The sequence below is a fragment of the Perognathus longimembris genome, chromosome 2, assembly GCF_023159225.1.
Source record: "Perognathus longimembris pacificus isolate PPM17 chromosome 2, ASM2315922v1, whole genome shotgun sequence".
Classification (NCBI taxonomy): domain Eukaryota; kingdom Metazoa; phylum Chordata; class Mammalia; order Rodentia; family Heteromyidae; genus Perognathus; species Perognathus longimembris.
The window spans coordinates 149,188,090-149,257,863 of record NC_063162.1 but is presented as its reverse complement, the minus strand read 5'-3'; the positions used below and the strand labels follow the sequence as shown (position 1 = coordinate 149,257,863).

Below are 69,774 nucleotides of genomic sequence, written 5' to 3'. Positions count from 1 at the left end.
GTTACAGTGAGAGTTTCTCATCTGTAAGAGGCTGCGGAGGATCGGGAGCTGTGGCTCTGTTGGTAGAGTGCCAGCGGTGAGCAAAGAAGCCAAGGAAGAACTCAAGGCCCACAGTTCAAGCCGTAGTACTAAGTGGGAAAAACAAGCTGCAGAAAACTAAACAGGTGTCTACTACTCATATCATTGAAATTCATAAGAAGTCTTTCCATTTTCTGCCTAAGAAGCAAGGAATGTTTCTCTCCCATTTCTCCCTACTTGATTGTGTTATATTAAAATACATCACTACCAGGTGCCAGTGGCTCACAACTGTAATCCTAGCTACTGAAGAGGCTGACTTGTGAAGATTGTACTTTGAAGCTAGCCCAGGTAGAAAAGTTAGTGCAACTATTTATCTCCAATTAGCACTGGAACACTGGATATGGTTTTGTGTCTCAAAGTGGCATAGTGTTAGCCTTCAGTGCAAATCCTCAGGGACAGAGCCCAAGTCCAGTTTCAAGCCTCATGACCAACAAAAATAAATAAATAAACTAGGGCTGGGAATGTGGCTTAGTGGTAGAGTGCTTGCCTAGTATGCATGAAGCCCTGGGTTTGATTCCTCAGTACCAGTTACACAGGAAAAGCCACAGGTGGCACTGTGGCTCAAGGGGTAGAGCACTAGCTTTGAGCACAGAGAGGCCCAAGGATAGAGCCCAGGCCCTGAATTCAAACCCCAGGATTGGCAAACAAATTGGCAAAACAAAAAAAAGAAAAAGTCAGTTGATGAGAGTGAGATGGGGGGTGATTGCTGCGATATTAACTGTGTCTACATTGTGTGTGATATTGCAGTTACCGCTGACTTTTGAGGACGTGGCCATTTATTTCTCAGAGCCAGAATGGCAGCATCTGCAGACATGGCAGAAGATGCTCTACAAGCATGTCATGAGAACCAATTACGAGACTCTGGTCTCACTAGGTAAGAAGCCTTTCACTTCAGGAAGGTGTGGATCCTGGGAGATGACTGGCACTTGATAGTGCGATTTCTCTAAATGCGAACTCACAAGGACTTTTCCCACCATAGATAGTCTTTAGTTCATACTTATGTATGAACTACAGCAACTGCTTTTTGGTGGTTACTTTGGAAATAGAGTCTCTCAAACTTTTTTCCTTAACTGGCTACAAAATGGAGTCAGGATCTCAGCCTCCTGAGTAGCTAGGAATACCAGTGCCCAACAAGGAAAAAAAAATTATCTATGTCAGTCCTTGGGCTTGAACCGAGAAACATTTCAAACAACTCAGTGTGTCTAAATGTAGTGCTCAAGGAGGCCAAGCTCCCCTGTCTGACTTCTCTGTGCAGGTGGTGATCTTTCTAAACCAGAGCTAATACTCTGGATTGAACATGGGAGAGAGCCCTTTGGGAGCTGGAAAGAATCCCAGAAGCTAGAAAATGTGAAGGATTCCTCTGCTGAGGCACATTTTGATCCAGTGACAGAGCAAATGGTGTTGAGTGGTGAGTACTAAGAAACCATGGTCTTGGTGTTAAGATAACATGTTCAGCTTTCTTAGATTTTCTTCTATAATCTGATCTTGTTGTTGGGCTGACCTAAGGAGAATTGTCTTCTATATTCTAGGGAAGGGTAGTAAAGCATAGTGCTTGGGTGTGTGGGATCTGGAGCTACAGTCTGATCTTGCTCTTTCTAAGTAAGCTTAGGCTGGTGATAAAACCTGTCGCTATTTCACATCCGGAGGTATAAAATGAAGCTAATGAAAATACCTACATTAGGGAATTAATGCAGTGTTAAGTGCTCCTGGCACAGTAAGAGCTTGCTAATGGAAGCTGTTTTTTGTAGGGGATGAAAAAGAACAAAAGATAGTTCATGTTTATCTTTGGGACCAAATGGCTCCCCTCTCCCTGGATTCTGGGAAAAGAATAAAGCCAGTGCCTGCTGCCTGTCTTAGGGACAGGAAAATACACAGATGACATATAGCTGTGGTAGTTAGGAGTGTTGTGTTAGAAACTTAAACCCTCCAAACCTTGGGACAGTAAGTGTGTGTACCTAAGATGGGGTAGTCTGTGTGCTACCTTCAGTCAGGCCATAGACTGGGAGATAAATGGTTGACTTTTGATTTCAAGAAGCCAGCAAGCTCAAAGTATTCTCCAAACCCGAAGAGACTAAATGTTATTTTCCATTAGATCCTTTGCAGGGCCACGGCTCCTCTGGACCCTTCTTAGGAGGAAGGGAAGAAGTTTCCTTCAGGCTTGAGCAAGGCCTCAGTGTCATGAACCCACAGAGACCTGACACCCTGATACCAGGCGCAGCAGCCCACGGCTCTAGGGTGTCTGTGGCAGAAGGGGGAATTCCAAGTCACAGAGCCCTGGGCCTCAATTCCTGGCAGGGTCTCCCGAGTCCTCGCCCTGCCTGTGGAGAGAGCTTTGGAAAGGATAACCATTTAGGGACGCACCCGGTGGGCCACTGCAAGGACCCAGCGAGTAGGGCTGGGAGGAAACCCGCCAGCCAAGCTGACCTGGCCAAAGCTCTGAAGCCAGAGCCTTGCCCTGCTTGTGGGAGGAGCTCTCAGGGGAATCGGTATCTGCTGAGAAGCCTGGGTGGCCACGCCCCAAAATGCAAGGTGTGCTCTCATCCTGAACTGGACCTTTCCCGCCCCCTGCCCCCACTCGAGGGCCCAGCGCCCTGCCTTGACCCCCTCAGCACTGCGACCCCAAAGGACAGCCTGCAATGGGCCAAGGGGCCAGCTTCCTGGCAAGAAAACAGGGGTGCCACCTCGAGAGAGGAGCCAAAGAATGTCTCCTTCAGCACGTGTGCCCCGCACTTGGGGCGCCCCAGGCAGCAGCCCAAGGACTTGCTGCCCTTCCACTGTGCTCAGTGCACAGCCCGCTTCAGCTTCCGAACACAGCTGCACATCCACCAGCGCAAGCACAGAGACCCCAGGCGCTTCCCGTGCAGCGAGTGCAGCCTCGCCTTCCCCCTGCGGTGCCACCTCCAGGAGCACCTGCGTCTGCACAGCGGGGAGAGGCCCTTCCAGTGTGCCACGTGCCCCAAGAGCTTCCGCCGCAAGGGTGCCCTCCAGGAGCACCAACTCACGCACAGAACCCACAAGCCCTTCCAGTGCCCCATGTGCCCCAAGAGCTTCTGCCGCAAGGGCATCCTACGGGATCATCAGCACATGCACAGCGCCCAGAAGCCCTTCCCCTGCGGACAGTGCAGCAAGAGCTTCATCCAGCAGGCCAAGCTGACCGAGCACCTGCGCCTGCACAGCGGGGAGAGGCCCTTCCAGTGCCCCAACTGCCCCAAAAGTTTCCGCCTCAAGTGCATCCTGCGGGACCACCTGCGCATGCACAGCGGGGAGAGGCCCTTCCAGTGCCCCAAGTGCTCCAAATGCTTCCGACTGAAGGGTGCCCTGCGGGAGCACCAGCTCACACACAGCGCTCAAAAGCCCTTCCAGTGCCCGCAGTGCCCCAAGAGCTTCATCCGTCAGGCACATCTCACCAAGCACCTCAGCCTGCACAGCGGGGAGAGGCACGTCCAATGTTCCATCTGTGGCAAGAGGTTCCAAGCCCGGGCTGACATGAAGACATACCAGCTGCTGCACGGAGGGGAGATGCCGTTCTCCTGCAAGTGCGGCAAGGGCTTCGCCAAGCGCTTCACGCTGGTGGAACACATCAGGACTCACATCGGCGAGAGGCCTTTCCAGTGTCACAAGTGCAAGAAGCCTTTCCAGTGTCCCAAGTGCAACAAGGCTTTCCGCTTGAAGACACAGCTGCTCGGCCACCAGCGGGTACACACTGGGGAGAGACCTAAGTCCAAACTCACTGCCCATGTCAGAGTGCACACAAAACCCTGTCCTGCTCCTACGGACCTGAAGCCTGATGCTGAAATTAAGAAAAGGCTGAGCCTGCTATTTACAATGATAGAAGCTGACTGGAGCTGAGGCAGGTGCACAGTCAACACAGCCAGTGAATGAATGAACGAGATGGCCCTGGTTCCTCAGAAACAGCCCAAACCCACAGGAAAGCAGATGGGGAGAACACAAGGGGCTGCTTTAAGCAAGCATGTGACACAGATTAGGAACTGGGGCAAAGCTAACAGATTTTTCTCCTTTGAAATCACTGGCTACATTTGCAATTTATTAATAAAAGATTTGTTCTGCCTGTCTGCCTTAGGTGATGATTCTTCACCTAAATGCAAAGCTAGCTCTAAAATGCAGATTCAGTTCAGATTCGAGGGCTTCCAAAGCATAAGGCTGGGAAGATACTGCCCTGTCAAAGACCTAAGAGCTTATTGTTTTCAGTGCCTTTTCATCCACTTCCTTCCCACTTTGTTTCTTTGTTTTGTGCCATTCCTAGGGTTTGAACTCGGGACCTGAGCATCATCCCTCAGCTTTTTTCCTCACTCCTGAAGCTGTACCACTTGAGCCACAGCTCTGTTGTGTCTTTCTTGGTGGTTGGAGACAAGAGCCTCATGGACTTTCCTGTCCAGGTTGGCCTTGAACTGCAGTCTCAGTGCTCAGTCTCATGAGTAGCTAGGATTCAAGGTAGTGGCCTATGGCCTGGGAAACTCGGCATTGTCCCAGTGTATGCTTCTCCTTATTATGGAGGCCCAGGGTCACGCAACTTTTTTTTTGGTAATTTATTTATTAATTAAAGAAAAGGTGGGGTTTTTTTTTGTTGTTGTTGTTGTTGTTTTTGGCCAGTCCTGGTCCTTGGACTCAGGGCCTGAGCACTGTCCCTGGCTTCTTTTTGCTCAAGGCTAGCACTCTGCCACTTGAGCCACAGCGCCACTTCTGGCCATTTTCTGTATATGTGGCCACTTGGCCTATGCCGAAGAAAATTCGCCTAGGGCTTTAAATGTATTGTCGACAATAGACAATATGTCGACAGTAGTCTCATATGAATGTACATACATAGCTTTTGAGCTATTGTGATCCACTGAGAGGTCAATTTTTGACCTTTATATGTTGAGTAGTTGTTTGGTTTTAGTTACATAGTGTACGGTCGCTGACCCAAACCTGTGGGAAATACCATTTGACAAGAAGTTTTTGGTTTCACAGACCTGGTCTCTACTGTCTCCCCCTCCCCCCCACCTTAACAGTCATGCCCCTTTGTTTTCTGTGTTCTAAGCTTGTCTCGCTCAAAATTATTTGTTCAAGTTCTGACCATTTCCCTGCGAATGCCAATATTTCACCATTTCTAATCGCTATGTAGTATTCCATTGTGTATAAGTACCATATTTTTTGGATCCATTCATCTGTGGAGGGGCATCTGGGTTGTTTCCATATTTTGGCAATTGTGAATTGTGCAGCGATAAACATGGAAGTGCAGATGTCTTTTTGATATCTTGGGACCTGTTGTTCATGATAGATGCCTAGGAGTGGTATGGCTGGGTCATAGGGTGGGTCTAGCTTTTTGCAAAACCTCCATACTGTTCTCCAAAGTGGTTGTCTTTAGTGAGCTGCTCTTTCTGTTGGGTTCTGGCTATTGTAGTTTCTTTCTGTTTCTGTCTGTGTGTCCTGTATGATTTCTGTCGGGTGGGGTTCTCGTCTTAGAATTCGCTGTAGGGCTGGTTTTTTATTCACATACTCCTATGGATCCTCTTTGCTATGGAAAGATCTGTGATTTCCCTCGAATATGAACTCTAGCTTTGCTGGATATTTTATTCTGGGTTGGCAGTTGTTGGCCTGTAGGACTTGGATGGAGTTCTTCCATTCTCTTCACGCGTGGTAGGTTTGTGTGGAGAGGTCTGCTGTTATTCCCATTGTAATAAATTTCTTTCTTCGCTTTGGCTGCATTCAAAATTTGCTTTTTATTCTTGAGATCTCTAGTCTTGATTAATGTGCCTGAGTGAGGATTTTCTTGGGTCTGGTCTGCCAGGCATTCTATAGGCTTTGGTTACCTGGGTGAGGTCCCTTGTGAGATTGGGGAAGTTTTCTGCAGTCACTTTATTGAAAATATGTTGAAGCCCTCTGCTCTGGTATTTGGCTCCTTCTATTCCTATTATGCGCAGATTATATCTCTTGTCTTTGCCCACTAGCTCCTGGATTAGTCTTCCCTGCAGCTTTACCGTTTCTTGGAGTGTGGTAATTTTCTGGTCCTTGTCGGCTGCATCATCGTCCAAGAGAGAGATTCTGGCTTCAATATGGTCAATACTTTGTTCTGTGGATTCAAGTGTGGAGTTTATGGATGTCAGGGAGCTATTTATTGTTGCCAGATCAGTTCTGATTGTGGAAATTTCTTCCTTTAAAGAGTTGTATTTTAAATCTAATTTTTCGTGCATTTCGCTTCTCAGGATGTTAAGGTCTTCTTTATCGGAGGTTTGCACTGTATCCATTTTTGCTTCCATTTCTTTCTTGGTTTCCTGAAGGTCCTTCAAGACTTCCATTCTAAACTCCTGGAATTGTTTTGTGATTTCGTTCCTGAGGCTTTCCATCATTTCTGCTATCATAGCTTCGTTTGCTTTTTTATTCTCCATCTCTTTGGTCGTACTGCTTTCCAGAGCTGGCAAGTTGGCTTGCCCTTTCATGTAGTTTGCAATATTTCTTTGTGATTTGTGCATCTGGGCATCTGTGGTTTCCTTGGGTTGGCTTTGTGCTGGTTCCCGCTGGTCCATCAGTGGGAGACTTGTTTGTGTCCTGGCTCTGGGTTTGAGTTTGGCTGTTGAACCTTACTGCCCAATGGGTGAGCGTGACCGTCTCGGTTGTTGCTGGGGTGGTCACCCTCACTGCACTTGGGGGTGGTAGGTTCTGTGTCTTTCTCTGTGGGATAGTGTCCTGCCGCTGTGTGTGCTGACCCTACCATGCCCCTGGTGGGGGTTTGCGGGTCGCTGATTCACCGTGACATGGAGGCTTTTCTTTTGTTCTTATTCCCACTCAGTACCTTGGTCAGAGGAGCTCACCTCTCAGATTAAGATTTGCTGCTGAGAGGCAGTTCTCCCACCTGTGTAGGCTGCTCCGGGGCCGGTGTTGTTGAGGGACAGCCCACCCACCTGTGCGAGATGCGCCTAGCAGACCCTGCTGCAGGGGGGCCCTGCCCACCAGTGCAGAGTGCACCTACCAGAGTCACGCAACTTTTTATGTGGGTGACAGTGGTGTTTAGCAATGTGGAGATGGGCGGAGGGTTCGAGAATGGGATGGGAAGGCCAGGCAGGAATGAGCCATGGTTCTGGGCAAGGGTGATGATGAGCAAAGTGACTGATAGAGCAACCTAGGTAAGGTGGCTCACATTCCACGGGAGCCAGGTAGACACCAGCTATTATCAGAATTACTGACTTTAGGTTTGGGGGGTTCACGTCAGACAGGTGAGGTGCCCGCAAGGTGACAGGGTTTTGGGGGGTCATGTACACAAGGGTGTAGGAACCCACTCAGTGCACTTATGGCTGGAAAAGAATTTAGGATTTGTTTTTAAAATGGAATTCTTGCGGCAAGTGGAAATAAAGTGAAAGGTTAGGATTCAGATCTGATATAACTACCCTGGGCTTTCAGCACACCGGAAATCAAAAGTCCTCTTAAACATGTATTTCAGCAAGTGAATGACGTGACAGCCTGTGAGACCATCTGTAAATCAGGAAAATGTGACAGCCATCTGGTTGGGGCATTTACTGTGTTATTTTTAGAGTGCAGATACTTATGAAAGATATAATTTGAGTTCTACCCAAGTGTATGCATCACGGTCAAATAAATAGTGACAGTTAAAAATCACGATTTCCTAAATCTTTAGCACCATAATAGAATGAACGTCTAGGAGGCAATAAAAACCGTCTGAATTTTCTTCCCAAGAAAATTGTTTTGGGGGCTGGGGATATGGCCTAGTGGCAAGAGCTCTTGCCTCGTATACATGAAGCCCTCGGTTCGATTCCCCAGCACCACATATACAGAAAATGGCCAGAAGTGGTGCTGCGGCTCAAGTGGCAGAGTGCTTGCCTTGAGCAAAAAGAAGCCAGGGACAGTGCTCAGGCCCTGAGTCCAAGGCCCAGGACTTGCAAAAAAAAAAAAAAAGAAAAAAAGAAAATTGTTTTTATAACTTTATTTTTTGCCAGTCCTGGGGATTGACCTCAGGGCCTGAGCACTGTCCCTGAATTTCTTTTGCCCACGGCTAGTCTTATATAGTAAATGATCTGAGAAGCCATATATTGGAGCATCGAATCTTGGAGTTTCCATTAGAGCATTAGCAGCCTGCAAGCCCACAAATACACTTAATACTATGAGGAAACAGGCCAGAGAGGAAAGACAGAACAAAAACCATAGCAACAAACCTATCCAGCTTCTATGAAGAGCTGACTTGGGACACCGTGGAGATGACACTAGCCAGGAGACAGGACACAAGAGCCAGGTGGCATGGCATAAGGACTCCTAAGCTGACCTGACCCTAGGGGGCTGGGTCACAGGAAGCTCCCAGTTCCAGACACTTGACTTACAGCTTCAGTAACCTATAGGCCAAGTGCCCACCCCTGTCTCTAGGGGTTCAGTAACACCCATCACCTGGGGGTGAGACTTCCCTTCCTCTAGGAATTCATGCATGTCCATCAAGACAAGAGGCCCAGTAGTGCCACCTATCATGTGGCCAATGATGGAGCCGGGCTGATCTGACCTCCATAGTACACTAGCGCTCTACCACTTGAGCCACAGTGCCAGTTCTGGCCAGTTCTGTTTATGTGGCTTAATTTAACCATTTTTTTCCTTCTTTTTTCTTTCTTTTTTTTTTTTTTTTTAGCCAGTCCTGGAGCTTGGACTCAGGGCCTGAGCACTGTCCCTGGCTTCTTTTTGATCAAGGCAACAGTGCCACTTCCGGGCATTTTCTGCATATGCGGTGCTGGGGAATTGAACCCAGGGCTTCATGTGTAAGAGGGAAGCACTCTTGCCACTAGGCCATATCCCCACCCGTAAGTGGTTCTTAAAGTTAAAATAAAATATTTATAGCAGGATATGACAACTGAAATACAAGGAATATATTTTCAGCAGGAATCATGGAAAAAGTACTGACACTTTGCAGCCATATCAGTTCTTTTCAGCACATTTGGAAAGGTACTCTCTCCATTAGCCATGATTAATTATTAGTAAATCTTGCTGGCCTGATGATGGTTTCTTGACAGTACAAAAGTGGAGACTTCATTCTATCAGCCTTTGAAATTCTTTTTTTTTTTTTTTTTTGGCCAGTCCTGGGCCTTGAACTCCGGGCCTGAGCACTGTCCCTGGCGTCTTTTTGCTCAAGGCTAGCACTCTGCCACTTGAGCCACAGCGCCACTTCTGGCCATTTTCTGTATATGTGGTGCTGGGGAATCGAACCCAGGGCTTCATGTATAGGAGGCAAGCACACTAGCCACTAGGCCATAACCCCAGCCCCAGCCTTTGAAATTCTTAAGTGCTAGCTATCTTGTTTAATATCTTGAGAATACCTGGGTGCTTCTGGCTCATGACTGTAATCCTAAGTACTCAGGAGGCTGAGATATGAGGATCAGGGTTCAAAGCCAGTCTTTTTTTTTTTTTTTGGGCCAGTCCTGGGCCTTGGACTCAGGGCCTGAGCACTGTCCCTGGCTTCCTTTTTGCTCAAGGCTAGCACTCTGCCACTTGAGCCACAGAGCCACTTCCGGCCATTTTCTGTATATGTGGTGCTGGGGAATCGAACCCAGGGCCTCATGTATATGAGGCAAGCTCTCTCGCCACTAGGCCATATCCCCAGCCCCTCAAAGCCAGTCTTGACAGAGCCCATGAGACTCTTATCTTCAACTAACCACCAGAAAACAAGAAGTGGTGCTGTGGGTCAAAGTGGTAGAATACTACCCTTGAACAGCAAAGCTCAGGGACAGTGCCTCATTCTTCCATGTTTTGTGTTTCATCAAATTTATTATCTGGAGAAAAACTGTGGATGTGATTTATAGTGTGTTCACTTACACAGAGTAGTTGTCATTTTCAATATCTCAACTTAAGTTTTAATTTTCTGAATATAAAATTAAAAATAGAACCAAACTACAGTATGTTTGGGGACTTTATAATACTTAGCCTATATAGTCAATGAGAATTTTGTGCATTTCTCCTTACTGATTGTGCTTTCCATAAATATTTTGTCAAGTCTTTTTTGGGAGGTGGGTTGTTGAAACTGGGGCTTGAACTCAGACCTTCAAGTAGTCTCATTTTTTGTTTTTGTTTTTGTTTCTTTTAGACTTCAAATATAAAAGAAATATTTTTATTCTGAGATAAAGGTATCTGTTTAAGACTTATAAGACCTATATACAATAACAGTCACACCTCCTTCATCAATCAAGTATATTTATAAGCTTTTTTTTTTTTTTTTTTTTTTTTTGGCCAGTCCTGGGCCTTGGACTCAGGGCCTGAGCACTGTCCCTGGCTTCTTCCCGCTCAAGGCTAGCACTCTGCCACTTGAGCCACAGCGCCGCTTCTGGCCGTTTTCTGTATATGTGGTGCTGGGGAATCGAACCTAGGGCCTCGTGTATCCGAGGCAGGCACTCTTGCCACTAGGCTATATCCCCAGCCCTATTTATAAGCTTTTTAAATGTAATGATCTTATTCAGACTTCATTTTCTGAACTGACTGTCAGTTTTCAAACTCTTTAAAATAATGCCATTCTATTATGATAAAATATATTTTTGCAAAAAAATCCATAAATGTAGTAGTAACATTTAATGAATAGTACCATGAAAGTTATTTGTAAGGATGTGCCAAATGATTCAGCACTTTTTCCAGTCTTATATTTTAAAAAGTTGCAATTTGACAGTAAGCTTATTTAAAAATAATCTTACACTAATTCATCTCAAAAGGTGCTAATAATAAGTTTTTTTGCAAAATATCTATAACTGATTTTTTTTTTACCTGAGACAATTAATAGAAGAAAATGTATCCTCTGAACAGATGAATATTTTCAAGGCCTTATCTTTCTTCACCCACTATTGTTTCTACAAAAGCATGCAAGCAAATATAAAATGCACATAAAGCAGCTATTTTAAACAGGATTTTAATACAATATACCTTTGTAGCTGTCATCACTGTCTCCAGTTTAATATGCTGTAAAATACATGAAACTCCAGTATCCCTTTAGTGATTGGAAAAAAAATCCCTGAATAAACAGAAGCCAGCCTGTACCTTCTTTAGGCATTTCAGTAGAGGAGTATTATCTATGGAGAATATCTCCACCCAAAGTCGTGATTACAGAACAGAATTTAAAACACATCTTAGGGTAGTTAGTATTAACATCCAATTTAAGGTTTTAATGTTTAAAAGGAAAGAAAGGTTGTTATTAGCATTTAAAAGGATACTGCAACTTTAACAACTGTAAACTTTGTTAGAAGGCTGTGGCAGACAGCTCTATGCTACTAGGATTTTTTAGCTTGTAAATAAAGCAAACACATCAACAGTTTAAAAATGCTCTAGACTATAAAAACACAAAAGGAGGAGGGGGAAAAAATCAAACAAACCAAGAATGCCCTTCTAAAAAGAAGCTGTATAACATATCTAAAAGTATAAAAATGCAACTAAATAAAAAACTTTGATAAAATTTTTAATTTCTTCACTTAAAAAATGGCATGAACTTTTAAATTAAAATGGAGAAAAAAAGCTTTACAACTGCAGAGTTTCAACTCAACTATAATAATGCCAACAAGGTAAGCTTGCATAGAAAAAAAATCAAATTATTACTGGCTACATGCTTCTTTAAAAAGTAGAAATTCATGTATTATAATCATAGTGCAAAACCATGGCAGTATGTAGTGTCTTTTACTGCTTTGGGTTGAGAAATCGACTGTGGTACCTCCAGCTATCACAGTTTCTGGTCTTAAAATGAAATTTTTCTGCCAGCTAGAAACAATGAGTACATAAAGGTGGGCAGCACATCTGCTGAGCTATTAACGAAGTTTGAGGTCATCACCGCCACCTAAATTGGAACCAGGACTAGGGTCTTGCTGTCTTCTTGCCAGTTGCTGCCAGCAGCCGTGAAACTCTCACCTCCATTTCCTCCCGGTGAGAACGATCTTCAAATTCACGAGTCCTTCCAAGGCCTGTTGTGCTAATGCATCTTCCTGCTGGGCTCATTCCTCATCAAACTCCAGACAGCCCATACCATCGAGTCTCTGGAGATCAAGCCAACCTTTCCTGATAACACAGACTCCATTCAGAATCATAGGAGCCTTCAAATACACCTTGCCTGCTTCTCTTTCCAAGTCGACATATTCCTGGCTAGGTATTTGTCGCTGTTCTCTCTGCCAGCTGGCCGGAAAAAACTGGAGAGACAGATTGGTTCCTGTGGTGATCTCGAAGCGGCCTTCGCTGCAGGCATTCTGGAAGCTGGTCTGGCGCTCCTCGTGGGGCCGGTCCCTGAAGCCCGTGTACTTAATCTCACACTCGTGGCTCAGCTTCCTGAAGAACTCCTCATTCTCGAACTTGCTTCTCTGGTCTGGCACCACAGGCGACATCTTCCCGCCCGAAGGCCGAGGCGGCCGGGGCTCCGGGCTGGCGAGGGTAACCCTTCGGCTGGTTCTGCGCTACCCACTGACCGCCCACCCCGCGGAGCCCCGACTCCTGCTTCTCATTTTTTGAGGCGCCCGCTAGAGTGGGCTCCCGCTCCGGGGTGTCTGAGGTACTGTTGCTGCCGCCTCATCCGTTGCCTACCGCCCACGCAGACCCAGCTCTCGCCCTCACTTTTTGCTTTTAAAGTGTTTTTTTCCCTATCTCAAGACTAGTGCTGTACCGCTTGAACCACATCTGCAGTTGCACCTATTTGGTGGTTAATTGGAAATGAATCTCTCCTATTTCTTGGCTCTAACTGGATTTGAACCATGATTCTGAAATCTCTGTTTCCTAAAAAGCTAGAGCTGTAGGGCCACCAGACTGGGTTCCTTTGTTGTTTGAGACAGGGTCACACTTTGCATCCCAGACTGGCTTTGAACACAAGATTCTTCTGCCTAGGCCTCCAGTGAACTTTACCACCCCCCCTCTCTTTTTCCAAATAGTAATGATGAATTTATTATTTCTGTTCAGGTAGTGGGGAGGGAACTCGAAGCCTTGTCCATTCCAGGCATGTGTTCTGATCCACCCTGTGCCAAATCCCAAGCTCCCTAAGTCATCCCAACTGACTGATCCAGGATGCTTTGGGCACTGATGTGACCTTAAATGAGAGTGCCACACAGAGGGTTGAGGTGACCACCCCATGGAACATACTTCTTACCATCACAGACAGCCACTAGCATTCCAAATCACAACCACCAGCCATAGAAAAGCACTGCCTTGCTATGATGGGGACATCTTTGGTCTACACCTGTCCCTAAGATGGGAAGTGGGGGTTGGAAGGAAGTGGTTCAGGACGGTGGGGTCCTGATGAGCTTTAGCTGTGGTTTCTTCCTGACTGTTAAGCATGGAGACAGGGTGGAGGCTTCCAGAGCTGGCCATGTCCACCAAGCCAGACAGTACCCATCCCAGCCCTGGCCACACCCACAACAGCACAGACCCTGCCCAGTCAGAAGTTGCCCACGCCCTCCTGCTACACCAGCAGGTCCCCAATCTTCTGGATGATGTAGCTGTGTGCTTGCTGCCCTCCTCCAGGACCTGTAGGTGGCGCTGCAAGGTGGGCCAGGAAGTGGCCATGCATGTCCAGCAGGTCATGGGCTCAGGGGAAGTGGCAGCTGATGGACTGGCTGCTGAACTCCAGCTCTGCTTGCCGGTGCTTGGGAATACACCTGAGCATGATCTTCAGTGTCCACACGTGCTGTGTGTGCCTCGGTCTGCATCCGCTCATGCAGGGCATCTGGCCTCTTCTCCACCTCTTTTGTTTTTGGCATATGCCAACTCCACTGCCAGGCTCTAGGCCTCAGCCTCGAACTCGTGGGCATCAGCTTCGAACTCGCTCCTAAGTGAGGCAGTATAGGGATCTTCCAGGGAAACTGAGTCTGCATTGGAAAGTAAGTGACAGAGTCCTCAGCTGCCTGCTTCAGTTTTAGGAACACGGAGTCAGCTTCGTCCATCTCTCTGGTGGCTCTCGCTGTCCTCTGGGACCCCGTTTGTCAGCGACCTTCATGCCGAAATTCCTGGCAGGTCCCCAGCTGCCATGGGACAGGAGGGTGGCCCGCAACGGCTGCCCCGTTAGTGAGGCTCGGCCAGGTTCCCCATTTAGGGCGCCCGCTCCTCGTCCACTTTCACAGCCGCCAGCCTCTTGGCCTCCAGGCCTCAGAGGAGCTCCAGACCCTGCCCCCCTTGGCCGGAATCGGGGGGTGGGGGGGCACCAACCTCTCTCTATTTTATGTCTTTGCCTAACCCCTCCTCCGCGTCTCTTCATCTGTCTCCCTACTGTCCATTCATTTTTCTATTTCCCATTCTCTCTCCACCTCTGCTGTGGTTGCTGCCCTGCCCTCATCCTTCGGGCACCTCGGTTCACCTGCTCGCAGTCACCCTGGGCCTGTGGAACAGCGCCCCGGCGTCCCACGCCTCCCACAGTCAAGGCAGGGAGCTGGGTATGGGCTGGGTTCAGAAAGCGCCACAACCAAGAGGGGCAGGACGGGGCTGGGACCAGCGCCAAGCCTGGCTGCAGGAAGGTGGAGGTGCTGGATTCCTGGCAGGTGCGCCCCTTGTCCACCTTGGTGAGTCCTAGGGGTGGTAGGACCCCACCCCCAGCCACCTCCTGGCAGTTTGGGTCACCACGGGCCGGGCTACCAGGGATCCCTGCAGGATGGGCTCCAGTGCATACCTTGGCAGTGCGTCCCCTGGTGGGGTCTCCTCGTTCCCTCTCCTGGCCGCCTTCCTCCCAAGGATGTCCTGACTGTGCCCTCCTTCTGAGGTTCAGCTACCTGATCCATCCCAGGTGCTGCCCAGGCCCGCGTGATCCCTGGCTGGGTGGACCAGGAGCTGCATGGGCTCCTCCAGCCCACAGGCGTCGCTGTGGCCCACGCGGCCGTCACCCAGCATGCCACACAAGAGCAGGGCCCACGCGACCCGGCTACACCTGGGGGTCGTGGTTGAGCCGAACGTGGCACACGTGGGCCATGGCCGAGCTGCCTCTGTAAGGGGGTGCCGGTGCGGATACTGGGTTCCAGGGTCCTCGGAACGCGGTGTTCAGGTTCCCGCGGAGTAGGGGCCTGAGGTCTGGGCTTCGACCCTGGGAGGAGCTGGGGTGGGGGGGGGGGGGAGCGCCACTGTGGCCACAGCTGTAAACCACGCCGGGAACCGCGGGGGAGGAGAGCGCGTGGGACCTAGTGGGTCCCAACCAGGTCTGGGCTTAGCCTCAGGGTCCTGCTTCGCCCGGGGACATGGAGGTCAGAGGTCCCACTGGGCTGAGAACCAGTGTGCTGCGGTCTTGGGATGCTGTCTTGGCGTGGGTCAGGTGGCTGCATGTGGCTAGCACGGATAGTCGCGCGTGGATTGTGTGGCATGGTTGAAGCAGATAGCAACACCCTTGTGGATGACACGCTGATTCGTTATTTGGTGTTTGGTTGAAACTTGAGTGGCTGATTTCCTGTCGTCCTTTAGCATGTAATCATTTATTTTGTGGTGTGGAGGTCAGATCTGGCCAGCGCCATCATTGGTCCCATGGCAGATTGCCCTGTCTGGAATCTTGTCTTGCTGGGCGTGCCTGGAGTCCTAGAGGAAGCGAAGTCCCGTCCCCAGGTGCTGGGTGCTCCCCAATCCCTAGACCAGGATGGGCTCTTGGCCTCTAGGTTGCTGAACCTGTCAAGTGCCTGGAACTGGGAGCTTCCAGTGACCCTGCCCCTTGACTTGACCTACTTACGGGTAGATCAGCTCAGGCAGGACGACGCCATGCCATGTCTCCATCTTGATGGGCTGTGTCCTGTCTTTTCTGGTCAACATGGCGTCCCAGTCAGCTCTCCATTGAAGTTAGATTGGTTTGTTAGTATGGCTTTTGTTCTATCTTTGCTGTCTGGCCTGTTTCCTGACAGTGTTAAGGGTATTTGTGGGCCCCAAGGCTTTGTAACCACTGGCTGTCTGCGGACTGCTAATGCTCTAATAAAGACTCCAAGTTTCCATCCTTCAAAATGTGACTTCTCAGATATTTTACCATATAACAATTTTAAAATTCTTTTTAAAAATGCTAATCCTGGGGTTTGGCCCAAGGCTTGGACACTGTCCCTGAGGTTTTTTATTGCTCAAGGCTACTGTTCTACCAAGTAAGCCACAGCATCACTTCTGGCTTTTTTGTGGTTAACTGGTGTAAGTTTCTTGGAATTTTCTTTCCCTCAACGTTGAACTAAAATCCTCAAGTTGGACCTGGAACATGGCCTAGTGGCAAGAGTGCTTGACTCCTATACATGAATCCCTGGGTTTGATTCCTCAGCACCACATATATAGAAAAGGCCAGAAATGGCTCTGTGGCTCAAGTGGCCAAGTGCTAGCCTTGAGCAAAAAGAAGTCAGAGACAGTGCTCTGACCAAGTTCAAGCCACAGGATTGGAAAAAAATAATAAGAAATGAATAAAATAAAATCCGCAAAATCTCAGCCTTCAGACTAGCTAGGATTGAAGGTGTGAGCCACCAGTACCTGGCTAAAAATTGTCTTTAAATAGTTAAAAAGGGTTTTCAATTCAACAAATCAGACTGAGTACAATGCAACCTTAAGCACTGTCTCCCCTTACATCCTCCCCCATCTCTCCCACCCAGTCATTCCCTCAAGTTACCTAGTTCCATTTTCACTGATGTACAGTGAATATAATAAGTACATTCAACTACTCTCCATTCATCTCAACTCCCACCCCTCCCGCCCCCCCCAAAAAAAAACAAAATTGCTTTAGCTTCCTGGGACTCATCTTATTAAATTAAGTTCGTTGTTCAAAAAAGTTACACCACTGGAATCTTCCTCTGCATATGACATGCTTCAGTTTGTGTATATATATATACATAGTACTCTGTATGGTTTTGTACTTGTTTTGAAATTAAATCTAACATCCACATATAAGAGATAACATGTGTCCTGTGTCTCTCTGGGCCTGATTTACTTAATATACTGTTTCCCAGGACTGGGCAGAAAAGTTCGTTAGGTCAGCTTTCCCAACAGTGCCGAAGATCTCAATTCAAGCCCCATGAACAGCACCAAAAAAAGAAAGATCTCCATTTAACCAGCTGGAGGCTGTACTCGGAGATGTAGCTCAGGTGATAGAGTGCTAGCCTTGAACAAAAAGGTAAGCAACTACAAGGCCCTGAGTTCAAGCCCCAGTACCAGCACGCGCACACACACACACACACACACACACACACACACACACAATGAAAACAAAAATAAACATGTTTATTAAACGCAAACATCAGAAAGCTGATGTTTTTGTAGCTAGGTAACCTCAGACAACAACACCGTGTACTTAAATTGAGCATAAACACATGTTTATAAAGAATTTTGATCCCCCAAGACTCCCTGAAAAAGGTCACTAAACCATACTTTTTTGAGAGACTTGTGCACTTGACCCTGATGTCCTGTAGGAATTGATTCAAGAACCACTGATGCTCGAGTTGTTAACACAGATGCTATAATGTTTGCAGGATGCTACACTCATCCTTTGATAGTCCAAATCATCTCTAGATTATTTGTGATATCTTGCACAAGATAAATGTTGTGTACATAGTGCTATCCTCCCCCGGGGAGGGAATAATGCCAAGTTTCTGTTCCATAGAGGCTTTTTGTTCCTTTTGGTCTTAGGCAGGTGCTGTTGTAGGCAGGCTCTTTACCACCAGGATCCATCTCCAGCCCTTTGCAAAAAAAAAAAAATGCTCTGATCTCTAGCTGAGTCTGTGAACTTGTGGTTCTGGAGGGCCAGCTGCAAAAGGGAAAAAAAAATCATTAAGTATTTGTATAGAGCCGAGTTCAAAGTCAGACCTAGACAAGCTTGCCTTCAAAGCCCTCATGGCCTGAGTTATGGGTGTCTCCTTGACTGCATACCTTTCCTCCAGCCCCCATGGGGTGTGTGTGTGTGTGTGTGTGTGTGTTGGTACTGGGGCTTGAAGTCAGGGCCTTGTACTTGCTTAACTTTTTTAAGGCTAGCACTCTATCACCTGAGCTACATCTCCGCATACAGCCTCCAGCTGGTTAAATGGAGACTTTCTTTTTTTAGTGCTGTTAATGGGGCTTGAACTGAGATCTTAGGCACTGTCAAGAAAGCTGACCTGGGGCTGGAGATATGGCCTAGTGGCAAGAGTGCTTGCCTGGTATACATGAGGCCCTGGGTTCAATTCCCCAGCACCACATATACAGAAAACGGCCAGAAGTGGCGCTGTGGCTCAAGTGGTAGAGTGCTAGCCTTGAGCAAAACAGAAGCCAGGGACAGTGCTCAGGCCCTGAGTCCAAGGCCCAGGACTGGCCAAAAAAAAAAAATAAAGAAAGAAAGCTGACCTAACGAACTTTTCAGCCCAGGCTGATTTTGAACCTTGGTCCTCAGAGCTCAGTCTCCTGAATCACTAGGATTATAGGCACCAGTGCCCCGATGACTACAATTATTTGTCAATGAACCAGTGGAGCTGGAGGTGAAGTTCAGTGGTAGAACTCTTGCCCAGTATATGCAAAGGCTGAGTTCTAGCCTGAGTAATATAAAAAAGGTCTCCCAAATAAACCATAGTTTCCAATTTTTTAAACATGGTAGTGATAAACATGACCTACATAATAAGCTCTTTATGGTACGTGATTTTAGGATGTTAAGGTATTCAGCTGCAAGTGTCTCATGCCTGTAATCCTAGCTGCTCAGGAGACTGAGACTTTGAAGATCTTATTGTGAAGTCAGCCTAGGCAGAAAAATCTGTGCAACTATATCATCAATTAACCAGCAAAAGGCTATGCTGGAGGTTATGCTATTCTCAAACGGTAGAGTGCTAGCCACATGTGAGAAAGCTGAGTAACAGCAGAAGGCCCACAGTTCAAGCCCTTGTACTGGCAAAGAGAAAGAGAGATAGAGACACAGAGAGAAATTATGAAAATGTTAAGGGATCTGTAAAATAGGAATAGTGTAACTTCACAGACCTATTAAAAGGACTGTTTAGATTTTTTTTTTTAATTTTTGGTCAGTCATGGGGCTTAAACTCAGGACCTGAACGCTGCCCCTGAGCTCTTTTTGCTCACAGCTTGAGCTCTACCGCTTTGAGCCACAGCGCCACTTGCAGTGAGATAAGAATCTCACGGGTACATTTCTGTCTGGGCTGACCCTAAACCTCAACCCTCAAATCACATCCTCCTGAGTAGCTAGGATTACAGGTGTGAGCCACCAGTGCCTGGCCTGTCTAGATGTTTTATATTAAACACTCATCCCGGGGCGGGGGGGGGCAGTGGCTCACATCTATTATCTTAACTATTGAAGGAGGCCGAGTGAGACCTGGAGGAGTGAGGAGTATAGCCAGCCCAGGCAGAAATTTTTGAGGACTCCTATCTCCAACTTACTAGCAAATGGTGAGCCATGGGTGTGGCTTCAGAGCACTAGCAATGTCTCGAGAGCTGAAGAAGAACATGAGGCTCTGAGTCCCAGCTCCAATACCACCAGATACATGAAAAAGAAAACCTCATGCTATGTTTCAACCTCAGGCACTGTATACAAGTATTGTGACAATGTTGTCTTAGAAATGATTGCCTAAGGGAGGGAGGGAGTGGTGATAACAGGGCTATTAGACACAGGACAGACAGGAGAGGTGAAGAGGAAGGACTATGAGTTGACATGAACTGCAACAGGATATCTGTGACCGGATAGGAAGTGTGTGCTCCTCCCCCCCCCCCCCACCCAGGGCTTTATGGCAAAGGCCACCAGCTAGCACCTGGGCAGCCACTCAACTCCCATGGGGGCCTCAAAGTTGCCAGCTGCCCCCCACCCCCCCCCCCCCCCGCTCCTGCTGGCGAAACACGATGGTCAGGTGTGAGAATCAAGAATGAGAGTGCGGGGCCCTACCAGGGTGTATAGCACTCCAGCAGTATTGTGTCTTTGTCAGCCACAAAGTTATCAAAGTTTGCATCACTTAGGACTAAGACACCATTTTCTTCCTTAACTTCCAAGTCGTCTTCCTCCTCCTCATCTTCCTCCTCTTCCTCCTCAAGGGCATTTTCTCTATCAGATGAATCTAAATGGCAAAGAACAAGAATGATTAGAAAATCTGACAAGTCTGGTGGCTCACACTTACAATCCTAGCTTTTTTGGGGGGCAGAAGGGAGTTCAGATTTGAGAATCAAGGTTCAGTTTTGAGCCATCTTTAACTTTACTGAAGTCAGTGTTAGTGACTCGTCCCTGTAACCTTGGCTACTTGGGAAACTGAGACTGGGAGGACGAAGACTTAAGACTTGTCTGGGGAATAAACTCCATGAGACTCCACCACAGCCAAGAAAGCTAGGCATGTGGCACCCTACCATTATCCGGCTACAACAGAAAGCCTACACGTGGGTAACAGTCCACACACAAGACCAGAAGCAAGACCCTATCTCAAAACAATCAGCACACAGAAGGAGGCATGGATCAGTGATAAAGAGTACCTGCCTAGCAAACTGACACTCCAGAACCACCCAAAGAGAAAAACCAAAGAATCAATCATCTCCTCGAGCCCAAAGACTCAAAACGCATCGTGTGTATAAGGAGGGCTTGTGGTTAAGAAATGGGTGAAAAATATCACTCTAGAATTTAGAAGTCAAAGGATCCACCAGGACTTGAGATGGGATCAGAATGTCTATGAACTCAAAGTCCTCGAAGCTGCTGGGCTTGCATGGGCAGCGCCTCCAGAAACAAAAACTCCAGGAACTTCCATAAGTAGGAAACCTAGACTCAGCCTTGTCTTTTCATTCCAGAGGACACATGCACAACAAATCACACCTTTGCTTGGAAGCCAAGTTTCCTTCCCAGAATGTGGGAAATTCAGTATATCCTGTCAACTTTGTTGTTTTTTTTTGCCAAGTGACAGACATAAGTGCTCGTGGAACCCCGATTCTCATTGCATCCATTTCTCCAGCCAGTTCCAACAATGAACAGCGGAGCACAGCAAGCAGGAGCACTTCATTAACAAGGAAGCCAGGAGATTCCAAGGGGCCAATTCTCCTTTTCTGGAGCTGCTTCTCAGGAGCTCAATCAACACCTGAGCAGCTGTTTGGGGTTGCTCAAGATCCTAAGACCCCCGGGACCCGTCACTGTACTAAGCCAGCAATGGCTCTAAAGCAGCAGAGAGGGGACCCCAGCACCACCAACCCAAACCCTCCCCTCCACTTGGATCTCCTGCATGCTGAATTCTGAGGACAGATTTGATCATTGTCACTCAGATGCACCCATCTGCATGCTAACTGCAAAAACCTCACTTCTACCCCCACCCCACGACCTCTATCTGCCCTGCAGCTCCTCTCCCTAGAACTGTGCTCCTCAGTTGAAGGCAGGACAGCAAGCTCAAACATGCCCACCACTTCCAGGGCACAAATGCTAGCTGGTGACTCGCTGGTCCACTGTTTTCCCCTGTACAGCAGGTGTGGGCACCATGGGCAGGTGTGCAGGCGGGAAAGGGCAGGGGGACATAGAGGAGTGCACGTGACAGTAACCTGCTGGCCCACATCACATGTCTTGAGCAGTTCCCTGAGAAAGAGGGGCAGTGTCCTCAATCTGGAGAACAGCCCAGCATTCCCAAGCTTTTCCCAGTCAAACCTTTCTAGATCGCAGAGAGGGAAAGGCAAGAATTCTGCTCTCTGGAACTCAAAACAATGGAGTCTATTGACAGGTATCTTTGAAATAATCCTGTGAAAACAAAATATTCCTCTTGATGTCATTAAGCTCAGTGGCAACTAATACAGTGAGTGTGTGTGTGTGTGTGTGTGCGTGCCTATGTCTGTGTGTGTGTGTGTGTGTGTGTGTGTGTGTGTGATTACTGGGACTTAAACTTGGGGCCTGGGGCCTGTCCCTTACACTCTACTAATTTGAACTACACCTCCATTTGCCACTTTTGTGGTTAATTAGAGATAGGAGTCTCCCACCCGTAATCCTACTCAGGAAGCTTGTGATCTGAGGATCAAAGTTTGAAGCCAGTCTGGGCAGACAAAACTAAGAAACTCTTCTCCAATTAACCAGCAAAAACTTAGTACAGTTTAAGTGTAAAGCTCCAGTTTAGTGCCTCTCAAGAAGGGATGGCTGGTGGCTCACACCTGTAGTCCTAGCTACTCAAGAGGCTGAGTTCTAAGAACAACATTCAGTGCCAGCCTGGGAAGGAAAGTCGGCAAGACTCTCATCTCCAATTGGCCACTTAAAAACCGGAAGTGGAGCAGTGACTCGAAGTGGTAGAGTGCTAGCCTTGAGGAAATAAGTACCAGGACAGGGCTCAGGCCAAGTCCTGAACACACACACACACATACACACACACACACACACACACACACACACACTCACACAGAGAGAGAGAGAGAGAGAGACAGAAAAGAGATGAAGAAAAAGGCCAAGGAAATGAACAGCACAGCCTCCTCTGAACAGACCACTCACCAGGCAATGGCTTGTCCTATCCTGACCAGATGACCAGATTGCTCCCCTGCTCTCAAGGGGCTGAGAAAACCCTCTCTGAGCACCCCAAAATAAGTCTAAGATGACAACCAACCAGTCCACAACTTGACTGAGACCATTTCACCGCATATGCCTTGTGCCGGCTACTCTCATCCTCTGTCTACTCAAATTGAAAGCTCTCATCTCTCCCCGGACAAGGGACGATGGCTGCCGATGGATTTACCTGCCTCTTTCCTGGGCTGTGCATGCAGCAGAATGAAACTTCCTTTCTGTGACCCTCTCTGCTTGGCTGATCACTTGGCTGACTGAGGTGAGCCAACAGATCTGGCATAGGAAATCCAAGGGTTTGGGCCTGGGGTTGAACATTCGGCTTCAAGACAACTGGAGAGAAAAAGGAAAGTTGTACGAAAAGGATTAGGGGACTTAGCCCATTGCTCAGGTGGATGGATGGGCCCAGGATAGGAGGACTCAACATGGCCACTCAGCTACACAGGTGGAAGATTAGAAGTTCAGTGAAGATGCTGAAACTACAGCCGCAAGGCAGGTCCATCCAGGGAGCTGTACAAAAAGAAAGCCCAGGGCTGGGAATGTGGCCTAGTGGCAAGAGCACTTACCTCGTATACATGAAGCCCTGGGTTCAATTCCCCAGCACCACATATATAGAAAACGGCCAGAAGTGGCGCTGTGGCTCAAGTGGCAGAGTGCTAGCCTTGAGCAAAAAGAAGCCAGGGACAGTGCTCAGGCCCTGAGTCCAAGGCCCAGGACTGGCCAATAAAAAAAAAAAAAGAAAGCCCACCCTCCACCCCCCTGAATATGGCCTAGTGGCAAGAGTGCTCGCCTCATATACATGAAGCCCTGGGGGCGATTTCTCAGTACCTCATATATAGATAAGAGCCAGAAGTGGTGCTGTGGCTCAAGAGGCAGAGGGCTAGCCTTGAGCAAAAAGAAGCCAGGGACAGTACTCAGGCCCTGAGTTCAGGCCCCAGGATTGGCCAAAAAAAAAAAAAAAAGCGCCCATTTGGGCACAGTACCAGAATCACAGCTAACTGCAACTGTTGCCAATACCCCACCATGAGGACCTGAAATACAGTCGGCACTGGCAATTTCTGACAGTCTCTATGGAGATGGAAAAACAAACCCAAAGGATGCACAAAGATGTTTCTTGCCTGTGCTCAGCCTAACGTGGGCTCAAGCACAAAGGGAAGTGACAGAGCCCCCAGGGTGAAATGGGTCAAGTTGTCCCCAAGAGGCTGTTTGTCAGACACCCTATAAAGGTGACAACACATTCCCTAGAAAATTAACCTGCAACTGTTGTAAGGCATGGCCTTATCTTTTAGCAATCCTGGTGCTGATTCCTCTATACCTTGATTTTTGCTGTTGTTGTTGTGCCAGTACTAAGGCTTGAACTCAAGGCCTGGGCACTGTCCCTTAGCTTTGTTTGCTTAAAGCTGGAGCTCTACCACTTGAGCCACAGCTCCACTTCTGGCTTTTTGCAGGATAATAGGAAGTTAAGGGTCTCATGGTCTTCTCTGCCTAGGCTTGGCTTTCAACTGGGATCCCTAGATCTCAGTCTGAGGAGCTAGGATTACAGACAGGAGCCACCAATGCCCAGCTTCCTCTATGATTTGAGAAGAGGCTTTGGGGGAGAGGGGAAGTGATGGGGATTGAACCAAAGGCCCTGTGCCTGCCTAGCCCTGGCTCTACATTCCTACCTACTAGAAAGCTACACATCCCTGCCAGCTAAACACCTACATCTTAATGGAGAGACTACTTTCCTGACTCCTTTTCCTTTCCTTTCTTTTCAAGTACTCAGGACCCAGGTACCCCACTACTTGTGCCACAACCCCCAGCCATGGGCTTCACTTACCCAGCACTTTCAGGGAGGGTTCATGCCATCCTCCGGAGCACAAGGCAAATAGAGCATCCCACACTCATGGCCAAGTAGCCGAACCCACAGGGCAAAGCTGTTCCTTCCATGGGGGATCTAACCAGACTGCTGTAACCTCCATTCACCCCACCAGACAACACGGAAGCCCTGCCGGCCCAGACACAGGCAGCCACTGTAAAGATATGGCCCCTAGCCGGCCACACACCAATCCCCACAGGGGAGGGCCCTGTCACAGTTGGCAAAATACCACCAGGCCAACACTGAACAGTGCACAGAAAAGGAGAAAGTTGTTATCTGATTATCAGATTGGCTTATAGAAGTAGATGATACTATAGGCACTGAGCCAACCCCTCTCCCCCTCTGTCCCCCCAGTGCTGGGAGTCAAACCCAGGGCTTTACACATATTAGGCAAGTGCTCTCCTACTGAGCTACCTCCCCAGTCCTCACTCCTATGTATTATTTCACCCCTGTAGTTTCTAGATGAAGCTAAGCAACAGGAAACTTTGGTCACCTGGATGATCTCGAGCTACTTAACAGACCGGAGATCCTGATGCTCATCTGCTGTGCTGAATTGTCACACAATATCTTTCCAACATGCCCAAAGTCTTAGGGGCATCATTTAGGTCTTCCAGGTTTAAAAGGAAAAAAAGAAAAAAAGGCTCTGAAAATCACCACTGTGTGGCACCCAAGAGACTTTCCACTTTGATTTGAACAAGCCAATCCTAAATACAAACAACAAACAGGATGGGAATAGAATCCTTTCTGTTTTAGCTGGAAGAATTTGAGGAGTCCCGGTTTCTAGTGATCAAAACAAAGACATTATTTATTCTCAGCTTTGTTCCAAAAGTGTCCACCAAACAACACGGGCCCTCAAACCTCCATGCCACCCAAAGTTCATTCTACTTATGAAAAACGATAAATGTGTTTAAAATACAGATTCTTCGCCCTACCTCCCTGTATCCTGTACATTTGGGGGCTCTGTATTTAAATTAAAAACGTGATGATTTCCATAAAGATGTCAAACCACACTTGTAGGCAACATTGAAACTTGGTTTCTTTCGGCAGGTGTTTTCTAGTTTAGTTTTTTTTTTCACCTAGTGGTGGGTGGGTTTTGCCTTTTCTCCTTGTGCAGACTCTGAAACCAGTAACCCACGCCAAAGTTACTCAACCTATCAGAAAGAGTATAAAGTTCACATCTTCCCTTACACACTGATACAAGAAAAAAGGGTTGGTTTATTTATATGGGGGAAGAAAAAATTCAAAAGCTAGTAGCAAGGAGAAAGGGAGACCACGAAGATTAAGGCTCTTCTATGTTTTCTAGGAATAGCTATTTTGAACTAGTCCTGCCTCCTATTCGAGCTCTCCTGTTTGCAGCTAGCTAAGGGAAGTTAGGAGCTACACCCCGCTCATCCAGGGAGCTATTCATCAGCCTAGACCTCCCCACCCCCCCTCAAGCCAGCATACCCAATGGCAGATCGCAGTAGCTGAATGAGTACTGGTAGAAGCACCCTCCCCAGTTTGCACGAAGATGTAATCACCTAAACTCGCGTCCTTGCAAAAGCCAGAGCGTGAACGCGGTTCCAACACCTCCTTCTGTAGACGCCCCAGGGAGCACCTAAGACCTGACCTGCATACGGGATCGCCTCCCTCCACAGGCGGGGTGCGCCAGTTAAGTGAAAAAGTTTGTGAGACGCTATTTCCAAAGTCACCTCCAAAAAGCATGACCTTGAAAAGTCACTGTTACATACTAAGTAGCTGAAGTTACAGTGAGAGGTTCTCATCTGTAAGAGGCTGCCGAGGAATGGGAGCTGTGGCTCTGTTGGTAGAGTGCCAACGGTGAGCAAAGAAGCCAAGGAAGAACTTAAGGCACACAGTTCAAGCCCTAGTACTAAGGGGTAAAACAGGCTGCAGAAAACTGAGCAGGTGTCTACTACTCATATCACTGAAATTCATAAAAAAGAAGTCATTCCCATTTCCTGCCTAAGAAGCAAGAAATGTTTCTCTCCTATTTCTCCTTACTTCATTGTATTATACTAAAATAAATCCTTAGCAGGTGCCAGTGGCTCACGCCTGTAATCCTAGCTACTGAGGAGGCTGACTTGTGAAGATTGTACTTCGAAGTTAGCCCAGGTGGAAAAGTTAGTGCAACTCCTTATCGCCAATTAGCACTAGAACACTGGATATAATGGTGTGTCTCAAAAGTGGTATAGTGTTATCCTTGAGTGCAAATCCTCAGGGACAGTGCCCAAGTCCAGTTTCAAGCCTCATGACTAACAAAAATAAATAAATAAATAAATATAGGGCTGGGAATGTGGCTTAGTGGTAGAGTGCTTGCGAGTAGGCATGAAGCCCTGGGTTCGATTCCTCAGTACCAGATACACAGGAAAAGCCAGAGGTGGCACTGTGGCTCAAGGGGTAAAGCACTAGCTTTGAGCATAGAGAGGCCCAAGGATAGAGCCCAGGCCCTGAGTTCAAACCCCAAGATTGGCAAATAAATTGGCAAAACACTAAAGAAAAGTCAGTTGATGAGAGCGTGATTGGGGTTGATTGCTGCAATCTTAACTGTGTCTACATTGTTTCTGATATTGCAGTTACCGCTGACTTGAGGACGTGGCCATTTATGTCTCAGAGCAGGATTGCCAGCATCTGTAGACATGGCAGAAGATGCTCTACAAGCACATCATGAGAACCAATTACAAGACTCTGGTCTCACTAGGTAAGAAGCCTTTCAAAGCTTCAGGAAGGTGTGGATCCTGGGAGATGGCTGGCACTTGATAGTGCGATTCCTCAAAATTGTAACTCACAAGTACATTTCACATCATAGTCTGCTTTTTGATGGTTACTTGGGAAATACAGTCTCTCACCTTTTTTACTTAACTGGCTTTAAAATGGAGTCAGGATCTCAGCCTCCTGAGTAGCTAGGAATACCAATGCCCAAGAAGGAAAAAAAAGTTTATCTATGCCAGTCCTTGGACTTGAACCCAGAAATATTTCAAACAACTCAGTGTGTCTAAATGTAGTGCTCAAGGAGGCTAAGCTCCCCTGTCTGACTTCTCTGTGCAGATGCTGATCTTTCCAAACCGGAGCTAATACTGTGGACTGAATATGGGAGAGAGCCCTTTGGGAGCTGGGAAGAATCCCAGAAGCTAGAAAATGTGAAGGATTCCTCTGCTCAGGCACATTTTGCTCCAGTGACAGAGCAACAGCTGTTGGGTGGGAAGTACTAAGAAATCAGGGTCTTGATGTTAAGATAACATGTTCAGGTTTCTTAGATTTTCTTCTATGATCTGGTCTTCCTGTTTGGCTGACCTGAGGCGAGATGCTTTCTGTATACTAGAGAAGGGCAGTAAAGCATAGAGCTTGGGTGTGTGGGATCTGGAGCTAGAGTCTGGTCTTCCTTTTTCTGAGTAAGCTTAGGTTGGTGATTTAACCTGTCAATATTTCAAATCCCAAGGTATAAAATGAAGCTAATGAAAATACCTTCATTAGGGAATTAATGCAGTGTTAAGTGCTCCTGGCACAGTAAGAGCTTGCTAATGGAAGCTTCTTTTTTGTAGGAGATGAAAAGGAACAAAAGATAGTTCATGTTTATCTTTGGGACCAAATGGCTCCCCTCTACTTGGATTCTGGGAAAAGAATAAAGCCAGTTCTTGCTGCCTGGTCTTAGAGACACAAAAATGCACAAATGAAGTAAAGTTGTAGTAGTTACAAGGGCTGTGTTAGAAACTTATCCTCTCCATACCTTAGGACAGTCAGTGTGTGTGTACCTAAGAAGGGGTAATCTATGTGCTACCTTCAGTCAGGCCATAGACTAGGAGATAAATGGTTTACTTTCGATATCTAGAAGCCAGCAAGCTCAAAGTATTCTCCAAACCTGGAGAATCTTAAATGTTATTTTCCATTAGATCCTTTGCAGGGCCACGGCTCCTCTGGACCCTTCTTAGGAGGAAGGGAAGACATTTATTCAGGCCTGAGCAAGGCCTCAGCCTCGTAACCCCATAGAGAACTGACACCCTGGCTCCAGGAACAGCGGGTCACGGCTCTAATGTGTCTGTGGCAGAAGGGTGAATTCCAAGTGACAGAGCCTTGGGCCTCCCCTCCTGGCAGGGTCTCCTGAGTCCTCGCCCGGCCTGTGGAGAAAGCTTTGGCAAGAAAAATCACTCCTCCACTATATCTTATGATTTCTTGCAAAGGCATAACTCATGACACCTTCTTTCTCTATCACTCCCAGATTTCTTCCTTGCACTTGAGTCTACTTACTATCCACTATCCCTCCTGAATACATCACAGACGTATCAGGACACTGCCCACGGAAACTGTACTCTTCTTTCCTTTGAAGGCCACACCTGCCCAACGTGTTCTCCTCCAGGTATTCTCCTGAAGGAAATGCCCAGTACTGAAGAAAGCCACAAGCCCATCGAGGCAGCTTTGGAAAGTGTATGCTTTTTAAGTGTGTGCTCTGAAGCCAACAAGGTTAAACTACCACTCTGGACTTTATAACAAGATAGGGCTTTTATGAGAATTGTATGTGTAAAAATAAGTAAAGCGCTTAGAAGAATAATTTCTAAGTAAATTACCCCATGGTGAATTTTCAGTGATTACTGTTTTTAACTCTTCATTTGAAATTTCCATTGATAAGTCTTATCAGCACTTCTACTGTCAAGACATCTGCCTCTATCCACTGCTCTGTCTCTACCATGCTGCCCTGAGAGTGTCAACTGCCTCTCACCTTTCTACTGGTGCAGCTCCCTCAATGCTTAGCCCTTGCTTTGTTTTTGCTCTAGTGACCCATTCTCTACAGAGGAGCTGGAGTTACTCCAAAACAAACCAGCCAGAGTCACTCTGCTTAAACTCTCCAGTTGTCACAACTGAGCTCAAATTTTGAATCCCAATTTCTTTCCCTGGTCTTAAATGCGCTCCATCAGCAGAAGTAACTTGTTTTAACTCATTTTTTTCCCCACCAGTGGACCCAGGTCTTCCCCTCCAGCAGCAAGATCACAAACTTTTATGGTGCGGAGGGGAGGGAGAGGAAGAGGGGGGAGTCAAGCTACTAGAACTATGCTGGTTGGTGATAGATGAGTTCAAACTAGAGGTAAGGCACTCGGTGTCCCATTCCGAAGGCTGTGTGCAATGGAAAGATGGTACAAGACATGGAGTGTTACAAGGAACCCTCACTTCAAGCCAGTCTTAAGGAGTATGGAGCTGTCCAGCTGAGAGCAAGTGACCAGCCTCCTTCTGGGGCTCATTGGCATCAAACGCTAATGAATTGTATTGGTGGTTCAGGAATGGATTCAGAAAGATAGCGAATGAGTAAAACTGGCTTTTTAACCACCATTCTGGCATGTTTCCTCTGCTCTAAGGCTCACGGGCTTAAGTTGCTGTTGCCTCCTCTCTCTGGAAAAGGCAAAGGTGCACAAGGCTTCTTTAGAAGTTTCACTACATCGGAAGCCTTTGACAAATCCCTTATAGATGAATGCTCTGACCCTATCCCCCACCCAGTGTAGCACAACCATGCCATTCAGTAATAACAGAACAAGCTGAGGATGCTGAGTGTACAGAGAACATCTCAAACACTCTCAAATATTGTCAATATAGGAGGGTTCTGAAACCAAAGGCAAAACAAACTTGCTTGATTTTAGACTGCCACGCAAAAGGGCAGATTAGAATTAACAATGGAAATTTTCAGGCTGGTTAATTTTAGTCTACAATAAATGATTTGTGAACTAGATCTTTCCAAGAAAATAACAGTACCCTTTACTATTGTGCATACTTTGAAACAAACAGCTGGGATACCAGGAATTCCTATCGCACATAGGAGTCAAGAAAGATGACCACCCTGGCCATAGCCTCCCTTCCTTCCCACAATCTGTCACATGGTCTGGGGGCCTGCAGGTGGCTTTCCCCATTCCAAACAGTGGCTACACACCCTCAAGCTAATGTATGTAAGAATCATCGAGAGACCTAGTTAAAATTGACTTTGACTCCGGAAGTCAGGCAGGAAAATGGAGATGCTTCCTTTACTGAATCAGTAAGCACAGCCCATTTAACTCCAGTCCACATGGCCCCTCATGGCCAGGTGAACTGGCCTCCTACTTTGTAGGGAAAAAAATAATCCAGACTCTTTATATTTTCCCACTTGAAACTTATCAATACATGTTGTCTTTCTTTCCCAAAAAGGGAGGAAGGGGAATTTATCCTATCTAAAGCCAATTTCTATGTATGTTCAGAAAACCAACCTCTTTCACTCTTTTATTTCCAAGTCTTTTTGAGACAAGGTCTTACTATGTAGGCCAGGCTGACCGACTCCTCCAAAGTGCTAGAATTGCAGATGTATGCTACCACACAGCCATCAACTCCCAACACTCCATAACACAGATGTCCCCCATTTACCACCACAGGCACTAGGTCCAGGTGGTCATTGAGCACTTGAAATGCAGAATCTGTGCATAAACCCACTACCCCCACCCCCTACTGGGGCTTGAATTCAAGGTTTTGTGGACTTAACTATTTCTCTCGAGGTTGGAGCTCTATTACTTGAGTACACTTGGACTTCTTTTTGTTGGTTAATGGGAGCTGAAAGTCTCTTGGATTAGTTTACTAAAAAACAATTTGGGAAGTGCCACTGTAGCTCAAGTAGAGCACTAACTAGCCTTGAGCTGAAGAGCTCAGAGACAGCACCAGGCCCAGAGTTCAAGGCCCATGACCAACAACAACAAAAGAGGAATAAAACAATACAGTCAACATGAGATAAGTAACTGTATTAAACTCAACGTCACACTTTTCCCTATCCCTCTCCTCTGGGGCTGGGAATGTGGCCTAGTGGTAGAGTGCATGAAGCCCTGGGTTTGATTCCTCAGCACCACATAGTCTGGAAAAAATCCTTAGCGGATGCTTAACTGGTAAAGTGCTAGCCTTGAGCAAAAAGAAGCCAAGGATAGTGCTTAGGCCCTGAGTCTAATCCTTAGGACTGGCGTGTGCGTGTGCGTGTGTGTGTGTGTGTGTATATATATATAATTTTTTTTTGCAGGTTTTTGCTTCCAACTTCAATCCACAGATCTCAGATTATAAGTATGAGTTGCCAGCACCTTGCTCATTAATGCCTGCAATCCTAGTAGCTCAGGAGGCTGAGATCTGGGACTCTCAGTTCAAAGCCAGCCCAGGAAGGGCTGGGAATATGGCCAAGTGGCAAGAGTACTTGCCTTGTATACATAAAGCCCTGGGTTTGATTCCCCAGCACCACATATAGACAAAAAGGCCAGAAGTGGCGCTGTGGCTCAAGTTGCAGAGTGCTAGCCTTGAGCAAAAAGAAGCCAGGGACAGTGCTCAGGCCCTGGGTCCAAGACCCAGGAGTGGCAAAAAAAAAAAAAAAAAAAAGCCAGCCCAGGTAGCAACGTCCATGAGACTCTAATCTCCAATTAACCACCAGAAAACTGGAAGTAGCACAAAGTGGTTGAGTGCTAGCCTTGAGCTAAGAGTTCAGGGATAGAGCCCAGGCCCAGAGTTCAAGCCCCACACAACTGACACCCCCCAAAATTAAGCAAATAATATTTTTTGCATTGTTTTAAAAACACAATTAATCTTCTTTATTTGACTGGCAGGAGCTCGCTAGCCCTGGGCTAGCCTCTGACTCATGATTTCCCTGAGGGATTACAGGCATATATCAATCACACTGTCCTTTTTACTTTTTAAATATGATTTAGGGCATTTAAAGCTTTTCTTTTTGCTGTTTGTTGTTTTTAATGCCAGTAATGGGAATTGAACTCGGGGCCTAGGTGCTGTCCATTAGTCCTCCCCCACCCCAAGGCTAGCACCCTCCCACCTGAGCTACAGCTTCCCATGGGGCTTCTCAGTGGCTGAGATAGAGAGACTAGGATCCTGAGAGCTCAGCCTCCTGAGTTGTTAGGATCACAGAAGAGCAACGCTGGTGCCTGGATGGAAGTCAAAGTTTAAAGTGTCACTTTCAGCCTATTTCTATAGAACTCATCAAGGGCTCTACCAGCCTAATTTAATTTTATTTTCTGAGGAGGGACCAAAGGAGTGGGGGGAGAAAGAGTGTCATTCTCCTGGGCTCCAATGCCAACCCTGAAACTACGCTCCCTCTCCTTCCTCCATGGCGCACTGGACCAGTTTTGGCTCCTGACCTTCTGACCCATATCCCCTTGAGAGAAGATGCTTCCAAGTGAGACTGACCATTCCGTCTCCACGGCACAGGTGCGGGTCCCGGGTGCGGGCCCGGTCCGTTTGCCTCGAGGCCCTGACAACCGGTTCATGGCAGGGCCCCGCAGTAAACAAGCACCCGCGCAGCTGAGCCTCGCTGCGCCCGGCTGCCGCCCTTCCCCCAGCGGAGGTTCCGCGGGACCCCTCGCGACACGGGCACCCCGGGGCCCCGCTGGCTCCCCACCGCCGCCGTGCGGTGCCTGGCAGGTGTGGGGGCGGTGGCCGCAGCTCCGGCGGCGGGGAGGGCGAACGGCGACGTCAACCACCCGGTCCGTGCCCGCTTCCCGGTTCCGGAGTGTAAAGCGAGGGGAGACCGGACGGCGCCTCCGGGTGGGCAGCCCACCTGGGCGGGGGTCACCCCGGAAGCGCGGAGCTGGGGGACTGCGCACCGGGGGACCCGCGTCCGCACACTGGAGGTCCCGGATGCTGCGGTAGGGGGGGAGGGGGGAGACTCGGGGCGCAGGGGCGACAGGGCTCGGCTGGGCTTGGAAGACTTGGCCCGTGCACGAGCCGGGCGCCGGACACCAATCCCATCGCCCTCCCTCGTCCAGGCTTTTGGGGACCCTGGGACCCCGCAACCCTCGCGCGAGCTGTGGCGGAGCTGTGGCCGCCTCGCCATGGCCCAGCAGCGCTTCCCGGCCGGGTCCCTGGAGTCTTCGCCGACACCCGGTGGACTCCGCAGGCTTCGCGGCCCCGCCCTGCCTTCCTCGCACCGACGAGACCCGCACGACAGCCGGGTCTCGGGAGCGCGGGCTCGCGGCGGGGCTGGGTCCCGAGCAGTCAACTCCACGCAGGCGGCGGCGGCTCCCCAGCTGGCGCACGGCAGGCAGCGAGTGCGGGGCCTAGACGCGCCGCCGCTCCAAGCGCGCCCACCCCGCCAGAGCGCCCCCGGGCGGCGCCCGCCTTCAGCTCGCCGCCTCTCAAGGCGCGCATGCGCGAACGCGCTCAGCTCGCAGTCGGTAGTCGGCGTCTGCGTGCGGAGGTAGATCACGTGGGTCTGTTTTCTCTCTCACCCCGAGAGAAGGAATGAAAGGCAGTGGAGAAGGGCCCGGCAAACCCGGTGTCGACCTGAGGAGACCCTCTCCGTATTATGGAGGTCCAGAGTCAGGCAGCCTTTTTACGGGTGACTGTCGCCCTCCTCAGGAGACCCAGCGACCGGATTCCTCCCAAGTGCGGCCCTCGGCAGATCGGTCCGCGGCGCGGCTGACGCCGGGCAGAGCCCACACCTCCCGCCGGCAGGGGGCGATATCGCCCGGGCCGCTGCCTCCCAGCATGCCCCGAGCCGCGCAAGCGCAGAGCCCGCGCGACCCGGCTTCACCTGGGGATCCTGCGGAGCCGACCGTGGCACATGTGGACTATGGCAGAGCTGACTCCGGTGAGGGGCTGCCGGTGCGGATACCGGGTTCCGGGGTCCTCGGGACGTGGTGTTCTAGGTCTCACGCGGTAGAGTCCGGAGGTTCGGGGTTCAACCCTGGGAGGAGCGGGCGGCCGCCACCGTGGCCACAGCTGGAAACCACGCCGGGAACCCCGGGGGAGGAGAGCGCACAGGCCGTGGCGGGACCGAGCAGGTCTGGGCTCAGCCTCGGGGTCCCCGCTTCGCCCCGGTCCCAGTGTGAACCAGTGTGGTGCTGTCTTGGCGTGCGTCAGGTGGCAGAGTGTGGCCGGCCCGGATAGTCGCGCGTGGATTGTGTGGCACGGTTGAAGCAGAGAGCAACACCTGCGTGGATGACATGCTGATTCGTTATTTGGTGAAACCAAGTGATGATTTCCTGACGTCGTCCTTTACGTGTAATCATTTATTTTGTGGTGTGGAGGTCAGATCTGGCCAGCATCATCATTGGTCCCATGGCAGGTTGCCTTGTCTGGCATCTTGTCTTGCTGGGCGTGCCTGGAGTCCTACAGGAGGGGAAGTCCCGTCCCCAGGTGCTGGGTGCTCCCCAATCCCTAGACCGGGGTGGGCTCTTGGCCTCTAGGTTGCTGAACCTGTCAGTCAAGTGCCCGGGACTGGGAGCTTCCTGTGACCCTGTTTCCTGACTTCACCAACTTAGGGTCAGATCAGCTCAGGCAGGAGGACGCCATGCCATTTCTCCATCTTCACAGCCTGTGTCCTGTATCTTTTCTGGTCACCATGGCGTCCCAGTCAGCTCTCCATTGAGGCTAGATTGGTTTGTTAGTATGGTTTTTCTTCTGTCTTTGCTGTCTGTCCTGTTTCCTGACAGTGTTAAGGGTATTAGTGGGCCACAAGGCTTTGTAACCACTGGCTGCCTGGACTGCTAATGCTCTAATAAAGACTCCAAGTTTCCATCCTTCAAAATGTGCCTTCCCCGTTATTTTACCATAGAACAATGTTAAGATTGTTTTTTCAAAAATGCTAATCCTTGGGCAGGGGATATAGCCTAGTGGCAAGAGTGCCTGCCTCGGATACACGAGGCCCTAGGTTCGATTCCCCAGCACCACATATACAGAAAACGGCCAGAAGTGGCGCTGTGGCTCAAGTGGCAGAGTGCTAGCCTTGAGCGGGAAGAAGCCAGGGACAGTGCTCAGGCCCTGAGTCCAAGCCCCAGGACTGGCCAAAAAAAAAAAAAAAAAAAAAAAATGCTAATCCTGGAGCTTGGACTCAGGGCCTGGACACTGTCGCTGAGGTCTTTATTGCCCAAGGGTACTGCTCTACCAAGTAAGCCAAAGCTCTACTTCTGGCTTTGTGGTGGTTAACTGGTGTAAGAGTTTCATGGAATTTTCTTTCCCTCAATGTTGAACTAGAATCCTCAAGATGGACTGGGAATATGGCCTAGTGGCAAGAGTGCTTGACACCTATACATAGAACACTGGGTTTGATTCCTCAGCACCACATATATAGAAAAGGCCAGAAGAGGTGCTGTGTCTCAAGTGGCCAAGTGCTAGCCTTGAGCAAAAAGAAGTCAGAGTCAGTACTAAGTCCCTGAGTTCAAAGACCAAGGAGGCTGACTTCTGAAGATTGTTGTTTGAAGCCAGCCCGGGTGGAAAAGTTAGTGCAACTCTTCATCTCCAGTTAGCACTAGAAAACTGGAGGTGGTGTGGTGGCTCAATGTGATATAGTGTTGGCTTTGAAACTCAGTGACAGTCCCCAAGCCCAGAGTTCAAACTTCATGCCCAACAAAATAAATAAATAGATTAATTAATTAAATAAAATAGGTCTGGGAATGTGGCTTAGTGGTAGAGTGCTTGCCTGGCATGCATGAAGCCCTGGGTTCAATTTCTCAGTATCAGACACACAGGAAAAGCCAGAGGTGGTGCTGTGGTAGAGCACTATCTTTGAGCACAGAGAGGCCCAAGGATAGAGCCCAGGCCCTGAGTTCAAACCCCAGGATAGGCAAACAAATTGGCAAAACACTAAAGAAAAGTCACTTGATGAGAGGGAGATGGTGGGTGATTGCTGCGATCTTAACTATGTCTACATTGTCTCTGATATTGCAGATACCACTGACTTTTGAGGACATAGCCATTTATTTCTCAAAGCAGGAATGGCAACTTCTGCAGACATGGCAGAAGATGCTCTACAAGCATGTCATGAGAACCAATTACGAGACTCTCGTCTCACTAGGTAAGAAGCCTTTCACTTCAGGAAGGTGTGGATCCTGGGAGATGGCTGGCACTTGATAGTGCGATTCCTCAAAATTGTAACTCACATGACTTTTCACATCATAGTCTGCTTTTTGATGGTTACTTGGGAAATACAGTCTCTCACCTTTTTTACTTAACTGGCTTTAAAATGGAGTCAGGATCTCAGCCTCCTGAGTAGCTAGGAATACCAATGCCCAACAAGGAAAAAAAAGTTTATCTATGCCAGTTCTTGGACTTGACCCAGAAATATTTCAAACAACTCAGTGTGTGTAAATGTAGTGCTCAAGGAGGCTAAACTCCCCTGTCTGACTTCTCTGTGCAGATGGTGATCTTTCTAAACCAGAGCTAATACTCTGGATTGAACATGGGAGAGAGCCCTTTGGGAGCTGGGAGGAATCCCAGAAGCTAGAAAATGTGAAGGATTCCTCTGCTGCGGCACATTTTGCTCCAGTGACAGAGCAGCAGCTGTTGGGTGGTGAGTACTAAGAAACCAGGGTGCTGTTCTTAAGATAACTTCTTCAGCTTTCTTAGTTTTCCTTTTTTAATCTGGTCTTCCTGTTTGGCTGTCCTGAGGCAAGATGTCTTGTATATTGTAGAGAAAGGCAGTAAAGCATAGTGCTTGGGTGTGTGGGATCTGGAGCTAGAGTCTGATCTTGCTTTTTCTGAGTAAGCTTGGGCTGGTGATAGAACCTGTCCATATTTTACATCCAGAGGTATAAAATGAAGCTAATGGAAGTAATTAATGCAGTGTTAAGTGCTCCTGGCACAGTACGAGCTTGCTAATGGCAGTCATTTTGTTGTAGGTTATGAAAAAGATCCAAAGATAGTTCATTTTTATCTTTGTGACGAAATGGCTCCCCTCTCCCTGGATTCTGGGAAAAGAATAAAGCCAGTTCTTGCTGCCTGGTCTTAGGGAAAGAAAAATACACAGATGACATATAGCTGTGGTAGATAGGAGTGTTGTGTTAATAACTTATGCTCTCCATACCTTGGGACAGTAAGTGTGTGTGTACCTAAGAAGGGGTAGTCTATGTGCTACCTTTAGTCAGGCCATAAACTGGGAGATAAATGGTTTACTTTTGATTTCAAGAAGCCAACAAGCTCAAAGTATTCTCCAAATCCGGAGAGACTAAATGTTATTTTCCATTAGATCCTTTGCAGGGCCATGGCTCCTCTCCACCCTTCTTAGGAGGAAGGGAAGAAGTTTCCTTCAGGCCTGAGCAAGGCCTCAGCCTTGTGACCCCAGTGAGACCTGACACCCTGGCTCCAGGCACAGCAGCCTACAGCTCTAGCGTGTCTGTGACACCACGGGGAATTCCACACAGCGCCCAGAAGCCCTTCCAGTGCCCGCAGTGCCCCAAGAGCTTCCTTCTCAAGAGCACCCTGCGGAGGCACCAGGTCACGCACTGCGCCCAGAAGCCCTTCCAGTGCCCACAGTGCCCCAAGAGCTTTTGCCGCAAGGGCATCCTGCAGGACCACCAGCTCACCCACAGCAACCAGAAGCCCTTCCAGTGCCCTCAGTGCCCCAAGAGCTTTTGCCGCAAGGCCTCCATGCAAGAGCACCAACTCACCCACAGCGCCCAGAAGCCCTTCCAGTGCCCACAGTGCCCCAAGAGCTTCTACCACAAAGCCACACTGAGGACACACCAGCTCACCCACAGCACCCAGAAGCCCTTCCAGTGCCTCAAGTGCCCTAAGAGCTTCTGCCGCAAGGGTTCCCTCCGTGATCATCAGCACATTCACAGCGCCCAGAAGCCCTTCCCCTGCGGACAGTGCGGCAAGAGCTTCATCCAGCGGTTCAGGCTGACCGAGCACCTGCGCCTGCACAGCGGGGAGAGGCCCTTCCAGTGCCCCAAGTGCCCCATGAGCTTCCGTCTCAAATGCCATCTGCAGGAGCACCAGCTCACACACATTACCCAGAATCCCTTCCAGTGCCTCCAGTGCCCCAAGAGCTTCCGCCGCAAGGGCGCCCTGCGAGAACATGAGCTCACCCACAGCGCCCAGAAGCCTTTCCAGTGCTTGCATTGCCCCAAGAGCTTCCACCTCAAGCGCACCCTGCGGAACCACCAGCGCACCCACAGCGACCAGAAGCCCTTCCAGTGCCCCAAGTGCCTCATGAGCTTCTGCTTCAAGTACATCCTGCGGGACCACCTGCGCCTGCATAGCGGGGAGAAACCCTTCCAATGCCCCATGTGCCCCAAGAGCTTCCGCCTCAAGTGCTCCCTGCGGGCGCACCACCTCAAACACAGCGCCCAGAAGCCCTTCTAATGCCCCATGTGCCCCAAGAGCTTCCGCCAAAAAGGCGCACTGCGGACACACCAGCACATGCACAGGACCCAGAAGCCCTTCCCCTGCAGACAGTGCGGCAAGAACTTCATCCGGCAGGCCCATCTCACCAGGCACCTGGGTCGACACAGCGGGGAGAGGCACGTGCAGTGTTCCATCTGCGGCAAGAGGTTCCAGGCCAGGACTGACATGAAGACATACCAGCTGCTGCACGGAGGGGAGATGCCGTTCTCCTGCAAGTGCGGCAAGGGCTTCGCCAAGCGCTTCAAGCTGGTGGAACACATCAGGACTCACATCGGCGGGAAGCCTTTTCAGTGTCCCAAGTGCAAGAAACCTTTCCAGTGTCTCAAGTACAACGAGGCTTTCCGCTTGAAGACACAGCTGCTCAGCCACCAGCGGATACATGCTGGGGAGAGACCTAAGTCCCAACTCACTGCCCATGTCAGAGTACACACATAATGCTGTCCTGCTCCGAGGGACCCTAAGCCTGATCCTGACATTAAGAAAGGCTGAGCCTGCTATTTACAATGATAGAAGCCAAGTGGAGCTGAGGCAGGTGCACAGTCAATACAGCCAGTGAGTGAATGAACGAGATGCCCCTGGTTCCTCAGAAACAGCCCAAACCCACGGGAAGGCAGATGGGAAGAACGGAAGGGGCTGCTTTAAGCAAGCATGTGACACAGATTAGGAACTGGGGCAAAGCTAACAGATTTTTCTCCTTTGAAATCACTGGCTACATTTGCAATCTATTAATAAAAGAGAGATTTGTTCTGCCTGTCTGCCTTAGGTGATGGTTCTTCACCTAAATGCAAAGCTAGCTCTAAAATGCAAATTGAGTTCAGATTCCAGGCCTTCCAAAACAACAAGACTGGGAAGATACTGCCCTGTCAAAGACCTAAGAGCTTTTTGTCTTCAGTGCCTTTTCTTCCACTCTCTACTCACTTTGTTTGTTTGTTTGTTTGTTTTGTGCCAGTCCTGGGGCTTGAACTCGGGCCTAAGGGTTATCCCTTAGCTTTTTTCCTGAAGCCTGAAGCTCTACCAGTTGAGCCAGAGCTCCACTGTGTCTTTCTTGGTGGTTGGAGCCTCATGGACTTTCCTGTCCAGGAGGGCCTTGAACTGGAGTCCTCAGAGCTTAGTCTCCTGAGTAGCTAGCATTACAGGTGAGAGCAACCAGTCCCCTGCTCCCAACACTAAGCTTTAACAAAGTCATTTTGCCTCAAAGAAACAGAATCTCTCCAGTCCCATTCTCAAATCTGAAAGGAAGTAGGTAGCTCCTAAATACCGATCTATTTTTTTCAAGAGTGTGATCCTGTCCTTTGGGCTAAGTCTAGTGAATTTTGTTGTTGCTCTGATACTTTTGGATTTGGTTTTGGTTTTTGTTGGTTAGCTTTGAAACTGAGAAAAGTCACATGAATTCCCTGAGTCTTTGTTCATATGGATGCTGACGTTTATCTGAAGGTCCTCTAGTGATTATACACAGTTCCCCCTAAAATAGTGTTCATTTCGGGCTGGGGATATGGCCTAGTGGCAAGAGTGCTTGTCTCGTATACATGAGGCCCTGGGTTCGATTCACCAGCACCACATATACAGAAAACAGTCAGAAGTGGCGCTGTGGCTCAAGTGGCAGAGTGCTAGCTTTGAGCAAAAAAAAGCCAGTGACAGTGCTCAGGCCCTGAGTCCAAGCCCCAGGACTGGCCAAAAAAAAAAAAAAAAAAAAAATAGTGTTCATTTCGCCAAAATTTGGCCAGTCTTAGAAGAAGCAAAAAGAAACAAAAAATCCAAAGTTCTGATTATATATATGGAGCCAAAATATAAATGAAAGGTTGGGTCAGGAGATAAGGAATTTGGGAATTCCAGAACAAAGAGAGATGCTACTTGACTGAGGCTCCCCAGAGCGAATACTGCAGCAGCTGACAAAAGGCTGGAGTATGACAAAATAACAAAGTTTAGTCAGGAAATAGGCTGGACAACAACATATGGGCAATTTCAGAGCAAATCTTACAGCAATACAAGTAAGTCTAGGAAACGGTGAGGACCTTCCAGTTTGCTTCAGTAAGTGAATGTCATTGTGTGTTCTGTACAGACAGAATCATAGTGCAGTCAAAGAATTTCTGACTTGCCAAGGGTTGATCTGGAATTCTCAGGAATAACAGAAATGAGATAATGTGTAAACAATGTCTTTCAGATGTTTTTTTCTGGAACATCAGCTCCAATTTTTTTTGCTAGGAAAATGATTACATGGGCAAAGATTATGCAAAGATTTTAGATTTATAATCTACGGGTGCAATGGCTGGGAATATGTCCTAGTGGTTGAGTTTTGCCTCTACTGGTGCATTCTCCTTTGTTTATTTTGGGGTGGGAAGGAGGGTCTCAAAAACAAATGTAATCCAGATTGGCCCCCTCCTGGCTCACACTTTCCAGTGCTGGGATTACAGGCATGCATCTCTACATGCAGTTTTTACTGTATCCTTTTGCCAGATTTTAGTAGAAACTGAAGCCATGTTGCTCAAAACAACGTAAAAGTAAAATAAACTCACCAAGTTGTTGAAGGGCTTTCTTGATTAAAACTCAGACTAATGTTCTTCCTCCTCGAGGACAAAAGGTCTGACTAATAAAAAGTAACACGAGGGGGCTGGGGATATGGCCTAGTGGCAAGAGTGCCTGCCTCATATACATGAGGCCCTGGATTCGATTCCCCAGCACCACATATACAGAAAATGGCCAGAAGTGGTGCTGTGGCTCAAGTGGCAGAGTGCTAGCCTTGAGCAGGAAGAAGCCAGGGACAGTGCTCAGGCCCAGAGACCAAGCCCCAGGACTGGCCAAAAAAAAAAAAAAAAAAAGTAACACGAATTAATTTGGGGAGGTAAAGCTAGGAATTGAATAAGCACAGTACCAGGTAGATCAAAGGGGGAAACAACTTCAAAAGTCTTTGTTTTTGTTTTTCCAATACTGGGCTGGAGCTAGGCATCATTTCATTTTATTTTATTTTATTTTTACAGTCAAACTATTTAATGTACACACATGAAAATAAAGCCAGGTAGCTTGAGGGGATGGGTGGAGTTAGAACAGGAGGGGAGAAGAAGGAAGGGGTGACACTGACCAAGATACTTGTACTAGCCAGTTGCTGGTGGCTCCCATCTGTAATCCTAGCTATTCAGGAGGCTGAAATCTGAGGACTTAGGTTTGAAGCCAACTCAGGCAAGAAAGTCTGTGAGACTCATTCCCTATGAACCAGTAGAAGGCCAGAAGTAGTGCTGTGACTCAAGTGGTAGAATACCAGCCCTTTTAGTGAAAAGGTTCAGGACAACACCCAGGCACTGAGTTCAAGCTCCAACACTGACAAAAAGATGTATTCATAAACAGACATGTGGAATTGAAAGTCCTTCATACAACTCTTTGAAAATAATGGCTATTATAATTATAAAAGGTGGCCAGTACAGAGCCTAGATATGGTTTAGGCAAATCTGGTAACAGGTGCAATTAGTACTCCAGCATCATGGTTGTTTATAGTGAAGAAGGAGGTTGGAAATTGGTTCAAATGAGTGTTCTCCTTTGTTATGACACCAGGTACATGTAATCTAACCCATTGGCCCACTTTTTACACAGCTTTGTTGTTGTTGCTACACTGCCTTTTTTTTCTTTCTCATGTGCAAGTACTAAGGCTTGAACTCATGGCCTTGCACTCTTGTTTGGCTTTTCCACTCAAGGCTGCTACTCTACCACTTGAAGAACACCTTCCCCTTTGTGGGTGTATTTTCCTTGTTAACTGGAGGTAAGAGTTTTACACTTTACAGGCTGGCTTTGAGCCTGGATCCTCAGATCTCCACCTCCTGAGTAGCTAAGGATGACAGGTGTGAGCCATCAGCAGTGCCCAGCAATTATACCGTTTCATCAATTGAGCCCAAAGATTTCAAAGTGGACCCACTGATTAATTTGGGGTCATTGTGCCATAGGTGTCTGAACATCCCTTTAAACAGATGATGAGGGGGCTGGGAATATGGCCTATTGGCAAGAGCGCTTCCCTTGTATACATGAAACCCTGGGTTCAATTCCCCAGCATCACATATGTAGAAAATGGCCAAAAGTGGCGCTGTGGCTCAAGTGGCAGAGCACTAGCCTTGAGCAAAAAGAAGCCAGGGACAGTGCTCAGGCCCTGAGTCCAAGCCCAGAGACTGGCACACACAAAAAAAATAATAATAACAATAAAAAAATAAGCAGATGATGAGTTCTGACACAAGTTCTCTTCAGCTCAAAGCTAGCAGTCTACCACTTTGATCCATAGCACCACTTCTAGTTTTCTGGTGGTTATTGGAGATGAGTCTCATGGACTTTCCTGCCTGGGCTGGGTTAGGTCTCATTTTATACTCAGAGCTCCATCCTCAGAACTTCAAGGGACATTTTAGGGGCTAAAAGTAGCAAAAAGAAGGGAATTCGATAGATGTAGGGGAGCTGAAGGAGTAAAAAATGATGGAACTAAGTTATCTAATTAGATTACCCAGTATTCACTGATGTTTAGAACTGAGAGGGGGAAGGGAATCATTACATAGATGGATTTGATATGTCAGAAAATCAGATGAACACCCAAAGTAAAAATACCCAGTAGCTATTTAAACTGGGCTTTGAGTCAGGGTCGGTGTGTTAGTCAGCTTTTGGTCACTCTGACAGATGGCATGAGATAAGGCAACTTGACGGAAGAAAGGTTTATCCTGGCCCTCACACAGTTTTGGAGGTTTCATTCCATGGTCCCTTGGCCCCATTGCAGTTGAGCTCAGGGACACCATGACACAGTGTGAGTCAGAAATGACTGCTGATGGGGCTGGGGATATGGCCTAGTGGCAAGAGCGCTTGCCCCGTATACATGAGGCCCTGGGTTCAATTCCCTAGCACCACATAGATAGAAAAAGGCCAGAAGCGGCGCTGTGACTCAAGTAGCAGAGTGCTAGCCTTGAGCAAAAAGAAGCCAGGGACAGTGCTCAGGCCCTGAGTGCAAGCCCCAGGACTGGCCAAAAAAAAAAAAAGAAATGACTGCTGATGTCATGGTAACCAGAAAGGAGAGAGACAGGAGGAGAGAAGGGCCTAGAGCCCCAAGATTCCCTCAAAGCCATGTCTCCAGTGGCCTTACTTCCTCCTACTAGGCTCCACTGCTAAAGCTTCCACCACCACCCAGCAGAGCCAAAGGCTGTAGACTAAGCCAGGAGCCCTTGTGGACCAATACAGGAGCCCTTGCAGTCCAGTCCAGATGCAACACACAGTAGTCAGTAAACTTGTTCTGCATGGACCAGGTAGGAAATACTGCAGGCTGGAGTGCCACTAGATCCTAGCTGCCGTCGCAGAAGCAAAGTGACTCATAAATGAGAGAGACAGTGTCCCACCAGAAATTTTTTCTGGATGGTAAAACTTGCCATTTTTACATGTCACCCAATTTCCACCTTTTGTTTTTGTTTTTGCCAGTCCTGGAGCTTGAACTCAGGGCCTGAGCACTGTCCCTGGCTTCTTTTTGCTCCAAGCACTCTACCACTTGAGCCACAGCGCCACTTCTGTTTTTTTCTGTATATGTGGTGCTGAGGAATTGAACCCAGGGCTTCATGTAGATGAGGTAAGCACTCTACCACTAGGCCATATTCCCAGCCCCACAATCTCTACCTTAAAAAAAAAAAATTGTTACTATAGAGATGATAATACAGCAGGTTATATTTACATACATCAGGTAATAAGTATATTTCCTTCCATACAGTGTCATCTGTTCCCTCATTCTCATTCCTTCCCTCCGTCTCTATCCACAAGTTGTATAGCTCACCTTTGTCCATGTCCATTGTGCTCTATTGCTGCACCTTTTCACCCTTTTTCCACGGATTCTGTGCCCTTCCCCTGCCCTCCCACAGATATGAACATGAATGCACCATACATAAGATAAAGAATAAGAGTCATCAGAAAAAGAAAAAATAAGAAAAAAAAGTCCTTTCTTTCCACACCTTTGGTGTTGTTTCAGTGTGCATATTATTTTATATACATATGAACTAGCACTTGGGTATTGCACCTTTGTGATTCTCTACTTAAGAGTACCTTCTTTTAGTCTCACTGTGTGTGAGTATCTAGACTCCTATGTAATTTGTCATGTCCCAGTGCGTTTTAGATTTAACTTCAGCATATCATTGTCCACCTTTTGATATTTTTTCAACCATTATAAGATATAAAAGCCACTGGGTGCCAGTGGCTCATGCCTGTAATCCTAGCTACTCAGAAATCTGAGATCTAAGAATCTAGGTTCAAAGCTAGCCTGGGCAGGAAAGGCTGTGAGACCACCAGAAAACCTGAAGTTGTGCTGCAGCTCAAAGTGGTAAAGCACTAACCTTGAGCAAATGAGCAAAGGGATGGCATTCAGGCTGTGAGTTCAAGCCCTACAACCAACCCAAAATAGAAAGGAAGAAAAAGAATAAGCTCAGGAACAGTACCTATGCCCTGAGTTCAAGCCCCAGTACTGGCACAAAGTAATAGACAAATAAGTAAGTAAACAAATATGCAAGTAAATATATATGTAAACATACACACACACACTCCTGTGCTGGGTGCTGGTGGCTCATGCCTGTAATCCTAGCTACTCATAAGGCTGAGATGTGAAGATCACAGTTTGGCAGCCCAGGCAGGAAAGTCCAGGACACTCTTATTTCATATTAACCAAAAAAAAAAAAAAAAACCCACCACAAATGGTGGTTAGTTAGAGATGAGAGTCTCGTGGACTTTCCTGCCTGGGCTGACATTAAACTGTGATCCTCAAATCTCAGCCTCCTGAGGAGCTAGCATTACAGGTGTGGGCCACTGGGGAAATTTTAGATGTAGGTTTTCTGACATATGACAGAGTCCTACCTGGCAATGAGAGTGGTTGCTGCCCCCAGGTCAGGGTCTCTCACTGGAGTTGACATTAGAGTTATTCTTTAATCTTCTCACCAACCAGTGATAAAATAAATAAACATTTCTTTTAACTTACAGACAAGCAGGAAGAGGAAGCACAAATGAGGACTGCCTTTAGGTGATTTTCAAAAGCAGGACTCCTCTATAAACCTTGTAGAAACACAATAGCAATTATTTTCAGGGTATGATAGAGGGTCTGGTATAAAACACCAAGAGCTTCGCTGATTTTTGTTTTGTTGTTGGTTGTGGGGTTTGAACTCAGGGCCTGGGAGCTGTCCCTGAGCTTTTCTGTGCAAGGCTAGTGCTCTATCACTTGAGCCACACCTCTACAACCATCTTTTTGCTAGTTAATTGAAGTCTCCCAGACTTTTCTGCCTGGGCTGACTCAACCAAGTAGCTCTAATTTGATTATGTTGGAATACTGACAAAGCAGAAAGGTAATTCAAATAAAATAGCAATGAGAGGACCACAAAACATACAGCACCCAAGACCATGACTAATGAACATAACACCTCAGTTTCAATAAAGAAAACATAAATGTGTGTGTGTGTGTGTTAGGTATGCACCATGACAGAAAATTAATCTTGTCTTTTTGTGTTCTGTTGCTATAACAAAATACCTTAGACTGCTAGGCTATCCGGTCTCATCTTAATTTTCTAAATCCTGAATTAGCTTGTGATGGCAGTGTTAGGTGCCAGGATTTCTAAAGATCACCTGGAGATTATCTAGATGGAATGTATTCCCCCACAGACCTCTTCTCTAGAGACAGCTGTGTGGAAATGAAGCAAACACAGATCTCAATTGTCTATAAACTTAACCTAATCACAGTAAGTGGCAACCCAAGGGACTTAGCTAGGGCAATGTTTACTTACAGGCATTTCTTCCTTTATATGTATGTTTTTTTGCTGGCCTGCGCCTTGAACTTTGCTCCTGGGTACTGTCCTTGGTCTCCTTTTGCTCAAGGCTAGCACTCTACTACTTAAGTGGCACTTAACAGTGCCTCTTTCAGCTTTTGCCTGTGATTAATTGGAGATAAGTGTGGCTTGGACTTTCCTGCCCTGGCTAGGTCAAAACTTGATCCATAGGTCTCAACCTCCTGAGTAGCTAGGATTATAGGCATGAGCCACTGGTGCCCGGCTAATAGACATTTCTAAGTGAGAGTCCAGCTCTGTGACTTCACAGGCTCCATTCTGACCCTGTGGTCTCAGATGCCTGGAAACCACCATAACCAAACTGAATAAGATATAGGGACGAAAATAAGGGGCTTTCCAATTCAATAAGTTCATGTTATCTGCTGAGTGAACTTTTTTATTTTTAAAAATTACCTTAAGTAGTTGTACAAACGGGTTTACAAATCAACAAGTCAGTGTATATGTATAATACATCTTGATAAAAATACATCTTGATAAAGGTCCCTCTTCTTTCCTTCCTTATCTTTCCCAACCCCACCCAAACCCTCAAGTTGCCAGGTTCCATTTTCTCTGAATGTACACTGAATATAATGATTGTTGATAAAACCACCTTTTAATACCATACTTTAGGGATGGGGTATGTCTGGCCTGAGGGATCTCCTAGTGACTGGGGAATCATTTGGTATATGTCAGACACACAAAATTCTCGTTTGCTGCTTGTCACCTAGCTACTTGAGGTCATCCTCTGTGTTGATAATTTTGTATGGCTTAGGAATGATATCATAAATATCAAAATATCCCTTCATAGAAAAACATTTCTCTATACCTGCTCAGAATGCTTTTTAAAAAGAATATTATTTAATTTTACAAGCGTGTGTGTGCATGCGTGTCTTCAAGTTTCCTCACACACAGGTATCAGCAGAGTACTTTAGTAAAATTGGTTTTCCGTGTCTATGATCTGGGCAAATGGGGCCCTCATTCCTTTCAGTGTAATAAAATCCAGAGGAAAAGACAACAATTCTGACTTTTTGATGAGCTCTTTATGAAAATATCGAACTGTTTGATAGTCTACATTGGTAGCACACTGCGTCACTTCTGGTACCCTCTGGCATTAAAGTTGGTTGCATAGCATCTTTCTGTTCTACCAGATTGATACAGAACCATCAGATCCATAGGAATTCAATGAAAGTTGATTAAATTTTTCCACTTTTAAGCTGTCTACATAAAACACGGGACTAGACAAATGAGTTTTGTTTTAACTTATGTATTTTTACTTATGTATTATGTATGTGTCATCAGATGTATCAATCCCCAGGAATTAAAAAACAAAAACTACAAGCCCTACTGGGCCTTGGGTGGTTCATTCCTGTAATCCTAGCAACCCAAGAAGCTGGGGTTTGAAATATCAAGACATCATATGCAGAATAGTCCATAAGACTCCATCTCCAAAATAACCAGCAAAAAGCCAACTGGAACGCATGGATCAAATGGTAGAGCACCAGCTAAACAAGTCTGAGGCCCTGATTTTGTTCTTAAAAAAGTAACGGCAAATCCTAACAAACAGCACATGCCTCTTTTCTGACATACAAACCTAATTTCGACTCCAACTCAATCACAAAAGAAAAACCTCAAGACTTTATCTAGATGTAGATTAACCTAGCTATTTCCTCTCTTTAGCAGGGGAAAAAAATCACCGAAGGAGCAAAAAGCATAAGGCAAAGTTTATACAGGAATCTGAAGCCTTGATTTTGCACAAAACAGTGGGATGGTAGGTAGATCTGGAATAACTACTGCACGGCTAAACAACGACGGCCACAGAGCAGCACTAGGGAAAGAAACGCTCATTTTTACATGCTCAAAGGGAACGAAGAAACCGAGAAGCCAACAAACATGAAGCAGATTCGCGCGCCCTTCCGTCACCATCATACTGGCTAAAGATCCTCAGTCAGCCTTGGGTCCCCGCATTCCGGATCGCCCACTGGCCAGACACTTAAGGACACGTGCTCTCTCCGCCTAACGGAGCCCCACCCTCCAGCCTAGCCCACCACCGCTTCCATCCAATCGTGTTGCTAGACGTCCATAGGCCCCGCCCCATCCTGGTCCGGCCCGCCGCCTTTGTTCTCCCCTCTTTTTCCTCTCCGCCTCTACGCTCTCGGCAAACCGAGTGGCGGACGGTGATTGGCGGTGGCGGCACAGCCAATCAGAAGAGGGCACCTCATGTTAGAGTCCAGAGTTTTAATGTTGCGGGGCCGAGGGTTTTGCGGACCCGGGGGCCCGGCCAGCGGAGTGGGCGCGGCACGCACGGGGCGCTTCGACTGACGCCGAACGGGTAGCGTTGATTGGCTGCCCGCGGCGTCCTCCGCCATCGGCCAATAGCAAGCGAGGACTCCCCGGAGCGGCTTCCTGCGCTGGGCATCGCGCGGCGCTCTGCCAGTGACTCTGAGCGCAGGCGCGCGGAGCCGGGCTCGGTACCCGCCACCATGAGGCTCCGGAAAGCCTGCCTGCTGGTCCTGCTCCTGTCGCTGGCGCCGCTGCTGGCCGCGGCGAGCGCGGAGGAGGCGGATGGAGGTGAGCGGGCGGCCGGCGGAGAGGGCCAACGCCGCGCCGGGGTCGCGGTGGGACGGCCGCGCGGGCTTCGCGCACGTCCCCTGCACAACTTGGGGTTCCGGGGGGGGAGGGGCCCACGACGTCTTTGGGGGCCTCCGCAGAGGGGACGGCCAAGAGCTTGGGGCCTCCAGAGCTGGGACTCCGGGCTCCGCGGCCGGGCGACACTGGGAGGCGGGCGGCCCGGTGCCGGGCGCCCTCCTGGCCCCGGGGCTTCACCGCCTTTGCGCCCCTGCCCTGGATCGCAGAGCTTGGGACCGGCGGGAACTTCCCGGGAGCGCACCCCGCCTGTGGAGGGAAGCGATCCCGTGTGCAGGTCAGGTCCTAGGTGCTCCCTGGAGCGTCTGCAGAAGGACGTGTTGGAACCGCGTTCGCGCTCTGGTTTGCCCGAGGAAGCGAGTTTGGGTAATTCCATCTTCGTGCAAACTGGGGATGTGGCTTCTACCAGTACTCGTTCAGCTACTGCGATCCGCCATTGGGACCGCTGGGTTGAGAGGGGGTGGGGAGGTCTAGGCTGGTGATCAGCTCCCCTGGATGAGCGGGGTGTAGCTCCTAACTTCCCTCAGCTAGCTGCAAACAGGAGAGCTTGAATAGGAGGCAGGACCAGTTCAAAATAGCTATTCCTAGAAAACATAAAAGAGCCTTAATCTTCGTGGTCTCCCTTTCTCCTGGCTACTAGCTTTTGAATTTTTTCTTCCCCCATATAAAAAACAACCTCTTTTTTCTGGTATCAGTGTGTAAGGGGAGATGTGAACTTTATACTGTATCTGATAGGTTGAGTAACTTTGGCGTGGGTTACTGATTTCAGTGTCTGCTCAAGTAAAAAAGGCAAAACCCACCAGTAGGAGAAAAAAAACGACACAAATCTAAACTAAAAAACACCTGCCAAAAGATACCAAGTTTCAGTGTTGCCTACAAGTGTGGTTTAACATCTTTATGGAAATCATCTGGTTGTTAATTTAAATACAGAGCCCCAAAATATACAGGACGGGAGGCAAGAATCTGTATTTTAAACACATTTTTGTTTTTCATAAGCAGAATGAACTTTGGGAGGCATGGAGCTTTGGGGGCCCGTGTTGTTTGGTGGACACTTTTGGAACATAGCTGAGAATAAATAATGTCTTGGTTTTGATCACTAGAAACGGGGACTCCTCAAATTCTTCCAGCTAAAACAGAAAGGATTCTATTCCCATCCTGTTTGTTGCTTGTATTTAGGATTGGCTTGTTTAAATCAAAGTGGAAATTGTCTTGGGTGCCACACAGTGGTGATTTTCAGAGCCTTTTTTCTTTTTTTCCTTTTAAACCTGGAAGACCTAAATGATGCCCCTAAGACTTTGGGCATGTTGGAAAGAAAGTGGGTGACAATTCAGCACAGCAGATGAGCATCAGGACCTCCCATCTGTTAAGTAGCTCGAGATCATCCAGGTGACCAGAGTTTCCTGTTGCTTAGCTTCATCTAGAAACAACAAGGATGAAATAATACATAGGAGTGAGGACTGGGGAGGTAGCTCAGTGGGAGAGCACTTGCCTAATATGTGTAAAGCCCTGGGTTTGACTCCCATCACTGGGGAGGGGGGGAGAGAGGGGTTGGCTCAGTGCCTACAGTATCATTTACTTCTATAAGCCACTCTGATAATCAGATAACAACTTTCTCCTTTTCTGTGCACTGTTCAGTGTTGGCCTACTGGTATTTTGGGTTGCGGTGACAGGGCCCTCCCCTGTGGGGATTGGTGTGTGGCCAGCTAGGGGCCATGTCTTTACAGTGGCTGACTGTGTCTGGGCCGGCAGGGCTTCCGTGTTGTCTGGTGGGGTGGATGGAGGTTACAGCAGTCTGGTTAGATCCCCCATGGCAGAAACAGCTTTGCCCTGTGGGTTCGGCTACTTGGCCATGAGTGTGGGATGCTCTATTTGAAAGTGCTGGGTAAGTGAAGCCCATGGCTGGGGGTTGTGGCACCAGTAGTGCGGTGCCTGGGTCCTGAGTACTTGAAAAGAAAGGAAAGGAAAAGGAGTCCGGAAAGTAGTCTCTCCATTAAGATGTAGGTGTTTAGCTGGCAGGGATGTGTAGATTTCTAGTAGGTAGGAATGTAGAGCCAGGGCTAGGCCGGCACAGGGCCTTTGGTTCAACCCCCAACACTTCCCCTCTCCCCCAAAGCCTCTTCTCAAATCATAGAGGAAGCTGGGCATTGGTGGCTCCTTTCTGTAATCCTAGCTCCTCAGACTGAGATCTAGGGATCCCAGTTGAAAGCCCAACCTAGGCAGAGAAGACCATGAGACCCTTAACTTCCTATTATCCTGCAAAAAGCCAGAAGTGGAGCTGTGGCTCAAGTGGTAGAGCTCCAGCTTTAAGCAAACAAAGCTAAGGGGCAGTGCCCAGGCCTTGAGTTCAAGCCTTAGTACTGGCACAACTACAGCTAAAAGATAGGGCCATGCCTTAAAACAGTTGCAGGTTAATTTTGTAGGGAATGTGTTGTCACCTTTATAGGGTGTCTGACAAGCAGCCTCTTGGGGACAACTTGACCCATTTCACCCAGGGGGCTGGGTCACTTCCCTTTGTGTTGAACCCAGGATAGGCTGAGCACAGGCAAGAAACATCTTTATGCATCCTTTGGGTTTGTTTGTTTTTCCGTCTCCATAGAAACTGTCAGAAATTGCCAGTGCCAACTGTATTTCAGGTCCTCATGGTGGGGTATTGGGAACAGTTGCAGTTAGCTGTGATTCTGGTACTGTGCCCGGCTGGGGGCTTTTTTTTTTTTTTTTTTTTTTTTTTTGCCAGTCCTGGGGCCTGAACTCAGGGCCTGTGCACTGTCACTGGCTTCTTTTTTGCTCAAGGCTAGCACTCTGCCACTTGAGCCACAGTGCCTCTTCTGGCCGTTTTCCATATATGTGGTACTGGGGAATTGAACCCAGGGCTTCATGTATACGAGGCAGGCTCTCTTGCCACTAGGCCATATTCCCAGCCCTGTCACTGGCTTCTTTTTGCTCATGGCTAGCACTCTGCCACTTGAGCCACAGCACTACTTCTGGCCATTTTCTATATATGAGGTGCTGAGGAATCGACCCCAGAGCTTCATGTATATGAGGCGAGCACTCTTGCCACTAGGCCATATTCAGGGGATTGGGGGGTGGGCTTTCTTTTTGTACAGCTCCTTGGATGGTCCTGCCTTGTGGCTGTAGTTTCAGCATCTTCACTGAACTTCTAATCTTCCACCTTTGTAGCTAAGTGGCCGTGTTGATTCTATCCTGGGCCCATCCATCCACCTGAGCATTGTGCTAAATCTTCTAATCCTTTTTCATTCCGCTGCATGGACAGCCCAGGAAAGAGGCAGGTAAATCCATGGGCAGCCATCTTCCCTTGTCCTGAGAGATGAGAGCTTTCAATTTGAGTAGACAGAGAATGAGAGTAGCCTGCAGAAGGCATATGTCGTGAAATGGTCTCAGTCAAGTTGTGGACTGGTTGGTTGTCATATTAGTCTTATTTTGGGGTGCTCAGAGAGGGATTTATCACCCCCTTGACTAGAGGGGAGCAATCTGGTCATCTGGTCAGATAGGACAAGCCATTGCCTGGTGAGTGGTCTGTTCAGAGGAGGCTGTGCTGTTCATTTCCTTGGTCTTTTTCTCCATCTCGTGTGTGTGTGTGTGTGTGTGTGTGTGTGTGTGTGTTTGTGTTCAAAACTTGGCCTAGGCACTGTCCCCGAGCTCTTTTGCTCAATGCTAGCACTCTACCACTTTGAGCCACTGCTCCACTTCCGGTTTTTAAGTGGCTAATTGGAGATGAGAGTCTTGCCAACTTTCTGTCCCAGGCTGGCATTGAATGTTGTTCTTAGAACTCAGCCTCTTGAGTAGCTAGGACTACAGGTGTGAGCCACCAGCCATCCCTTCTTGAGAGGTACTAAACTGGTGCTTTACACTTAAACTGTACTAACTTTTTGCTGGTTAATTGGAGAAGAGTTTCTTAGTTTTGTCTGCCCAGGCTGGCTTCAAACTTTGATCCTCAGATCTCAAGCTTCCTGAGTAGGATTACGGGTGAGAGACTCCTATCGCTAATTAACCACAAAAATGGCAAATGGCGGTGTAGTTCAAATTAGTAGAGTGTAAGGGACAGCACCCAGGCCCCAAGTTTAAGTCCCAGTAATCACACACACACATACGCACGCGCACACGCACACACACACTCTCTCTCTTTCTCACAGTATTATTTGCCACTGAGCTTAGTTAATGACATCAAGAGGTATATTTTGTTTTCACAGGATTATTTCAAGGATACCTGTCAATAGACTCCATTGTTTTGAGTTCCAGAGAGCAGAATTCTTGCCTTTCCCCCTCTGCGATCTAGAAAGGTTTGACTAGGAAAAGCTTGGGAATGCTGGGCTGTTCTCCAGATTGAGGACACTGCCCCTCTTTCTCAGGGAACTGCTCAAGACATGTGATGTGGGCCAGCAGGTACTGTCATGTGCATTCCGCTGTGTCCCCTGCCCTTTCCCGGCTTCTCACCTGCCCATGGTGCCCACATTTCCTGCTGCACAAGGGAAAACAGTGGGCCAGCGAGTCACCAGCTAGCATTTGTGCCCTGGAAGTGGTGGGCATGTTTCAGCTTGCTGTCCTGCCTTCAGCAGAGGGGCACAGTTCTAGGGAGAGGAGCTGCGGGGCAGGAAGAGGTCATGGGGTGGGGGTAGAAGTGAGGTTTTTGCAGTTAGTGTGCAGATGGGTGGATCTGAGCGACAATGATCAAATCTGCCCTCAGAACTCAGGATGCAGGAGATCCAAGTGGAGGGGAGGGTTGGGGTTGGAGGTGCCGGGGTCCCCTGTCTGCTACTTTAGAGCCATTGCTGGCTTAGTACAGTGACAGGTCCCGGGGGTCCTAGGATTCTGAGTAACCCCAGTGTCTAGTGGTTTTGATTGAGCTCCTAAGAAGCAGCTCCAGAAAAGGAGAATTGGCCCCTTGGAATCTTCTGGCTTCCTTGTTAATGAAGTGCTCCTGCTTGCTGTGCTCCGCTGTTCATTGTTGGAACTGGCTGGAGAAATGGATGTAATGAGAATCGGGGTTCCACGAGCACTTATGTCTGTCACTTGGCAAAAAAAATCAACAATTAAAGTTGACAGGGTATACTGAATTTCCCACATTCTGGGAAGGAAACTTGGCTTCCAAGCAAAGGTGTAATTTGTTGTGCATGTGTCCTCTGGAATGAAAAGACAAGGCTGAGTCTAGGTTTCCTGCTTTCCTGGAGTTTTTGTTTCTGGAGGCGCTGCCCATGCAAGCCCAGCAGCTTCGAGGACTTTGAGTTATAGACATTCTGATCCCATCCCAAGTCCTGGTGGATCCTTTGACTTCTAAATTCTAGAGTGATATTTTTCACACATTTCTTAACCACAACCCCTCCTTATACACACGATGCATTGAGGCTTTGGGGTTCGAGGAGAAGATTGGTTCTTTGGTTTTTCTCCTTGGTTGGTTCTGGAGTGTGAATTCAGTTTGCTAGGCAGGTACTCTTTATCACTGATCCATGCCTCCTTCTGTGTGCTGATTGTTTTGAGATAGGGTGTTGCTTCTGGTCTTGTGCGTGGACTGTGACCCACCTCTAGGCTTTCTGTTGTAGCTGGATGGTGGTAGGGTGCCACATGCCTAGCTTCCTTGGCTGAGGTGGAGTCCTAGGATTGTAAGTGTGAGCCACCAGACTTGTCATTTTTTCTAATCAATCTTGTTCTTTCCCATTTAGATTCATCTGATAGAGAAAATGCCCTTGAGGAGGAAGAGGAGGAAGATGAGGAGGAGGAAGACGACTTGGAAGTTAAGGAAGAAAATGGTGTCTTAGTCCTAAGTGATGCCAACTTTGATAACTTTGTGGCTGACAAAGACACAGTACTGCTGGAGTTCTACGCACCATGGTAGGGCCCCGCACTCTCATTCTTGATTCTCACACCTGACCCTCGCGTGCTGCCAGCTGGAGCGGACGGGGGGGGGGGGATGGAGGGGGCAACTGGCAACCTTGAGACCCCTGTGGGAGTTGAGTGGCTGCCCAGGTGCTAGGTGGTGGCCTTTGCCATCAAGTTGTGGGGGGGGGGGACGAGCACCCACTTCCTTTCCAGTCACAGACGCCCTAATGCGGTTCATGACGACTCATAGTCCTTCCTCCTCACCTCTCCTGTCTGTCCTGTGTCTAACAGCCCTGTTATCACAACTCCCTCCCACCCTGTGGGCAATCATTTCTTTTTTTTCTTTTTTCTTTTTTGGCCAGTCCTGGGCTTGGACTCAGGGACTGAGCACTGTCCCTGGCTTCTTCCCGCTCAAGGCTAGCACTCTACCACTTGAGCCACAGCGTCCCTTCTGGCCGTTTTCCATATATGTGGTGCTGGGGAATCGAACCAAGAGCTTCATGTGTAGGAGGCAAGCACTCTTGCCACTAGGCCATATTCCCAGCCCAATCATTTCTAAGACAACATTGTCACATTACTTGTGTCCAGTGCCTGAGGTTGAAACATAGTATGAGGTTTTCTTTTTCATGTATCTGGTGGTATTGGAGCTGGGACTCAGAGCCTTGTGTTCTTCCTCAGCTCTTGCAACACTGCAAGTGCTCTGAAGCCACACCCATGGATCACCACTTGCTAGTAAACTGGAGATAGGAGTCGTCAAAAATTTCTGCCTGGGCTGGCTATACTCCTCACTCCTCCAGGTCTCACTCGGCCTCCTTCAATAGTTAAGATAATAGATGTGAGCCACTGGCCTCCCGCTGGGATGAGTGTTTAATATAAAACATCTAGACAGGCCAGGAACTGGTGGCTCACACCTGTAATCCTAGCTACTCAGGAGGATGTGATTTGAGGGTTGAGGTTTAGGGTCAGCCCAGACAGAAATGTACCCGTGAGATTCTTATCTCACTGCAAGTGGCGCTGTGGCTCAAAGCGGTAGAGCTCAAGCTGTGAGCAAAAAGAGCTCAGGGGCAGCGTCCACATTCTGAGTTTAAGCCCCATGACTGACCCAACAATGAAAAAAAAAATCTAAACAGTCCTTTTAATAGGTCTGTGAAGTTTCACTATTCCTATTTTACAGATCCCTTAACATTTTCATAATTTCTCTCTGTGTCTCTATCTCTCTCTTTGCCAGTACAAGGGCTTGAACTTTGGGCCTTCTGCTCTTACTCAGCTTTCTTACATGTGGCCGGCACTTTACCGTTTGAGAATAGCATAACCTCCAGCATAGCCTTTTGCTGGTTAATTGATGATATAGTTGCACAGATTTTTCTGCCTAGGCTGACTTCACAATAAGATCTTCAAAGTCTCAGCCTCCTGAGCAGCTAGGATTACAGGCATGAGACACTTGCAGCTGAATACCTTAACATCCTAAAATCACGTACCATAAAGAGCTTATTATGTAGGTCATGTTTATCACTACCATGTTTAAGAAATTGGGAAATATGGTTTTTTGGGAGACCATTTTTTTTTTTATATTACTCAGGCTAGAACTCAGCCTTTGCATATACTGGGCAAGAGCTCTACCACTGAACTTCCACCTCCAGCTCCACTGGTTCATTGAAAAATAATTGTAGTCATCGGGGCACTGGTGCCTATATCCTAGTGATTCAGGAGACTGAGATCTGAGGATCAAGGTTCAAAATCAGCCTGGGCTGAAAAGTTCATTAGGTCAGCTTTCTTGACAGTGCCTAAGATCTCAGTTCAAGCCCCATGAACAGCACCAAAAAAAGAAAGATCTCCACATAACCAGCTGGAGGCTGTACATGGAGATGTAGCTCAGGTGATAGAGTGCTAGCCTTAAACAAAAAAGCTAAGCAAGCACAAGGCCCTGACTTCAAGCCCCAGTACCAGCACACACACACACACACACACACACACACACACAATGAAAAGAAAATTAAAACAAGTTTATTACAAGCCAACATCAGAATGCTGATGTTTTTGTAGCTAGGTAGCCTCAGACAACAAGACCGTGTACTTAAATTGAGCATAAACACATCTTTATAAGGAATTTTGGTCCCCCAAGGCTCCCTGAGAAAGGTCACTAAACCATTCTTTTTTGAGAGACTTTTGCACTTGACCCTTGATGTCCTGGAGGAATTGATTCAAGAACCACTGATGCTCGAGTTGTTAACATAGATGCTATAATGTTTGCAGGATGCTACACTCATCCTTTGATAGTCCAAATCATCTCTAGATTATTTGTGATACCTCGTACAAGATAAATGCTGTGTCCATAGTGCTATGCTCCCCCGGGGAGCGAATAACGCCAAGTCTCTGTTCCATAGAGTTTTTTTTGTTCCTTTTGGTCTTAGGCAGGTGCTGTTGTAGGCAGGCTCTTTACCACCAGGCTCCATCTCCAGCCCTTTGTTTTTGTTTTTTTTGTTTTTTGTCTTTTTTGGCCAGTCCTGGGCCTTGGACTCAGGGCCTGAGCACCATCCCTGGCTTCTTCCAGCTCAAGGCTAGCACTCTGCCACCTGAGCCACAGCGCCCCTTCTGGCCGTTTTCCATATATGTGGTGCTGGGGAATTGAACCGAGAGCTTCATGTGTAGGAGGCAAGCACTCTTGCCACTAGGCCATAACCCCAGCCCCCATCTCCAGCCCTTTGTAAAAAAAAAAAAAAGTGCTGACCTCTAATTAGCTGAGTCTGTGAACTTGTGGATCTGCAGCTGGCCAGCTGCAAAGGGAAAAAATAAGTATTTGTCTAGAGCAGAGTTGAAAGTCAGATCTCGACCTGCTTGCCTTCAAAGCCCTCATGGCCTGAGTTATGGGCGTCTCTCCGTGACTGTGACTGCATACCTTTCCTCCAGCCCCCATGGGTGTGTGTGTGTGTGTGTGTTGTTGGAGGTCCGTCTCCAGAGGATGAGCTGATCCATTTCCCCTTTCCTAACCCTCATTCTTAAGGTGTGGCCATTGTAAGCAGTTTGCTCCAGAATATGAAAAAATTGCCAGTACCTTGAAGGAACACGATCCTCCCATTCCTGTTGCAAAGATTGATGCGACCTCAGCATCCATGCTGGCCAGCAGGTTCGATGTGAGTGGCTATCCCACCATCAAGATCCTGAAGAAGGGGCAGGCGGTGGACTACGAGGGCGCCAGGACCCAGACCGGTGAGCTGGCACCCTGCACTTACACTCCCCTACCGCTGCCAACAGCAGGGAGGTGAGCGGCCTGGGGGTAAGGGAGAGGAAGGAAGGAGAGGCTTATGGACCCCAGGAGCCTCAGCTGTGCCAGAACACTTGGGGAAACTGAGGTTGAAACCCGTTTCTCCTTGGCAGGAGAGATGCCTTCAGCATTCCATCCACTCAAGACCCAGAGCACAGGGATGGGAACATGGCTTACATGGTAGGGCGCATGCCTAGGAAGGCCTTGGGGGTGGACACCTAGTAGTCCCCCCTAGAAATAGTATAAAAAAAGATGGGGAGCAGAAGCTAATCCAGAAGTGTCAGCAAATGACAGGGTTGCGAGTGTTTGTCCAGGGCATGGTTCTTGGTCTCGAGTGTACATCAGGAGGACTCCCGCCGGTGGGCTTTGAGATCCCAGCCAGAGTTTCCGGTCCAGTAAGTTCCAGCTAGGACAAATAACTGACATTTCTTAGAAGCACCCAGCCATTGCCCACGCTGTGGCACTGAGCCACTTGCTGAAACCTGGCAGTAATGGTGCACCTCTGCTGGGCACTGAGTGAAGAAGTGAAATTGCTTCTTCCTGGGGGCGGGGGGGCAGGTACTGCCACAGTCTCCATCCCCACCGTGGTGCAGAAGGACCATTAGATGGGTTAGAGCTTGAAAGTGGGCACGGGGCAAGCTTAGCAGCCTTGTTGCCCAGCTGCAGATGGACACAGCCTCAGAGTTCCTGGGGTCCGTGTGTCTGGTCCTTTCAGCAGTGGAGTGAGTTGCAGGGTAAGCTTCCACTGACGCTTGCTGTCACAATACGTGCGTCACTATGATAGCTGGATGATTATATTGTTTATTGCTCAGCAATTTTTTTTTTTTGCCAGTCCTGGGCCTTGGACTCAGGGCCTGAGCACTGTCCCTGGCTTCTTTTTGCTCAAGGCTAGCACTCTGCCACTTGAGCCACAGCACCACTTCTGGCCATTTTCTGTATATGTGGTACTGGGGAATCGAACCCAGGGCCTCATGTATATGAGGCAGGCACTCTTGCCACTAGGCCATATCCCCAGCCCCTATTGCTCAGCAATTTGAAGAGATGGATTCATGAAAGCCTTTCTACCCTGACCCTGGGCACTTCAGTACCCCCACCAGGAAGGTGTCTGATGTAGTAAGGTTTGAGTGTGTGCGTGTTGGACATGGGGCTTGAACTCAGGGCCTTAGTGCTGTCCCGGAGCTTCCGTTGCTTAAGGCTAGTGCTCTACCGCTTGAGTCATGGCTCTACTTCCAGCTTTTTGGTGCTTAATTAGAGAAGAATCTCATGAACTTTCTGTCCAGGCTGGCTTTGAACCATAATCCTTAGATCTCAGCCTACTGAGTAGCTAGGAGTATGGGCATGAGCCAGGAAGCCAGGCTGTAAGTTTCTTGTGTAGTCTTCACAGATACTTCATTGTTGTTCTTGCTGATTTAGTCATCTTAAATTTTTTTAAATTATTATAAAGATGATGAACAGAAGGGTTGCAGTTACACAGAAAGGTAAGGGGTACATTTCTTTTTGAACAGTGTCACTTCTTCCTTTCTCCCAGTTTTTCCTTCCCAACTTCCCCCCATACCACACAAGTTATATAGTTCGTTTTCATTTTCTTTTTTTTTTTTTTTTTTGGCCAGTCCTGGGCCTTAAACTCAGGGCCTGAGCACTGTCCCTGGCTTCTTTTTGCTCAAGGCTAGCACTCTGCCACTTAAGCCACAGCGCCACTTCTGGCCGTTTTCTATATATGTGGTGCTGGGGAATCGAACCCAGGGCCTCATTATACAAGGCAAGCACTCTTGCCAGTAGGCCATATCCCCAGCCCCTATAGTTCATTTTCAACATAGTGTCCAGTGAAGGCCATTGCTGCCTTTGTTTACTTACCCTTTGTAATTTGTGTGTGTGCTACTCAGGGCCTGGGTGCTGTCCCTAACTTTTTCACTTTACCATTTGAGCCACAGCTCTACTTCCAACATTTTGCTTGTGAATTGGAGATAAGAGTCTCAGTGGACTTTCCTGCCTGGGTTGGCTTTGAACCATGATTCTCAGATCTCAGCCTCCTGACTAGCTAGGATGACAGGTGTGAGCCACTGGTTTCCACTGTGGGTACTTAGAGACGACTGCTTTGCAGGAGTAGGTGTCAGACTGGTCCCTTGCTGCCGCTGCCGTTGGGCGTCGTCTGGGGATAAAGGAATGAGGTCATTCATTTACCACATAGTACCTCTGCCATCTAGAGAAGGCTTGGTGGGGGCAGTGGAAATGCACTGGGGTTGTTGAAGCGGGACCCTCTGACTTAACAAGACACAGGTGGCTCTGCCCTGAGGCGCCGCTGGAGGAAGGCAAGTGGTGTTCCCTGCCGCCTCCTCCCCACCCGCGTTGGCAGTGATGGGAGCACTTGCCAGCTCAGGCCGGCGTTCTCAGTCTCCTTTCCTGTCTTGTGATTTCTTTCCAGAGATTGTTGCCAAAGTCAAAGAAGTCTCCCAGCCCAACTGGACACCTCCACCCGAAGTCACACTGGTGTTGACCAAAGATAACTTTGATGAAATTGTGAATGACGCAGACATCATTCTGGTGGAATTTTACGCCCCATGGTAAGATGGGGGGGTTAGTCTCATGCTATTAAGATAACGACTTTTTGGGGGGGATTTTGTTGGCTGTGGGGCTTGAACTCAGAACCTGGTGCTCTAGCACTTTAAGCCACAGCACCACTTCTGGTTTTCTGGTGCTTAATTGGAGATAAGAATCTCAAAGACTTTCCTGCCCAGGCTGGCCTTGAACCATGATCTAGCGCTGCTTCCTGAGTAGCTAGGATTGCAGGCGTGAGTCACTGCACCCGGCTAATGATTCTTCTTAGCACCCTCCGAGGCATAAGCAGACACTGACAGACACGGTCCATGTGGCTTAGTTAGCACGGAGTGATGTTGAGGCACCAGGTCTTCGGGAAGAGAAAGCTCATGGGCAACCATCGGGGTGGGGGGGGGGGCAGTATGGAAGGAAGCAGGCGATGTGATATTTTCTTCAGGAGAAAAAGGGCACAAAGGAAAGAAATGCCAGGAATCAGGAGGGGAAAGAGATGCTTGTGGACCCGTGGGCTGGCGTGTGAGGTTCCCAAAGCAGGTGGCTGCTGTTGGCCAGCTTCGTGGATCACCTGTGGAGGACGGTTGGTGAGATGGGCAGAGCACACTGGAGGAAAGGCTTCAGAGGGGAATGGCCGTGGCTCTGAGGGGCCCTCAACCTCCCCAGAAGGTGGTCCCGGGCACCATTGATCTTGCCACATTTCCTGTCCGTCAGCCAAAGATCTGCCTCTTGAGCAGGCCTGGTGTTCATCAGATGGGCCACATAGACGCGGGTGGTGAATCTTGAGTGTGACTGTGTGGCTGGTGTTCTGGGGTGCCCCCGGGGAAAGGGGTGCTCGTGGAGGCCGTGGCGGGTGCACCGCAGGGCCACGCAGTCAGCGTGGTAAGCGGCTCAGGCACTCTGGATCCAGGAAGTTAATAGCCAACCCCAAACTTCAGACCGTCTGGATTGTGCCACCAGCACCTCTGCCCCTGTCACTGCGGGGTGTACAAATGAAACGAGAAAACAGATGAGTCGGGGAAACGGAAGCAAAAGCCCTGACGTTTTGGGAAAGAAGACGGGCACATGGGCCCCTTGCTGTGCTCCTTGGTGCTGAGAGAGGCCGGCCTTGGCATTGCCGCAGCGCAGTGGGCGAGGGCCGGCAGAGGCAGGGGCAGGTCCTGGCTTCTGACCACCAGGAGTCGGCTCAGTGCACCCTGCCAACCCCCTAGCGCCACTTCATCCAGAGTACGGTGCCTCAGAGGACAGTATGGTAACTGAGGCCCAGAACCCGTGACATGAGAGGCCTCAGCCAGGTGTAGTTTGGTGTGGATGGTATGCTGGGGACAAAACCTAGGCCTCATGCTAGGTATATGTAATAAAGTGCAGTAGTCTGGCCCAGTGCTGGTGGCTCACACCTGTAATCCTAGCTACCCAGAGGCTAAGATCTGAGGATGGCAGTTCAAAGCCTGCTCCAGCAGGAAAAGGCTGGAAGTGGAGCTGTGGGCTCAAGTAGTAGAATACTAGCATTGAGCAAAAGACCAGGAACAGCCCCAGGACTCGCACCAGAAAAAGAAAAAGCGCAGTAGCCTCAATTCCAAGTTCCTCCCACTCGTGCCTGTGTTCTCCTGCCCTGTTTTGCGTGGTAAGAGATCCACACGCCCATCCTCCGTCTCCACCTGTGTTGTCACCTCGCTCCGAGAGCACGGTTCAAGTGTCCTGTCCTTGTGCTCCTTATACCCGTCACCTCCTCTGTGCCCGCCGGTCCCCAGCCACACCTGACTGTCTGTCCCAGGTGTGCTGCTGTGTGCGCAGGCGCACGTCCCTCCGCCCATGAATGCTGCAGCAGGCTCCAGGCGTGCCCGAGGGGCCCGGCTTGCTGCCTTGGCCTGGGAGACATCCCCAAGTTGGGTGGGCATGGCGGGTTTCTTGGGGACACAGGGTGGGTTCAGTCTGGGACCCAGACCCCACCATCCCGACTCCCTCTTGGCAGGTGTGGACACTGTAAGAAACTCGCCCCCGAGTACGAGAAGGCCGCCAAGGAGCTGAGCAAGCGCTCCCCCCCTATTCCCCTGGCCAAGGTGGATGCCACTGCAGAGACAGACCTGGCCAAGAGATTCGACGTCTCTGGCTACCCCACCTTGAAGATTTTCCGCAAAGGGAGGCCTTTCGACTACAACGGCCCACGGGAGAAGTATGGTAGGGCTGCCTCCTGCCTCACATGGGTAGGGAGCTTGAGCAGGGGCTGCCTCTGACCAGCCAGCATGTGGACGGGGCAGCCCTGGGCCTCCTGAACGTGTGCTCTGCTCCTAGGAATCGTTGACTACATGATCGAGCAGTCCGGGCCTCCCTCAAAGGAGATTCCAACCCTGAAGCAAGTGCAAGAGTTCCTTAAGGATGGGGATGAAGTCGTCATCATTGGGGTCTTTCTGGGGGACAGTGACCCCGCTTACCTGCAGTATCAAGAAGCAGGTATGGGGCTGGGAATATGGCCTAGTGGTAGAGTGCTTGCCTAGCATACATGAAGCCCTGAGTTAGATTCCTTGGCGCCACATGTATAGAAAAATCCAGATGGGGCACTGGCTCAAGTGGTAGAGTGCTAGCTTTGAGCAAAAAGAAGCCAGGCACAATTCACAATAGCCAAAATATGGAAACAACCCAGATGCCCCTCCACAGACGAATGGATCCAAAAAAGATGGTACTTATACACAATGGAATACTACATAGCGATTAGAAATGGTGAAATACTGTTATTCGCAGGGAAATGGTCAGAACTTGAACAAATAATGTTGAGTGAGACAAGCCTAGAACACAGAAAACAAAGGGGCATGATCTCCCTGATATATGACTGTTAACAAAGGGAGACGGAGAGACAGTAGAGACCAAGTCTGTGAATACTGTATATGTTCTTGATACATTGTATATTGCATATATGTCAACCTGACCTAGACAAGGGATAGAAAAACAGGTCGTAAGATATCACAAGAAATGCACACACTGCCCTACTATGTAACTGCACCCTCTTTGCACAACACCTTGTAAAAAAATTTATGTCCAATTAATAAAAAAAAAAAAAGAAGCCATGGACAGTGCTCAGGCCCTGAGTTCAAGCCCCAGGACTGGCAAAAAGAAGAAGCAGGTATGGACTGCCCCTCAGGGCTGAACTAAGTTTTTGTCGCTTGTCACATACCCAACGCTGCTGGGAAGTGTACAGTGTTGTGTAAAACTCCAGGGCCGGAGTTGAGCTCCAGAGTGCTTGCCTAATGTGCAAGGCTGTAGATTAGATCCCCAACACCGCCAAGAACAACAAAATGCCTAGGTCTGGCATCCATAGCTCGTGCTTAAAATCCCAGCTACGTAGAAGGCTAAGATCTGAGGGTTGCAGTTCAAAGCCAGTGTTGAGAAACTCTGTATGGTTAAGGTCTGGGTATCGTCCACACAGAATTTTCAGAAGCAACCACGTCTTCAAAACACTTTGCTTTGGCCAGTGCAGAGCAGTGAACTAAATCTTAGCCGAAAGGAATTTAATAAGCTGCATTGCACTGTTCTTTAACTGCATTGCATTGTTCTTGGTAGCTAACAACCTGAGAGAAGATTACAAGTTCCACCACACTTTCAGCACGGACGTAGCTAAGTTCCTCAAAGTCTCCCCGGGGAAATTGGTCATCATGCAGCCTGAGAAATTCCAGTCCAAGTATGAGCCCAGGAGTTACGTGATGGATGTGCAGGTAAGGGAGCGCTTCCTCACACGGGCTCTGCCGACCTGGACAGCAGGCAGGAGGATCTGGGACATGGAGGCACGGGAGAGGAGCACAGCCGCCCCCCTCCCTGTGTCTCAAGGCCAAGGTGGGGCTGGCCAGACACACCCAGCAGGTCACCGGCCTGAGGCCCTGGCAGAACTCAACTTCCTTTGCCAAAACACGTGTTCTCCTACTGTCCGTGAAGGTGGAGCATTAGCTAGAGCCCTTCACCCGCACCCTTTTGGATACAGGGGTCCACGGAGGCCTCAGCCATCCAGGAGCACGTGGTGAAGCACTCCTTGCCCTTGGTGGGCCACCGCAAGACCTCCAACGACGCCAAGCGCTTTGCCAAGCGCCCCCTGGTGGTCGTCTACTACAGCGTGGACTTCAGCTTTGATTACCGGGCCGGTGAGGAGCCCAGCGGGACCTGCCTGGGGTGGGGATGGGGAGGGCTCTTCTAGAAGTCCTGTCCTAGGCCATTGGCGTGGCTGTGGTTTTAATTTCCCGTCCAGTGCTGTAAAATGCTGCTTCCTTCCAATTTTAGCAGGAAGGGAGCTTAGCATCAAGCCTGCAGGGCTAGGAGAGCTGAGCCTGGACCTCCGGGCACAGCGGGCGGGAGGCTTGCCGGCCCTGCAGCCCCGGCCGCCTCGGCAGGGCATGGCTCGCCCAGCCGTGGCCTCTGTGGATGCTCGGGCCGAGGCTGGGGCCACGCCGGGACAGTCGATCCGCTCAGCACCCAGCTCACACACCGTGCTGTGTTTCAGCCACTCAGTTTTGGCGGAACAAGGTCCTGGAGGTGGCCAAGGACTTCCCCGAGTACACCTTCGCCATCGCTGACGAGGAGGACTACGCCACCGAGGTGAAGGACCTGGGGCTCGGCGAGAGCGGCGAGGACGTCAACGCCGCCATCTTTGATGAGGGCGGGAAGAAGTTTGCCATGGAGCCAGACGAGTTTGATTCCGACACCCTCCGGGACTTCGTCACAGCCTTCAAGAAAGGTGAGCCGAGGGCTGGCAGTGTGGCCTAGCATGCCTGAAGGAAGCCCTGGGTTCGATTCCTCAGCGCCACATAAACAGAAAAATCCCGAAGTGGCGCTGTGGCTCAGGTGGTAGAGTGCTAGCCTTGAGCAAAAAGAAGCTCAGGGACAGTGCTCAGGCCCTGAGTCCAAGGCCCAGGACTGGCTAAATAAATAAATAAAAGGTGAGCCAAGGCTGAGATGGCCCCTTGGGTAGAGGACAGACATGGGTCCTGACAGGGCGTCTGGAGGTCTTCCACAGACAGAACCCTCCCCCTCCCCGACATGCTGGTCCTTTGGACTCCTGGGCACCAAGGCGGCTTAGGTGTTGAGGACATTGGGAATTGCATGTTTTTGTTGTTGTTTTGTGTGTTTGCTTTTCTTCCCCTCGTAGTAATTTTTCCTTCTGTTTGCTTTGAAAGCAAAGCAAGCTGGGAGTCCATTTAGCTCATCCTCAAGGGGATAAAGTTCAGTGTCAGAGCGGGGATGTCTGCAGAAGCAGCCCACATGGAGAGGCACAAGACCCCACTGTGTGCTGCTGCTGCTGCTGTTCTGGTTTGCTTTTCCTGGTAGAATTAAAGTCCAGCTATGGAGTCCAGGACAAGCATGTCTTAGAAATGGAATGCTTGGGCTGGGGATATAGCCTAGTGGCAAGAGTGCCTGCCTCGGATACACAAGGCCCTAGGTTCGATTCCCCAGCACCACATATACAGAAAACGGCCAGAAGCAGCGCTGTGGCTCAAGTGGCAGAGTGCTAGCCTTGAGCGGGAAGAAGCCAGGGACAGTGCTCAGGCCCTGAGTCCAAGGCCCCAGGACTGGCCAAAAAAATAAATAAATAAATAAATAAATAAATAAAAATAGAAATGGAATGCTTTTTTTTTTCTGTCAGTTGTGGGATTTGAACTCAGGGTCAGGGCACTGTCCCTGTCCCTGAGTTCTTTAGCTCAAAGCTAGCGCTCTACCACTTTGAACCACAGCTCCACTTCCAGTTTCTGGTGGTTAATTGGAGATGAGTCTTACAGACTTCTGCTGGGACTAGCATTGAACTGTGATCCTCAGATCTCAGCCTTCTGAGTAGCTAGGATGACAGGCCACCTGTGAGCCACCAGTGCCTGGTTTAAGCCTTTTCTTTTTATACTTTAAAATTTTTCTCTTTTGGATTTGGAAGTAAAGAAAGCCACATCTGAGTTGTGAACAGGTTATGCTTATCGATCTTCTTTTTTCCTATTTTATTTATTATTATTTATTTATTTATTGCCAGTCCTGGGCCTTAGACTCAGGGCCTGAGCACTGTCCCTGGCTTCTCTTTGCTCAAGGCTAGCACTCCGCCTCTTGAGCCACAGCGCCACTTCTGGCCGCTTTCTGCATATGTGGTGCTGGGCAATTGAACCCAGGGCTTCATGTATACGAGGCAGCACTCTACCACTAGGCCATATCCCCAGCCCTTGTTTATTCATCTTGGTTGAGCAAATCGCCAGGTCTGGCACTGGTCAGCACATGCCCGAGGCTTGGCGGGGTTCCCCCCCGCCCCCCCCCCCCAGGCCCACTCTCCATGGTGTCTCCATACCAAGATGGCAGTGATGGCTCTGACCCAGAGCCCATTCCCAGGAATAGGGTGAACTTCCACCATCTTGGGGCCTCCACAGGGATCAGAAGAGAGGCAGGTGTGGTTACCCGAAGCAGCGCCCATTGTTGGGATAGTGTGTGGAGCCAAGGCCCTTCCTGTCCTTGCCAGCTGCCTGACAGCCGTCCCATCCCTGAGCATGGCTGCCTCACTGCCCTGGTTTTGGTGGAGCCAACGGCTCCCAGGGTCCCTCAGCCCCTACTCCCATTCTTTCCTTGGCAGGAAAACTGAAGCCAGTGGTCAAATCGCAGCCGGTGCCCAAGAACAACAAGGGGCCCGTCAGGGTGGTGGTGGGAAAGACCTTCGACGCCATTGTGCTGGACCCCACGAAGGACGTCCTCATCGAGTTCTACGCCCCGTGGTGCGGGCACTGCAAGCAGCTGGAGCCCGTCTACACCAGCCTGGCCAAGAAGTACAAGGGCCAGAAGAGCCTGGTCATCGCCAAGATGGACGCCACCGCCAACGACGTCACCAGCGACCACTACAAGGTGGACGGCTTCCCTACCATCTACTTCGCCCCCAGTGGGGACAAAAAGAACCCGATTAAGTTTGAGGGCGGAGACAGAGATCTGGAGCATTTGAGCAAGTTTATAGATGAACACACCACCAAATGGAGCAGGACAAAGGAAGAGCTCTGAGGGCTGGAGTCTGCGCAGTCGGGGCCCCACCGGCCCAGGCCCGCCCCTGAGGCCGCGACTTCAGCCGCATTGTTTTCTGAGGGGGTTTTGTTTGTTTGTTTGTTTTGGGTTATTTTATACTTTGTATGACACGTGCTCTGAATACTGAATAGCTATGAATGACTCAATAGTTTAGACCAGATTTTTTATGGAGGATACATCTATTTTTATCATTTGGGGACTGATTTTTTTTTTTAATCTTACACTTTCTTTAATATTTCTTCAGCGTTCAATACATTGAATCTCTTGGTTTGAGAATGTTTTTTTTTTTAATTTAAAGTTAAAAAAAAACGTCTTTGCCAAATTATGGTGAGTTTGCCTTTTATTTTCTCGTTGTGCGAGGGACCGTTAAGAAAACGTGACTGCTGGTGTGTTTTGGTTTCTAGTTCCTTCTGGTTGTGGCACAGTCAGAGCTGTGTCCCGGCAGCTGCCCCCATGACCTTTCAACCTGCACCCCACACCTAGCAGCTCCCGATCTCCAGAGCGGCGCCGACACCACCAGTGTGCCCGCACGCAGGTACCTGTGCTCCGGTTCTCCAGGCCCAGAAACCTTAGCGCATCGAGCCCACTGAGGCTAGAGAAAAATGCTCAAAAATGCTAGTGGCAGGTGCTGGAGGCTGAGATCTGAGGATCAAGGTTCGAAGCCAGCCCAGGCAGACAAAAATCTGTGAGATTTTTATCTCTAGACACCAAAAAGCTAGATGTGGAGCTGTTGCCCAAGTGGTAGAGCACCAGCCTTGAGAAAAAGCAAAGCAAGAGGAGAAGGCCGGGAGTTCAAGCCACACAAGTACCAGCGCATATAAACACACACACACACAACATGAACCTCAATGACTTAGAATACAACCTGTTCTAGGAGCCTTGCAGCTGAGTGTAAGTGGTGGCAAGACCTGGGCTTAGTAGGCAGGTCGCATGCAGGATATCCCTCGCTTGACCCCTGAAGATAAATCCCCCAGGGCCAGAGAAGTTATCCGCACTCCAGGTGATTAAATAAATACACAGAACCCCATAAACACAGTGCTTTGGCGACAAAGATGTTCCACCTCTGAAGGGCCAAATGTGTACCGTACAGACACAAATGTGCTGTGGAAGCATCAATAGCATTCACATCAGCACTCCAGTAACCGATGTTGATGTAATGACAACATTCAAATATTTCTAGACGAGACACTTCATTTTTTTTGGTGCTGGACCTGGGGCATGAACTTGGCTTGAGTGGTGTCCCAATCCTTGAGCTTCTTTGCTCAAGGCTAGCACTTTACTACTTCAACAACTACTTGTTAGTGGACGATTATCTGTTCCATGGTTTACGCTTTGAAGCCTCCCTTGCAACACATGTGTAGACCTCAAGAATCTCACTTTTGATCAGTTCCTGAATTTCTGTATGACTAATTACAGTAGTATAGTACAGAAATTGGCATTATTTTATATAAATACTTAAATATCAAGCATTTTAAATTCTACTTATCTACTAGAAAAAAAGCAGGGCTGGGAATATGGCCTAGTGGTAGAGTGCTCACCTCGTATACATGAAGCACTGGGGTTCAATTCCTCAGCACCACATATATAGAAAAAAGCCAGAAGTGGCGCTGTGGCTCAAGTGGCAGAGTGCTGGCCTTGAGCAAAAAGAAGCTCAGGTCCTGAGTCCAAGCCCCAGGACTGGCAAAAAAAAAGAAGTGCTGGTGGCTCATGTCTATAATTCTAGCTATTCAGGAGGCTGAGATAGTTGGATTGTGGTTCCAAGCCAACTCTGGGCACAAGTGTCCCCCTGAGACTAATCTCTCATTAACAATTTGGAAGCTGGAAGTGGAGCTATGGCTCAAGGTGGTGGACCACTAACATTGAACAAAAGAGCTCAGGGACAGCACCCAGGCCCTGAGTTCTACCCTGACAGCCAACCAAAACAAACAGGAATTTAAGTTCATGCCATTATTCAGAACATGAATTAGAGGGCTGGGAATATGGCCTAGTGGTAAAGTGCTCGCCTTGTATACATGAAGCCCTGGGTTCGATTCCTCAGCACCACATGTATAGAAAAAGCCGGAGGTGGCACTGTGGCTCATGGCAGAGTGCTAGCCTTGAGCATAACGAAACCAAGGACGGTGCTCAGGCCCTGAGTTCAAGGCCCAGGACAGGCAAAACCAAACAAAGGACATGAATTGGAGAAGTTGAAAAAAGAAGAACATTGGGCAGAAACGAATTGAATACCACTAACTCCTTAGTAAGC

The 69,774-nt window shown here is 48.6% G+C and overlaps 3 protein-coding genes and 1 pseudogene across 4 annotated transcripts in view; 3 read left to right on the top strand and 1 right to left on the bottom strand.

The window, feature by feature from the left end:
* LOC125347284 (zinc finger protein 786-like) overlaps positions 1-4,114 on the top strand; it is a 7,017-nt gene extending 2,903 nt beyond the window's left edge. The window contains exons 2-4 of the mRNA XM_048340433.1: positions 826-952; positions 1,334-1,486; positions 2,171-4,114. Coding sequence (XP_048196390.1) covers positions 826-952; positions 1,334-1,486; positions 2,171-3,927 — 2,037 coding nt within the window. The 3' untranslated portion in view covers positions 3,928-4,114. The remainder of the gene's footprint in view (positions 1-825; positions 953-1,333; positions 1,487-2,170) is intronic.
* A 7,463-nt stretch (positions 4,115-11,577) lies between these two features.
* Positions 11,578-12,410, bottom strand: LOC125347301 (annotated as a pseudogene).
* A 21,436-nt stretch (positions 12,411-33,846) lies between these two features.
* LOC125347295 (zinc finger protein 425-like) lies at positions 33,847-39,183 on the top strand. Of its 2 annotated transcripts, XM_048340446.1 has the most exons (4): positions 33,847-33,897; positions 35,976-36,102; positions 36,445-36,597; positions 37,273-39,183. In XM_048340446.1, the coding sequence occupies exons 1-4, from the start codon at positions 33,871-33,873 to the stop codon at positions 38,388-38,390; spliced, it is 1,425 nt and encodes a 474-aa protein (XP_048196403.1). In that variant the 5' UTR covers positions 33,847-33,870; the 3' UTR covers positions 38,391-39,183. The 2 variants fall into 2 exon arrangements, with proteins under 2 accessions (XP_048196403.1, XP_048196404.1); XM_048340447.1 differs by lacking the exon at positions 36,445-36,597.
* Positions 39,184-48,637: 9,454 nt separating this feature from the next.
* On the top strand, positions 48,638-67,860 carry Pdia4 (protein disulfide isomerase family A member 4). The gene is made up of 10 exons (XM_048340438.1): positions 48,638-48,796; positions 54,547-54,715; positions 57,705-57,910; positions 60,388-60,526; positions 62,485-62,690; positions 62,805-62,963; positions 64,068-64,219; positions 64,483-64,639; positions 64,996-65,229; positions 67,093-67,860. Exons 1-10 carry the CDS (start codon positions 48,709-48,711, stop codon positions 67,506-67,508), a joined length of 1,926 nt encoding a protein of 641 aa, XP_048196395.1. The 5' UTR covers positions 48,638-48,708; the 3' UTR covers positions 67,509-67,860.
* Positions 67,861-69,774: the final 1,914 nt, after the last annotated feature.

Excerpts from the sequence above, each read along its gene's own strand:
- LOC125347295 (XM_048340446.1), top strand. The coding sequence starts at position 33,871 with ATGTGGACTATGGCAGAGCTGACTCCG. Across the intron at positions 33,898-35,975 it reads CTATGGCAGAGCTGACTCCG|ATACCACTGACTTTTGAGGA; the intron begins GTGAGGGGCTGC and ends CTGATATTGCAG. Across the intron at positions 36,598-37,272 it reads AGAGCAGCAGCTGTTGGGTG|ATCCTTTGCAGGGCCATGGC; the intron begins GTGAGTACTAAG and ends ATTTTCCATTAG.
- Pdia4 (XM_048340438.1), top strand. The coding sequence starts at position 48,709 with ATGAGGCTCCGGAAAGCCTGCCTGCTGGTCCTGCTCCTGTCGCTGGCG. Across the intron at positions 48,797-54,546 it reads CGCGGAGGAGGCGGATGGAG|ATTCATCTGATAGAGAAAAT; the intron begins GTGAGCGGGCGG and ends TTTCCCATTTAG. Across the intron at positions 57,911-60,387 it reads GGGCGCCAGGACCCAGACCG|AGATTGTTGCCAAAGTCAAA; the intron begins GTGAGCTGGCAC and ends ATTTCTTTCCAG.